This window comes from Oncorhynchus kisutch, linkage group LG3 (assembly GCF_002021735.2).
Source record: "Oncorhynchus kisutch isolate 150728-3 linkage group LG3, Okis_V2, whole genome shotgun sequence".
NCBI lineage: Eukaryota > Metazoa > Chordata > Actinopteri > Salmoniformes > Salmonidae > Oncorhynchus > Oncorhynchus kisutch.
In genome coordinates this window covers 67,572,953-67,645,041 of record NC_034176.2, presented here as the reverse complement: position 1 = coordinate 67,645,041, position 72,089 = coordinate 67,572,953, and the positions used below count along the sequence as shown (strand labels likewise).

Sequence of the window (72,089 nt, the reverse complement as noted above, 5' to 3'; positions counted from 1 at the left end):
ATGATTGTCAATTGTGCTGTAATAGCTATTTTGCATTTTAGATTAGGTTTGAGGTGTCTCTTTACAATGTTATCTCCAGTGTTCAACTATGGTAGCCTGGTTCCATCTCTGTTCGTGCTCTTGCCAACAAAAAAATAAATAAATGTAACCTATATTTAACTAGGCAAGTCAGTTAAGAACAAATTATTATTTACAATGACAGCCTACCAGAGAACAGTGAGTTAACAGAACGACAGATTTTGACCTTATCAGCTCAGGGATTCGATCCAGCAACCTTTGAATTACCTACCCAACGCTCTAACCACTAGTCTTCCTGCCACCTCTTAATTGCTGTCATTGTCAAGCCAACCATGACATTGGCATGATAATAAGTGATAGTGTAACTCAACTGGCATTGAGGCTTCAACTACGGGATAAAACTTCAACAAAATATGTTGTATGAGTAGGCCTAATTTGTCTGTAAAAAAAGAAGAAGAAATTGAACGAGGACAAAAGTGCCTTGCGTATCTAATAGGTTGTCTAATAAGGAGTTCTCTGATGGTTCGGAATAATACAACAACCTTATTCAAAAAGTAATGTATGACTGGGTCTCACCTCCTCATTGTTATGAACCCGAACAGCCTTCGAATAACTAACCATTAGAGACAAAACTAATCAGTGAAAGAATGTGACCGAGGGATATGGAGGCACTCAGATCGTTATTTTCAAAGCTACATTCCTACAACGCTCTCTATCACATGGTGTGGTGTCCTCAACTGTCATTGTCGCAGCGCTGATACATTCCACTAGTGATGTGGCATAAGATATCATGGAGAGCTGCCAATCAATTGGCATGTGAGTCACAGAACAGCTTACCACAGATACTTCAGGCAATTTCTGAGTTTTGCTTTCTTACCCTTCTCTGCCTAAAACAGTGAATGTGGTTTTCCTGCCAGTGCTGCAATACAATAACACTATTAACCATCTCTGACACCACTGAGGGTTGTAAAACCACTTGAGCTTTGAGGATAAGAGAAGATGTACAATGTAAAGCAACAGGGCCCTCTCTCCTTAAACTTAGCTGTGATTGCCTTGGTGCCAGTCTGTTTTTTTCTCTCTTGCCAACTACTTATTGAATTATCATGTCTTTGACAAGGAGTTGGAATGATAGCACCAATCTGGGACCAGGATATGGCTGTGAAGGAGAGAAACAGTGAATATGAATGACACAACATCGGAGATGGGAAGGGAAAGGGGATACCTAGTCAGTTGTACAACTGAATGCATTCAACCGAAATGTGTCTTCCGCATTTAACCCAACCCTCTGAATCAGAGAGGTGCGGGGGGCTGCCTTAATTGACATCGACATCATCGGCATCCGGGAAGCAGATGTTGTTTGAGGTTAACTACCTTGCTCAAGGGTAGAACGGCAGATTTTTCCACCTTGCAGGCTTACAGAAAAATAAACTATGCGTTTTGCATCATGATGATGTGGTAAATGACACTTTGTCGAATATCTTGAAAACTTGAATGCTAATATGCAAAACATTTGGGGATTGTATCAACAGTAGACTAATGAAAAGTTTTGGAGTGGGTTTTTCCTTTAAGTCAGGGATTTACAACTCAAGACGATTTATAATCCACCCATTCTGCATAATAGCATTGCTATACCACAGTAATAGAAACCAAGCCAAAGAAAACAGGAACAACAGTAAAAGTTCCATTAAGGCCCAAGCCCAGTGATTGTTTACCTTTGTCTCAGAACGCTCCTTGTACGATCTCTACTGTGAAAACGAATCAAATGTGATTTATGTGATACATTTCCAGTTTGCTCCTTTGTTCGTGTACCTTGGTTGATGCTTATGGAGTTAGCAACTGTACATTTTTTTCCTCAGACTGTTACAGAGACATACAGTATGCATTCATGAGATAGGTGATAGCGTAGAGGAATGAGAGACAGACAACTCTCTCTGGGTGACACCGACCCACGCTCACTCATAGTAGAGAGCAGAGATCACTGATCTACAACAGAGATACACTTCATCATACCTCACTGACGTGAAACCCTTCACAATGGCTAATCATGTGATAACTCACTTTTAAGATGTCACAGACTGATGCAAAACCCCTGCCAGTGTCATAAGGTTTCCTGCATCGTGATGTGTGGACAAAAAAAACAGGTAACGCTGAGGGATGGGGAGATAGGCTTCTGAGAAGTTTGGAGATGATTGGAGTTTTTGCACATAGAAGAAGCACACTTTTATGAATTGGAATGTTTATGCAGCAGCATTTTGTGTTATTTTGACCCCTACCCTGGTCATCCTGTGACATTCAGGCCCTGAAGTCATTGTGGTTCAAAGCTCAACCAGTAGGGTATTAAGTAAAGTGGACAGGCTCGTAGAGCGGAGGAGCCAACAAAAACTAGCTATAAATCAGGCCCTGACTCAATTAAATGTTAAAGTACTATTACAGCTAATGTTTAAAAATGGACTATTCCCAACACTTTGCTGTACTAGCTGCTTTTGAAATTGCTGTACTAGCTTTGAAAATCTGTATTAGCAATGAAATGTCATCTGTACTAGATGTACTAGCTCTGTAACTGCAACTGTACAAACTACACTAGCTTTGAAATTGTATCTGTTCAAAGGACATGCAGTGATGTAAAGCAGGGTATCCCAAACTCGGTCCTGGGGACCCCCCTGGGTGCACGTTTGAATTTTTGCCCTAGCACTGCACAGCTGATTGAAATAATTGAAGCTTGATGATGAGTTGACTATTTGAATCAGCTTTCTAGTGCTTGGGCAAAACCCACAATGTGTGCCCAGGGGGGGCCCCAGGACCGGGTTTGGGAAACCCTGGTGTAAAGCACTTAAGTAAAAATACTTTAAAGTACTACTTAAGTAGTTTTTTGGGGTATGCACTTTACTTTAATATTTATATTTTTTGACAACTTTTACTTTTACTTTTCTACATTTCTAAAGAGAACAATGTACTTTTTACTGCATATATTTCCCCTGACACCCAAAAGTACTCATTACATTTTGAACAGGAAAATGTCCAATTCACACACTTATCAAGACAACATTTCTGGTCATCCCTACTGCCTCTGATCTGGCGGACTCACTCAACACAAATGCTTTGTTTGTAAATTATGTCTGGTGTTGGAGTGTGCCCCTGGCTATCCGCAAATGTTTGCTTAATATAAGGAATTTTAAATGATTTATACTTTTACTTTTGATACCTTTAAGTATATTTAAAACCAAATACCTTTAGACTTTTACTCAAGTAGTATTTTACTGGAAGTTGATTCACGTTGCTTAACCCACACTGTGAATGGAAAGAGGGAGGAAGGCGTTTCTGTATTATTGATGTAAAATTAAGAATTTCTCCTGACCCATGTAAAGCTGGGATATATGAGATATGCGGTGCGAGCTTATGTACAAAAGCTTCAATGTCATAAATGTTAAAAAGTTGGGCTACGTGTCAAGTGTTTGCAAACGGAATATCATTGTTGAAGAGTCTGAGGATACAAGGTGTTCCAATTGTGATGGGAATCACATTCCAGAGTTCCCCGAGTGCCCTTTTAGGATGAAGGAGGTCAAAGTAGGAAGGAGCAGGGCTGTCGAGAAGGTCTCCTATGCAGAGGCAGTGAAAATTGTCAAAGCAGCGAGTTGAAATGATGAAGCTATGACAGTGGATGCCCAACAGTCTGTGGACGTCAGTCAGTTGAGAGATCCTGAAACATTAACCGTGAAGAATGCTGATTTTGTTTATTGCGCAGTTCATTAATTGTACAGGACAAACTAACAAAAAATCTGTAAATCATTGTGAAAGCGGCTAAAATAGGGTGACCAGACGTCCCCGTTTCCCGGGGACAGTCCCCGTTTTTGGTGGCCTGTCCCCGGCTGGAGCTGTCCCCGGAAATGTCCCCGTTTTTAACTGTGCGTTAAAAACAGACTGCAAAGTGAAATAATGTTATACGTGGCAAGAAAAACCGGGCAGCAGAGCCTACCGGTTGACGTCTCAATCGTGTTGTGCTTGTTTAGTCCAGCAGAGGGTGCTGCTCGCTATATCAGCTTCATTCACTCTTCTTCTTCTAACTACTTGCTCGCGATAGTTATAGAGAAAAAAAAACTGCTGTGGAAAACTCGGCCAGAAGCTAGCAAGTGTCAAGTGAATCCACAACATCACCACAAACAAACAAAGTTACACTTGTTTGAGATACTAGCTAATGATGTTATAATGTCACAATTTATTATATAGATAGATGCTCTGCTTTATAAGGTTTTAAATATGTTATGCCATCTAACATTAGCTATAACGACAAAGTTATCTAGCTAGGTTAGCCAGCTACTGTCATGGTAGCTAGGTTAAAAAACGTTCACATGTAAACATGCAGTGGACGGACTATTTTGAAAATGTGATTATATTTATTTGTAGATTACAATTTCAATATATTTTGACATTTTCATGGATAACATTAGCATACTGTTTTCTGTTAGAGAGTGGAGAGGAGGAAGACTGGATAGGAAGAAGAGTGAAAGAGAGGAGGAAAGGTAAAGATATGATTACAGAGCCTGCCAATTATTGCAAACCATTTTTTTTGGGATAAAATACAAAAATGAGGCAAGCAATGGGAATCTGTTAACCAAAGTATTTGATCTAATAGTGTACTATTTATTATTAAAGCTTGGAGAGGAAGGAGAAGGAAAATTTAAGGGAGTAAAAAGAGTGAAGCGAGGAGAGTGTGGAAGAGTGAGGTGGAAAGGTAAAGAGAAGGAACGGAAGAAAGAGCAGGAAGACGAGTGAAGAAAAGAGGAGGATAAAGATTGGAGGAGAAGAAAAAGTTAAGAAAGTAAGAAGAGTGACACAAGAAGAGTGAAGAAAAGCAGACAGAGGAGGTACAATGGCTCTTTCCAAGAAACGGAAATGCCATTTTAATGACAACATGATGAGAGAATTTCATTTATACGCTCAGGTCAAGACGATAGAATGGTTAACTGCACCCTTTGTAATTCCTCTTTTTCAATTGGCAGCGGGGGAAGAGCGGCAATGGTAGAACATCAAACAGACCAAAAAGCATAAAGCCTCTCTGATTGGCCGTGTTGGTATGCCCTCTGTCACCACATTCTTCAAGAAGGTAGAGCCTTCCCAAGAAGAATATGATTTGGGTGTGCAGGAGGGTGTCTTTGCATACCACACTAAGCAACACAATCATAGTTACAGATCTATGGACTGCACAGCACAACTGACACGAAAGCTTTATGAGCTGAAGTTTACATTTTTATTTATTTTACCTTTATTTAACCAGGCAAGTCAATTAAGAAGAAATTCTTATTTTCAATGACGGCCTAGGAACAGTGGGTTAACTGCCTGTTCAGGGGCAGAACGACAGATTTGTACCTTGTCAGCTAGGTGGTTTGAACTTGCAACCTTTCCGTTACTAGCCCAACGCTCTAACCACTAGGCTACCGTGCTAGGACAAAATGTGAAGCCATAGTGAGTAACGTCTTAGCACCATGGGCAACTACTTTGGTAACCCAGGACCTAGACCAGGTTGAATTTGTGTCCCTTTCCATTGATGCGTCCAATCATGGACATGTAATGCTGCTGCCAGTAGTAGTCAGATATTGTAAGATATATGGTGGCAACACATCTGTGGAAACAAAACTGCATGATTTTGTTGAATTGAAAGGAGAAACAGCAGAGGAGAAAATGTAACCTGCAAAACAAAGTCGTGGCATTCTCTGCCAACAAATACCAACTTTGGAGGACTGAATAGGCTGGAGAGGGTCAATGTCCATACCAAAGTTAAAAATGCCCTGCAGGGGGAGGTGATTGGCTTAGGTTGTCCTGCCCACATCATTCATAACACGGCCAGAACAGCTTTGGATATGATTCCCCTTGATGTTGAGTACCTGCTCACAAAGATATTTGGATATTTTCATATTTTCACCGTCAGAATAGAAGACTGAAGAGCTTTTGTGAGTTTGTTGGCCAGGAGTACCATAACATTTTAGGACACAGCAATGTTCGCTGGCTGTCCGTGCTCCCTGCTCTAGAAAGAGTGCTGAAAAGGTATGTGCCATTGAAATCCTTTTTTATTTATGAAGATAAATGCCCTGACTGACTGAACTTTGGCTGGCCTTTGTCCATGGAAACGTGGCCATATTCAGTGACATGATCAAGATGCTTGAATGCCAGGACCGCTGTGCTGTGGAGTCAGCTGCAATTCTGAGAAACATTGAGGCAAAATTGACTGCAAGACATGATGAGAACTTCATTCCAGTTTTGGTCAGAGGACTTCTGAGAGAGCTAGAGGGAAATGGAGCCATGTCTAAAGAGAGCTTTCTCAAAACATCCCAATCATTCTTCACTACGGCTGTGAACTACTTGCAAGCATGGGGAAAGCATACAGATAATCTAAAATATTTACATGGTCTCCTTTTAAAAAGGCAACCTCAGCGTGAAGAGATCCAGAAGGCAGCAGGCACACTGCAGGAAAAATGAGGATGCATTGTTTGACGAGGTTACTGGCCTGCAAGAGTTCCTAAAGGGGGGATCGCTTGAAGAATGGAAAACATCTGAGATACCGCTTAGTCAGAGATGGAGCACAGTGGTTACCCACTTCAAAGAGAACGACATCCCACACACTAACCTGGCTAGATTAGCGTCTGTTGTCATGTGCTTACCTGGAAGTAATGCACCAGTCGAGAGAGTGTTCTCCCAAATGAATGATATATGGACAGCAGCAAGAAATAGGTTCACTGTTCCTACCTTCAAGGCCATGCTTATTGTGAAGACAAACTTCAACCTCCCCTGCCAGGAGTTCATGGAGAAGCTGGCCAACGACAGAGTAATCCTGAAGAAGATACATTCTTCTGAGAAATATACAGATTAGGTTGGAATAAGTATATTAGGTAGTTACCAATCTCATCATCATCTTATTTCTATATTAAGTTGTTACATATTTCACATATACTATTGTCTGTTTTTTTTCTTCAATTTTCTCATGTTCTCTTCTGCTCTTATTCTACCCAGACTACAGGACCACTGAATGGCTGTTCAGATCTGACAGTTCTGTCTTGTCTGTAGTGTTTCTGTAGCAGTTGCTTTCTCTATCACAGTGGGCCTGTTAGACTAAATACATGAAATTGTCCAATCTGGAGCTACGGCCATTATACATCTGTAAAGCATATAATTAGGATTTCCACAAGTTACTACAGCCACAAAGTTAAAATTGTCTATCGAAAAACTTGTTGTGGAACCAGCCTGATCACTGTGTTTACCATTCTATTTCACTTCACATATCATTATATCTGAAGTGAAATAGAAAGGTGAATACAGCAGTCAGGTTGGTTCCACCATGCTAATCTTAACCACCATTGATAATGTAATCAGTGCTTTGTGTGTGTGTTTGTGTATGGCCGACCAGTATCTTTGATGAGGGGCCAGGAGCTGATCTACGCTGCCATGCCCATCAATGGGGTGCTGACAAAAACCTTACCTCCAGCCTCACCTCTTGCCCTCTCACCAATGGTTGTCGATGGGGAGACCATAATTGGTAGGTTTAGTCTGACCTGTTCAAACTTTAACATAGTATACTGTACACTCAGTGGCCAATTTACCTTGTTCACAAAAATGGATTGCTCCTACAGACAGTGAGTCACGGGGCAGTGGCTTGCTATATAAAGCAGGCCGACTGGCATCGAGGCATTCAGTTACTGTTCGATTGAATGTTAGAATAGGCAAAACGAATGGCCTAAGCGACTTCAAGCATGGTATGATAGTTAGTTCCAGAAGTGCCAGATCCAGTATCTCAGAAACGGCCTCCCTCCTGGGCTTTTCACACACAACAGTGTCTAGGGTTTGACAGTGTGTTCAGTTTACTTGAGTGTCCTGCGCAGTCCCCAGACCTTAATCCAATAGAGAATCTTTGGGATGAGATGGAACGGGCTGTTCGCAGTATGAACGTACCCCCGTCCAATCTGCAGAAACTGTGATGCCATCGCGTTAGTATGGACCAACATCCCTTTGGAATATTTCCCAAAGAATTCAGGCCGTTCTGGAGTCAAAGAGGGGTCCGACCCGGTACTACATAGATGGGTGAACCTAATAAATTGTCAGATATCAAGAGGATCTATGGACCCAGCACTTGGAGACTTGCAAGATGATGTGATAGAGTCCTGACCAACACAGGCTTGATACTGACGTCGTTGAATGGATGGAGACCTGGCACTCAGCATTAACATTTTTCTAGACAACTTTTACTTGTATTGTCTTTTATTTTTATTTAATGAATGGTATGAGTCATTATGGGGAGGGAGAACTTGTGTGTATTCGACACCAGGATCAGGAAATTCCTGTTGTGTACGGGACACAACACAGGAAGTTATGACCGCTCTGACATGTTTGCCAAGGTAGCCCCATTACTACCAGACTTAATCCCTGAGAAAGACAATGAAAGGTGCACATTGTTATATTAGCAGAACACTGCTTCTATTATATAAATGGTTGTTTATTGTACATTGTTACATTTGAAAGTTATCAAAACACTTCGTTTCAAATATCTACGTAAATTCAGCAATTGCATTCGTCTCATATTACACTGTAGGCTACTGACCTATTCACCACTTCATCCCGCATCTCACCATACATCTATCTGCCTGTAGTTATTGAACTCAACCTGCAGGCGGTTTGTTTGTTGTGATTGAGTGGGGGAAACAGCTGCAGGCAAGGTGTTACGGATACAGGTATTCTGTGTGCGTATTCTGTGTGTGTGTATTTCTTTTCTCTCCTCCCCTCCTCACAGGTGGCAATCATCATTCCCCAATCAGTCAACATGCAGTCATCAATCAGAAGACATACCTCCTCTTCCCTTACCCTATCACATTTCCTTTCCCTTGGTTTAAAAACCCAATCAGTTGTTTTTTTCAGGAGCTTAATCTCTCAGTAGTTCTCTTGTTTGTTTTAGCACCTCCAGATCACTTTGTCCCCACCTGTGAGTATTGTTTGTGTTATGATCTTTGATGGTGGGAAAAGGGGGAACCAAGACAAGTTGCCCATGGGAATACACTACCCGTAGGACTACTTTGTCTAAGAACACTAGGTAGAACTGGGTGGACCACCCACTGTATTTTTGGTTAGTTAGCTGTATAGTAGTAGGCTGGTCTAACTTAGGGGTGTTTTTGGATATTACCGTGTGTTTTCAAATAAGCCCTGAGTGTTTGACGGTAATTAAGTTGTCGGTGGTTTTTCGTTTGCACTTTTACTTTGTCACTATTATAATTTGCATGAGTTGTGTTACGGGTCTCGTTTACCCCCCCGCCCCCCTAGACTGCTGGGCCAAAAAGGGATTTGTAACAAGGTCTTGACAGATGGGTGTGGCAAGGACACACAAGAAACACCCACATCAAATCACACCCCCAAGCCAACTTGCATTTGGCTTCTGTCATGGCCTCCAGCATTTCTTGAGGAGCAAGCCAAAAAGCAAGGCCAAATCATCAGGTGCAGTTCCCCTTTAACTATTTAATTAATATAATTAAACACAAAGCTAATTTCAATCAAAGATGTTGCAACTGCAGCTTCCTATTGTATGTTCACTCTTTGTTTTATGTGAGAAGTTGGTGTGTTGATTCCTGGAACAGAATGCATTTGGTCCTACATTCAAAAGCAGTCCCATTCCTTATTTTGCTTATATCAAATAGTGAATTTGTCCCTACTTTTATATACATAAATTGGAAGCTGCAGTTGCAACATCTTTGACTCAAGCTAACTTTTCATTCATGCATTTTCATTTTGTAGTCAATATTCAACTATTAAAGACACACCACAGTGTTTACACTGCAATAATACATTATCAATACAACTTTAAGTTACATGTTTAGTAGTTAGATTTTAACTACAAAAATGAACATGCATAAACACAGTCATGTTGCAACTGCACCAAATTAAGATCGGTGCTCAATCCCATCACGAGTTCTAGGCATTGCGGCTTTTAAAGGCAATGTTCCAAATTCACTGTTACAGGAATCGAGGCATACTCCTGGAACAGAGTGAATTTGGTCCTACTTTTCAAACCAGCCCATTCCTTACATCTCACTTAGAACAAAGAGTGAATTCTGCCCTACTTTTGTACACGTTAAATGGGTAGTTGCAACATCTGACTCTAACTCAGTCTGTTTTTGCATATACATTTTTGTGGTTAATGACTGTCTGTGACTACCTGCTATTGATCACATGTGTTTGAGGAAAAATGGGTGCTATAATTGAAAAGAGAAATCTCCAATCCAAAATTAAATCTAGAATTGGCTTCCTATTCTGAAACAAAGCATCCTTCACTCATGCTGCCAAACACCCTCGTAAACTGACCATCCTACTGATCCTCGATTTCAGTGATGTCATTTACAAAATAGCTTCCAACACTCTACTCAACAAATTGGATGCAGTCTATCACCGTGCCATCCGTTTTGTCACCAAAGCCCCATATGCTACCCACCACTGCGACCTGTATGCTCTCGTTGGCTGGCCCTCGCTTCATACTCGTCGCCAAACCCACTGGCTCCAGGTCATCTACAAGTCTCTGCTAGGTAAAGCCCCGCCTTACCTCAGCTCACTGGTCACCATAGCCGCACCCACCCGTAGCACGCGCTCCAGTAGGTATATCTCACTGGTCACCCCCAAAGCCAATTCTTCCTTTGTCTGCCTCTCCTTCCAGTTCTCTGCTGTCAATGACTGGAACTAACTGCAAAAATCTCTGAAGCTGGAGACTCTTACCTCCCTCACTAGCTTTAAGCATCACCTGTCTGAGCAGCTCACAGATCATTGCACCTGTAAATAGCCCATCCAATCCATCTCATCCCCATACTGTATTTATCTTTCTCCTTTGCACCCCAGTATCAAACATACAATGTTGCACATTAATCTTCTGCACACCCTACCATTCCAGTATTTAATTGCTATATTGTAATTACTTTGCCACCATGGCCTATTTATTGCCTCTTATCCTACCTCATTTGCACATGCTGTATATAGATTTTTATACTGTATTATTGATTGTATGTTTATTTATTCCATGTGTAACTCTGTGTCGAACTGCTTTGCTTTATCTTGGCCAGGTCGCAGTTGCAAATGAGAACTTGTTCTCAACTAGCCTATCTGGTTAAATAAAAATCATGAAACAATCAGGTGATGCAGAAAGTGACCGAACATGCTTAACTTGCGAGGTGCTTTTCGCGTCAGGCTTGTTGCACAATCGCAGAGAATGTGACATCTTTATCACCTGGCTGTCTGCCTGTCATGCTATTTGCTGAAGATGGGGGATGAGTGAATTGCTGCCACTCCAGGACTGTGTATGTATTGCTCCTGTTAGCCATATTACATATCTGCATTCTTCTACAACAGACAGGATCCAAATCACTTGGGCTACTCTCCTGTAGGTTCATCTGTATTTTTCCTGGATCGGTTGGTGGATAGGCTAATCAAATTCATTTATATCAGCTGATGTACGAAGGGCTATATCTCAAAATACTGTACAGAAACCCTGCCTAAAACCCCAAACAGCAAGCAATGCAGGTGTAGAAGCACGGTGGCTAGGAAAAACTCCCTAGAAAATCAAATCAAATTTTATTTGTCACATACACATGGTTAGCAGATGTTAATGCGAGTGTAGCGAAATGCTTGTGTAGAAAGGCCAAAACCTAGAGAGGAACCAGGCTATGTGGGGTGGCCAGTCCTCTTCTGGCTGTGCCGGGTGGAGATTATAACAGAACATGGCCAAGATGTTCAAATGTTCATAAATGGCCAGCATGGTCGAATAATAAGGCAGAACAGTTGAAACTGGAGCAGCTGCACAGTCAGGTGGACTGGGGACACTGACCACAGCTTACCAAGATTAAAAACCTATTTTTTTTGTGTTATCTTCATGCTTTTGATCTTATACACATGTAAAATAAACACAATACAAATTACCCATGTCCACAGATTTGGTTACTGATATAGTACATTTTAACTCATGCTTACAGGTAGAATAATGTGACATATTTGGCTAACAGTGACATTCCACAATAATTGATCTCATTCTAAGTAATGCATAGTAGCAGTGCTTGTGTGATTCCACAGAAGGGGTTAGCATGTTCTCAAAGTTTCTCTGGTGTCACTCCTGTATAATAAGTGGTGATCCTGAGAAAGTTGCTCACAAGTCACTTAACTTGATTGTCATGCTATTTGCTGACCTTTTGCAATCGAGCTTTAGTGATGAGTCACTGGTCTTTTAGCTCCTTTTTAGACCTCTGTTTTGCTAGGCTGGTCTCAGATCTATATGTTCTTTAGCCAACCCTTCTATCATGTCAGTTGGCTAATGTACAAACAGATCTAGGAACAAGCTACTGTTTCCCCTCTGTCATTTAGTATTGTTGTGAAAGGTTTTGACATGAAAGATCTGAATAAAAACATATTGCTGCCCATAGACGTCACTACAGTCCCTGGTTCGAATACAGGCTGTATCACATCTGGCCATGATTGGGAGTCCCATCAGGGGGTGCACAATTGGCCCAGCATCGTCCAGGTTTGGCTGGGGTAGGCCGTCATTGGAAATAATTTGTTCTTTATTTAACTAGGCAAGTCAGTTAAGGTTAAATACATCTTTTTTTTTAAAGATAAAGGCCAGTCTAAGAATCTGGATTTAAATGAGCGGCACAATGAACTAGAAATAAAGTTCCAGAATATGAGTGCCAGTAATGTTTAGGTCATGTGCAGAGGGTGTGTCACATACCATACTGGACAGTAGTTATCTACATGTGAGCAGTCTCATCACTAGCCTCACTGTAAGTGAATCACCCTTTCACACACACAGCGCTGCTCTCTCGTGGCTACATTTTAAAATGTAGTAGAAAACACAGGCATGATCAGAGGATTTGAATTCATTCAAATACACTGAACAAAAATATAAAAGCAACATTTTCAAAGATTTTACTGAGTTACAGTTAATATAAGGAAATCAGTCAATTGAAATTAATTAAGCCCTAATCTATGGATTTCACATGACTGGGAATACAGAACCAACTGTTGGTCATGGATGCCTTAAAAAAAGGTAGGGGTCGTGGATCAGAGAACCAGTCAGTATCTGGTGTGAACATTATTTGCCTCATACAGCGCGACACAACTCCTTCGTATTGAGTTGGTAAGGCTGTCGGTTGTGGCCTGTGGAATGTTGTCCCACTCCTCTTCAATGGCTGTCAGAAGTTGCTGGACATTGGCTGGAACTGGAACACGTTGTCGTACACTTTGCTCCAGAGCATCCCAAACATGATCAATGGGTGACATGTCTGGTAAGTATGCAGGCCAGGGAAGAAATGGGACATTTTCAGCTTCCAGGAATTGTGTACAGATCCTTGCATTATCATGCTGAAACATGAGGGCCTCAGGGTCTTGTCGCGGTATTACTGTGCATTAAAATTTCCAGCGATAAAATGCAATTGTGTTCGTTGTCCATAGCTTATGCCTGCCCATACCATAAACCCACCACCATAGGGCAGTGTTCAGAACATTGACATCAGAAAATCACCTCGTCTTCCATCTGCCCAGTACAGCTGAAACCGGAATTCATCTGTGAAGAGCACACTTCTCCAGGGTGTCGGTGGCTATCGAAGATGAGCATTTGCCCACTGAAGTGAGTTACAACATCAAACTGCAGTAGATCAATACACTGGTGAGGATGACAAGCATGCAGATGAGCTTCCCTGTGATAGTTTCTGGCGGTTTGCGCAGCAATTCTTCAGTGCAAACCCAGTTTCATCAGCTGTCTGGGTTGCTGGTCTCATACGATCCTGCAGGTAAAGAAGACAGACTTGGAGGTCCTGGGCTGGAGCTGTTACACGGTTTGCAGTTGTGAGGCCGGTTGGACATACTGCCAAATTCTCGAAAACGACATTGGAGACAGCTTATTGTAGAGAAATGGCAACAGCTCTGGTCCATTCATGCAGTCAGCATGCCAATTGCACACTCCCTCAAAACTCGAGACATCTGTGGCTTTGTGTTGTGTGAACAAAACTGCACATTTTAGTGGCCTTGCAGTCTTGCACCTGTGTAATGATCATGCTGTTTATTCAGCTTCATGATATGCCACACCTGTCAGGTGGATGGATTATCTTGGCAAAGGAGAAAGGCTCACTAAAAGGGTTGTAAACTAATTTGTGCACAACATTTGAGAGAAATAAGCTTTTTTTGCATATGGACAAATTCTGGGATCTTTTATTTCAGCTCATGAAAAATGGGACCAACAATTTACATAGTGTTCAAATTTTTGTTCAGTGTATATTAAAAAAGACAAAGAAAAAGATCGCATCAACTCTTTAAAGCTGATATAATAGAAACATTCAATTTGTACATTTACAGTAACGTAATACAGTAAACAATAGCAACATTCAACAGATATAGAATATTCTACTTTGTAGAATATGGTACCAATGTTTTCAATACACACATGTCATGTGTACTTACATTACCTGTGGTCTCACAGCCTGGCACATTATCACTATTTAAATATGGTAAAATCAAGATCACATAGCAACTGGTTCTCTATAGTCAATGTATATTAAATAAAGGCAACATCTGCTCCATATAAAAAGGTAAAACAGAATCAAACAAGTCACTTGAGTAAGGACACTTTGTGGTATAAAGCACTGAGTTCGGTCCTGAGTTTGCTGAAGGACGGCCGGTTTCTGGTGTCGTACTGCCAGCAGCGACACATAATGGCATACACATCTGGAGGACAGGAGTTTGGGGCTAGCATCCGGTATCCTAGGAGACGGGACAGGAGAGCATGATTGGACATCAGGTTGGCTTCACCTGGGGTTAATCCAGAGGGGTGTAATGTTTTGGACTCCTGTATAGAGCTGACCTAACTCCATATTCTACCCAGAGTCATGTCTGTTCTATACACTTCCATAATGTTGCATCTCCACTCCTAAACTAGTTACACGGACTGTCTGAGTTAACCTTGTATCCTTATTGACTTTTATTTTTGCACTGTCTATGCACACTCAGAGTCCTACACACTCACTGCTCACTCACACATAATATGCACATACATTTATACTGACTCTACACACACGTACACCCACTCACATACAAGCTGCTGCTACTCTGTTTATCATATATCCTGATGCCTTGTCACCTTACCTCTATCACTCCAGCAGCCCTGCACATTGTAAATATGGTACTGGAACTGACCCTGTATATAATATGCTTACTTACTTATTGTGTTCTTCATATTTCTTTTTTTCTCCTTTTTTTTCTTTCTAGTAATACATTGTTATTGATTATTGCATTGTTTTGAGTTTGCAAGAAAGGCATTTCACTGCACTTGTGCATGTGACATTAAAACTTGACACTCCTACAGAGCATGAACTAAGGTCAACTCCAAATTCTGACGAATGTGTTAGAAATCTCATTGACTCGCTGTACCTTTTTCCACCTCGTCCCGTGTCTGCTGGTTGGACATGCTGGTGTAGGGGGTGACTCCCCTGGAGAATATCTCCCATAGGAGAACTCCAAAACTCCACATGTCACTCTCTGTGGTGTACCTCCCTGAAACACAGGCAGGGGGCAGTATTGAGACAGCTATTACATTTGACAGTAATCCTGTAGAGATACCATACCCATTCAACTATACACTATTCCACAATCACAGCGTGAGAAAAGTAGTGATAGAGTTTTGAAATTAAGCTTCCTCTAAGCCCCAAAAGGTATGTTCTGACTTTTATTCTGACAGAACTCTTCTATGTTTCGCCAGCACTCCAACCCCAGAGAGCACAGTTCAGCGTGTGTCTGTTAGAGATGACATTTCAGAGAAATACAAAAGCAGTACACTAATCACAGGGTGAGGAATGATGGCTGGGTTGACAGGTTGTTGCCATGTTTAGTGGGTTCTCTCTAGCCTTGGGATATGCAGAGATTGATGAATAAAGAGAGGAGGGGGGAGAGGGACGGTTGTGAGTGTTGTGGCCGCGGGGCAGAGCCAGATGGAACGTACCATAGTTGAGGGCTTCGGGGGCCGTCCATTTGACAGGGATCTGTTTGAGGCCCCCCGCGGCAGAGTAGACCCCGTCCTGCTGCTCGCGAGACATCCCAAAGTCACTGATCTTCACCCTGCTCTGTTCTCCCACCAGACAGTTACGGGCTGCCAGGTCCCTGCACACACAGAGACAGAGAGAGACAGAGACAGGAGGAATTACATCCAGACCACAGCACACCCAGACACATCCACACCCCCACCCCAACCAATCAACACCCCCCCACGTCAACCATGCCCACACCCCATTTAGGCCCCCTCAGATCAGACCTATGCCACTCCTGCCCACCCCATGCACCCCACCCCCGCAAAAAGGGCCTCAACATGGAAGCCACACATACGCCCAGGTAGTGAGTGGGCAAACAGTCCCAACCCCCACTCTTACACTCACCCAAGCCAATGGCATGTACCAGATGCTCAGCAGGCTCTGCTCACACTTACTGGCCTGAGGCCAAACCACGACCAACAACATTGGACACTCTATGGAACAAAAAGCCTTCACTATATCATCCTGGAATATCCAAGGCCTGAGGTCATCTGCCTTTGGCCTAAAGAGCAGAAACCCGGACTTCACCAAAGAAATCGGTAATACAGACATTGTCATCTTGCAAGAAACCTGGTATAGAGGAGACGGACCCACTGGTTGCCCTCTAGGTTACAGAGAGCTGGTAGTCCCATCCACCAAACTACCAGGTGTGAAACAGGGAAGGGATGCAGATGGTATGCTAATTTGGTATAGAGCAGACCTAACTCACTTCATTAAATTAATCAAAACAGGAACATTCTACATTTGGCAAAAATTCTAAAGGAAATGATCCTAACAGAGAAAAATGTCCTCCTGTGTCCTACCTATATCCCCCACTAGAATCCCCATATTTGAATGAAGACAGCTTCTCAATCCTGGAGGGGGAAGTCAATAATTTCCAGGCCCAGGGACATGTACTAGTCTGTGGCGACCTAAATGCCAGAACCGGACAAGAACCTGACACCCTCAGCACACAGGGGGACAAACACCTGCCTGCAGGTGACAGCATTCCCTCCCACATATGCCCCCCTAGGCACAACTATGACAACATAACCAACAAAAAATGGGTCACAATTCCTGCAGCTGTCGCACGCTGGGTATGTACATAGTCAATGGTAGGCTTCGAGGGGACTCCTATGGTAGGTACACATATAGCTCATCTCTTGGCAGTAATACTGTAGACTACTTTATCACTGACCTCAACCCAGAGTCTCTCAGAGCGTTCACAGTCAGCCCACTGACACCCCTATCAGACCACAGCAAAATCACAGTCTACTTAAACAGAGCAATACTCAATCATGAAGCATCAAAGCCAAAGGAACTGAGTAACATTAAGAAATGCTATAGATGGAAGGAATGCAGTTTGGAAACCTACCAAAACACAATTAGGCAACAACAAATTCAATCCCTTTTAGACAATTTCCTGGGTAAAACGTTCCACTGTAATAGTGAAGGTGTAAAATTGGCAGTAGAAAATCTTAACAGTATATTTGACCTCTCAGCTTCCCTATCAAATCTAAAAATCTCAAATAGAAAACCGAAGAAATTTAACAATAATGACAAATGGTTTGATGAAGAATGCAAAAATCTAAGAAAGAAATTGAGAAACCTGTCCAACCAAAAACATAGAGACCCGGAAAACCTGGGTCTACGCCTTCACTATGGTGAATCACTAAAACAATACAGAAATACACTACGGAAAAAGAAGGAACAGCATGTCAGAAATCAGCTCAATGTAATTGAAGAATCCATAGACTCTAACCACTTCTGGGAAAATTGGAAAACACTAAACAAACAACAACACGAAGAATTATCTATCCAAAATGGAGATGTATAGGTAAACCACTTCTCCAATCTTTTTGGCTCTATAACAAAGAATAAAGAGCAAAAACATATACATGATCAAATACAAATCTTAGAATCAACTATTAAAGACTACCAGAACCCACTGGATTCTCCAATTAGATTTAATGACTTACAGGACAAAATAAAAACCCTCCAACCCAAAAAGGCCTGTGGTGTTGATGGTATCCTCAATGAAATGATCAAATATACAGACAACAAATTCCAATTGGCTATACTAAAACTCTTTAACATCATCCTTAGCTCTGGCATCTTCCCCAATATTTGGAACCAAGGACTGATCACCCCAATCCACAAAAGTGGAGACAAATTTGACCCCAATAACTACCGTGGAATATGCGTCAACAGTAACCTTGGGAAAATCCTCTGCATTATCATTAACAGCAGACTCGTACATTTCCTCAATGAAAACAATGTACTGAGCAAATGTCAAATTGGCTTTTTACCAAATTACCGTACAAAAGACCATGTATTCACCCTGCACACCCTAATTGACAACCAAACAAACCAAACCAAAGGCAAAGTCTTCTCATGCTTTGTTGACTTCAAAAAAGCCTTTGACTCAATTTGGCATGAGGGTCTGCTATACAAACTGATGGAAAGTGGTGTTGGGGGTAAAACATACGACATTATAAAATCCATGTACACAAACAACAAGTGTGCGGTTAAAATTGGCAAAAAACACACACATTTCTTCACACAGTGTCGTGGGGTTAGACAGGCATGCAGCTTAAGCCCCACCCTCTTCAACATATATATCAACGAATTGGCGCGGGCACTAGAAAAGTCTGCAGCACCCGGCCTCACCCTACTAGAATCCGAAGTCAAATGTCTGCTGTTTGCTGATGATCTGGTGCTTCTGTCACCAACCAAGGAGGGCCTACAGCAGCACCTAGATCTTATGCACAGATTCTGTCAGACCTGGGCCCTGACAGTAAATCTCAGTAAGACCAAAATAATGGTGTTCCAAAAAAGGTCCAGTCACCAGGACCACAAATACAAATTCCATCTAGACACTGTTGCCCTAGAGCACACAAAAAACGATACATTCCTTGGCCTAAACATCAGCGCCACAGGTAACTTCAACAAAGCTGTGAACGATCTGAGAGACAAGGCAAGAAGGGCATTCTATGCCATCAAAAGGAACATACATTTCAACATACCAATTAGGATTTGGCTAAAAATACTTGAATCAGTCATAGAGCCCATTGCCCTTTATGGTTGTGAGGTCTGGGGTCCGCTCACCAACCAAGACTTCACAAAATGGGACAAACACCAAATTGAGACTCTGCACGCAGAATTCTGCAAAAATATCCTCAGTGTACAACGTAGAACACCAAATAATGCATGCAGAGCAGAATTAGGCCCACTAATTATCAAAATCCAGAAAAGAGACGTTAAATTCTATAACCACCTAAAAGGAAGCGATTCCCAAACCTTCCACAACAAAGCCATCACCTACAGAGAGATGAACCTGGAGAAGAGTCCCCTAAGCAAGCTGGTCCTGGGGCTCTGTTCACAAACACAAACACACCCTACAGAGCCCCAGGACAGCAGCACAATTAGACCCAACCAAATCATGAGAAAACAAAAAGATAATTCTTTCCAATGTGTCAAGTAATTAACAAAAAAACAGAGCAAACTAGAATGCTATTTGGCCCTACACAGAGAGTACACAGCGGCAGAATACCTGACCACTGTGACTGACCCAAAATTAAGGAAAACTTTGACTATGTACAGACTCAGTGAGCATAGCCTTGCTATTGAGAAAGGCCGCTGTAGGCAGACATGGCTCTCAAGAGAAGACAGGCTATGTGCTCACTGCCCACAAAATGAGGTGGAAACTGAGCTGCACTTCCTAACCTCCTGCCCAATGTATGACCACATTAGAGATACATATTTCCCTCAGATTACACAGATCCAAAGAATTCGAAAACAAATCCAATTTTGAAAAACTCCCATATCTACTGGGTGAAATTACACAGTGTGCCATCACAGCAGCAAGATTTGTGACCTGTTTGCCACGAGAAAAGGGCAACCAGTGAAGAACACACACCATTGTAAATACAACCCATATTTATGCTTATTTATTTTATCTTTTGTCCTTTACCATTTGTACATTGTTAAAACACTGTATATATATATATATATATATATATATAATATGACATTTGTAATGTCTTTAATGTTTTGAAACTTCTGTATGTGTAATGTTTACTGTTAATTTTGATTGTTTATTTCACTTTATATATTCACTTAATATATTATCTACCTCACTTGCTTTGGCAATGTTTACACATGTTTCCCATGCCAATAAAGCCCTTGAATTGAATTGAATTGACAGACACAGAGACACAGAGAGAGAGAGAGAGGGGGGGGGGGGTAAGGAAAGGAGGCGCAAGACAGAGGGGTTGAAGGAAACAATTAGAAGGCAATATAATCGAAGTCGAAAAAACAGGTAGAAGATGAGCCAGAGTGGGAGAGCGAGAAAGAGGGAGAGCGAGAAAGAGAGAGGGCAAGCGAGCGAAAGAGTGAGAAAGTGAGTGAGAACGAGACAGTGAGAAAGAGCACCAGAGAGAGAACCAGAGAGCGAGAGCCAGAGAAGGAAGCAAAAAATGAAAATCAGCCCCTCTTGTCATCTGTGGGCTCCCTGATGCAGGGTGTAGTAGTGAGCAGAGGCAGTTTGACATGCAGTGTTAGGAGGAGTGTTAGAGGGTAACGGAGGCTGGAGCAGGCTCCAGTAACCCCTACACACTGGGTTAACTTCACTGTCCCAAAAACCTCAAGCTGTTTCATCATCTAGAATTAATTGTGCAATCAAAGGCAATGTAATCTTGTCACATTGTATGGCAGCCTTCATTCAACTCAATGACTGAGAAGACTAGATCCATCTCCCTAGCCTCTCACCGGTGGATGCATTTCTTGCTCTCCAAATACTCCATGCCAGATGCCACATTCTCTGCCATTTTCACCAGCATATTTGACTTCAGGTTGTGACCTTCACAGCGCAGGAAGGACAGGAAGTCTCCCCCTGGCAGAACACACACAGTCACACACACACTTTATTAGTCCATTGTAATGATAGAATGTACTGTAGCTGTGGTTAGTGTAAAGGCCCGCGACAGATTGGCTCACCTTGTACCAGCTCCATAATGATATAGATGGGTTGTTTCTGTGTGCAGACACCAATCAGCTTCACTATGTTAGGATGGTCATACTGCTTCAGGATCCTGCACAGCAGAGAGAGAGACAGCAAGGTCAATGTGAAAGAGAGAGACTGAGAAAGAGAACGAGAGAGAAAGAAAGACTGACCTGGCCTCCATAAGGAACCTGTTCTTGTGTTCTGGGGCCAGGTTCTCTCTGCAGGCTTTCACAGCTACAGGGGTGTTATCAGAAAGCAGACGACCACTGTACACCTCCCCAAAGTTACCCTGGACAACAGACACACATCAAGCTTAATTCTGGATCTTGGCTGAAACAAAAACAGAAGGCCAACCTGACAATCAGAGCATCCCATAACTCCAAACAGACATTCCACAGGTGGTGAGCTCACCTGGCCAATGCTCTGCCCCAGGATGACATCATCGTGTTCCAGAACCCACTTGTCCTGGAGGGAGAGAGATAGAGAGGAACCAATCAGAGATACCAGTGCTGCTGTTCCTTCTGAATCGGTAGACTGACTTTGCAGCCTGGTAGAAGCATTTCGGACCAACTTCTAAAACTGCGTTGTACGAGTGTAAAATAGTGTTTGTGTACAGTATGTGTGTGTGTGTGTGTAGAATGGAGACCTTGTCGTGTGTGCCAAACACTGGAGCCCATTTGATGGGCAGCATAGTGGTAGTACAGTATTACATGCAGCTCTAGAGAACATGTGAGTGTGTTATGTATAGCACTCTGCAGGAGGGTGGAGAGCAAGTATGAGTATGTGGATCTTGGGAGCTCATTAAAATCTGATGGATCCTAACGCTGAGACAGCTGCTACGCAGAGCTGGTGTGTTCCAAGCCCATTCACTCCCAACATGCTCAGGAGAGGTGTAATAGAAGCTTGCGCGCATGCAGGCACACACACAGTGTTTTGCACACACTACAAGGTCGCTATTCCACACACACACAAAACATAGACCTACATATATACAAGAGCACCCCCTGACTCTCACATCTCCCTCCTCCCACATAAATACAGTTAAACCCACAGGTCCACCCAACACCAGCACACAGGACCAGGGACACGGGGCCCATTAACTACACTTTGCTAGGCCCCAGACTTAATTGATGGCCGCCTCATTATTCTTAACCTGTTAGAAGCATTAACCAACAGCTACTTGTCCCACAGCACAGAATGAGAAATAGGGTTTTTACTGTAATCCTGCCAAGGACAGATTTAGAACACCATCTGAGATCTTTTTTTAAATTGTATGTAATTCATCTGTAAAAGAGACATGGTCTCAGTATAAGTCCCAGATAAATTAAAGGTAAAATGGTCATTACAGAACTACTGGAGAAAGATAACTAAACATGTGGGAATGTAATTTAATCCTTATTTAGGTAAGTTAAACTAATAACATTAATATTTAAGAAAGACTTAGACAAATAAAGCATTGAGGAACCTTGAATTAAACACGATAAAACAAAACAAGGGACTTTTCAACAAAGGTAAAACAGGATCTACAATATATTACAGTTGACCAGTGAGTGACAGAGAGAGAGAGAGAGAGAGTGAGAGTTTATTTTACCTTTATTTAACTAGGCAAGTCAGTTAAGAACAAATTCTTATTTTCAATGACGGCCTAGGAACAGTGGGTTAACTGCCTGTTCAGGGGCAGAACGACAGATTTGTACCTTGTCAGCTCAGGGGTTTGAACTTGCAACCTTCCGGTTACTAGTCCAACGCTCCAACCACTATGCTACCCTGTCGAGAGAAAAGCGTTACCTTTAGGACAGGTCTCTTCAGGACAATGTCGGATCTCTTGGTGACGTGTTGGTGTGACGAGACCAGGTGGTTCATCAGCATGGGAACGGTGTGGAATCCCTCTCCATCCAGGCGGTACATATTCTAAACACACACACTTTATAACCATACAAACTGTACAGACATGATCATATTGTAAATACACACTCACTCACATCTGTGCTCTGGATAAGGAAGTGCCTGCAAGAGCCAGCCCAGTGGACAGAGAGGACATACTCCTGTTTGCCCTGACTCTGTCTGACCAGGAAGTCTCCATCACACCTCAGCAGCTCCTGGACTTCCAGCCTGGGGATGACTCCGTGGTACCAGTACTGCTGCTCCAGGGGGCGCTCTACCTCTGGGACTGGGGACAGGGCAGGGGGCACCTGGAGGGGGTTCACACAGCAAGGTCAATGAGGGGCCAGGTAAGGAGGGACCTGGGCATGGAGCGCCCACTGTGAGACTCATTCATAAGCCATAAATTGATTTAAATGGGAGATTAGTGCGGTTTGAGATGCATGAGTCTCACACTTGTATCTCTAGATGAGATTCAGCACAGGGGAACACACATACATCCAGTGGTGTAGTGGAGGGTAAACAAGTCAACACAGTTTACATATTTTTTTGCCCAACAGTTTACACACCTTTTGCAGAAAAATGCAGAAATGAAAGAATAGGAAGGGTAACTTTTTTCACCACAAACGCGATCAGAGTTTACCCACCAACTTTGTTACCACTACATCACAGAAGAATACATAGACAGGTTTACAATACACTGTTAAGGAGACTAGATACATGGAAGATACAGCTACACACTACATTGATCAGGAGATACAAAATACACTGCTCAAAAACAATACAATATATCTCTACAGACCACACACATGGATACTAGTGATGTAACCGACCGTAGTTGATCCGTGATCCGGATCACCCCCACGGTTCGGCACGCATGTGAACCGCAGATTAATTGCATCGTTTAACCATCATAGTGTGAAATACAGTTTTACTGCCGCTGTTACTTTATAAAGTAATAAATCCCTAAATGTCGATGCAGAGTTGCAGTGAAAAGATAAAGACAAGACAGATGGATGTATTTTACTCTAAAGCCTGAAGGTAGATTTTTTTTTAAAGCGGTTGTGTGTACTGTTCACGTGAAATGTTGAATCCCAACGAATCAATCTTGGATGATCGCGTTACAAAAAGCAAAAAAGAGCAGTGACTGCCATGGCTAGCGGAGGAGCTGAACAACTGGAAAAGCCTCCCGCTTCATTTAAGTCTCATGTATGGGAGCATTTTTGTTTCCCTGTGAAGGGTGGTGGACAACACCATTACGGTGTGTAGGCATTGTGCCACAAGAAAGCCGTATGATCATGGAAATACATCGGGCATGGCCACACATTTAAAGCGTCATCACCCTGGTGTGTCAGTGACGGGAGCCAACATTTAAACAGCCCTTTACTGCAGAATCAGACCGGGCTAAAGCCATCACCAAATCTATTGGGATGTTTATCGCTTTAGACCTGAGGCCATACTCAGTTGTGGACAACAAAGGGTTTCAAAATATTGTAATGGAGCAGGTCGCTAACCCACGACCTTCTAGCCCGAAGTCCAGCGCGCTATTGACTGTGCCCCAAAAGCATGCTCGAGCGGCAGAGTCGATATCCGCGCTTATAAACCCAGGGTCGTTACAATATGGTGAAAGTGCTTGAGCCAAGCTACGAAATCCCCTCGCGCACCCACTTCAGTATGAAGATCGTGCCAGATCTTTATGAACAGGAAAATAACAAAATTGTCGATGAATTATCCAAGGCATCCCCTGTTGCCTTCACCACAGACGGGTGGACCTCCTGGGCAACGGAAAGCTACGTCACTGACTGCTCACTACACCACAGGCGGGTTGAAGACCCAAAGTCTGGTGCTACAGACACGCCCCCTCTGCGAGAGTCACACAGGCACAAATCTGGCGCAGGTACTGCTAGGAGCAGTAGCAGAGTGGAAGCTAGAGAGGCCCAATAGCAATATCCCAACCACCACAGATAATGCCAAAAACCAAGTAAATGCAGTGATAGAAGCTGGACTGGGGCCACAGATAGCTTGCTTTGCACATGTGATCAATTTAGCATCTCAGTGAACCAGATGGACCGCCTCCTTGGGAGGATCAGGAAGGTGGTTTCCTTTTTCCAGGCGCTCATGTGCTTAAGACCAAGCAACAAACGCTACAGCTACCGACCCACAAGCTCATACACGATGCCACAACAAGTTGGAATTCCACTTATGACATGTTGGGAGCTATCTTGAGCAGCAGGCAGCTGTATACTCTGCACTGACGGACAAAACCCTTTGGAATAATAATGACTTTTATTAAATATTATTGCCACAATTATAGTTCTAGAGCTGACAGGAGCAGACTCCGAGGCATCTCCTCCACAAAATAATTTGGCCATGAAGGAGCTTTTCGGGGAGACCTTTGCGAGCAAGGACACAGGCAAGATGTTTGACAACACCATCAATAGGAGGTGGCATCCTACAAGGCAGCAAGTGTCATTCCAGTGGATGGTGATCCACTGGCATGGTGGAAAATCAGTGAGTGTAAATACCCTCACATTGCCATGACGGCAAGAGGCTACTTGGCTGTGCCTGGCACTTCAGTTCCTAGCGAGAGGGTGTTCTCCACAGCAGGGGACATAGTGACTGCAAAGGAGGTCTATCCTCTGCCCAGACAATGTAGACAACCTCATCTTTTTTTTTTAAGAATTTGAAGTTATAAGCTCAGGTCTGCTTTGCTTTCTTTTCTTTACTTTTTTTTGATGATGTGGACACAGGCTAGTTTTTCATTCACTATTGTTCAAAGGAAGACAGTATCATGCCTCATATTGCACTTTTTGTGCAATATTTTATTTTAATATTTTATTTAAACATTGAAAAGTTCTTTGCTTTCAGTGTTCTTTAAGTAATAAATGGAAAGAAAAGTTATATTTGTCCCCCCCCTTTTTTTGCTGATCCAGAAAATGATCAGATCCGTGACTCAAAACCGTGATCCGGACCGAACCATGAGTTTTGTGATCCGTTGCACCACTAATGGATACCTAGTAAAAAATTTTTACTACAGACAACATGGCGCCAATTGAAAAAGACCCTACTGTTCAGATGACAAGATAAGGCATACTACAACATTGTAAACAAACATCTCTAGAGAGAAGATAGATAAAAAAGAGGAAAGCCAGATGAGAAACAAGGCGTTTCACAACTGGAGTCCTACTCTGAACAGTTAGGCTTACAGAGAAAACACAGCCATTTGCTGTTTGACAAGGGAACTGTTTGACTGTCTGACTTGAGTTGTTTGAATAGACAGAGACAGATAAATCAAAGGCAGCAGGTGGGTGAAAACAGAACAGGTCCATCTGTGACAGGGGTGATCACAATGATGCCTCACAGACAATGAATGACTATAGTTGACCGTGTATGAAAATAACAGATTGTCTATTGTCGTAGCTGAATCATAATTAGTTAGGTAACATAGATGAATAAGATGTTTTATTTATTTTATACTTGTCATTAGAATGTCTTATTTTGGACTATAATGTTGGCAGTTGCATTTTCCTCTCTCTTCTCTAGGGAAAAGTCACTTGGGGCCCAGAGAGGGCAGAGGTCAGGCTTGTCTTTACATGTCTGGTAATAGGCAGAATATCAGAAAGGGAGAAGTCAGGTTTGAACATTGTCTTCATAATGAATATATCTGTGAAACCATGTGAAGGGCTCCACTATGTCTGTACTCCAGTCACTCCCTCCTTTTCCCATTTGGGGGAGGAGTATGGCAGTGTCTGGAACCATTGTATGTCCCCTCTGATGTTGAAACTTATCTTTCATAGTATATGACCTAGGTGCTCACTCCTCTCAGGGAGCTTGTCCAGGGGTGGGTTGTATTTGAGATGGGAGTATCTAGAATGGACAATTGATATATGCCATTGGATGAGGTAATGTTTTGGTAATAGGAAGTACCAAGAACGAGAAGTAGAACCTTGTCTTAGAGAGCAACTTGAACGATAATTTATAACTAATGCTGTCTGGCTATGGGATACTCTTCTCTCAAGTAAAAGTTTTTCTTTGTGAACAGTTCCTAAGATCTGTGGTTTGTCATGTCGACTAGGGGGTGGATCTTTGCTATAAAATATCTCAGTTGCCATTATGTTGACACTCTCAGAGAATTCATTTATAGACACTGAATTGATCTGAGAGTCACAGGGCTATGGTGAAGCTCATATATTATTAAAAGATGAAGTTTAAAATATAACTCTGACTTGTGTGTGGTTTGTAAACTCTCCTTTCACTTAGTAATACAGGAAATTACCACGACACTATGCTGCATCACTGGTATGACCATAACTGTGTACTATGTATGACCATAGCTGACTATTTCTGAACGCTGACTGTGTATGTTACATCACTGACCGTGTATTTGGGTTTGAACAGGCCGCTAAAATGGCTAATGATGCCGTCCACACTGAGGTTTCTGAGGCCGTCCCTCTCCTGAAACAACACAGAGCACAACCATCATCAACCTCTCTTTTAGGAATGCTCATCACCACCAGTACCTGTGTTTATAATAACAACATGTAACAGCACTCAGAAACACAACATAATCCACAGATGAGAGAATGCCACAAAAAATTACAAACATGATGAGTAGAGAATGTCAATGAAGAAAATACTTGTTTGCTTTAGGGTGGATCTGGATAAAACAGCGCTATGAAAATGGGTGAAGGAATGCACTTGAGTCAACACCATGACAGACAGCAACGTATGCAAGGCACCAAGATCCTCAATAATGCCTCTGTTTCAATAGAGATGGTTGTGTCTGAACGAGACACGAGTATAGGTTGTCCTCAGTACAGAACAGACTGGTTGAGTCAGTCGGTAGTTCAGATGCCTTCTAGTTGAACTGTAAGGTAACATAAGGGCAATTCCAAGGTAGCAGAATGATGCTGAGATTTTTTACTTTAAAAGTATGCCAAACAAAAACCACTGATTGCAGAGTTAAACAAGTCATACAACTCTATGCACAAGCAGTACTATTAAACATTTACACAGAATTTTACAAAAACACATTTACTCGAAGAACAGTACAGATGTAAAGTTTAACAGAATGATGGTAAAATCTCCTTCAGTTTTTTTATGTGACCACGTTTTCCAAAAACTCTTAAATATCTACTCCGAATTGAGATTCAAAGAAGTTTGCAGAAAGATTGGGGTATCAGCTATAACATGATACATTGAGTTTGATTTAAAAATATATATATTTTGGATATTGAACCACAGTAAGTGAAGTGGATTACCACCCGGTAAGGGTGATGGTAACATAATGGCATTCTCTTCATGGTGATGTATCCTGAATAGGTACAAAAAGGTAGAAACATTTTATATCCTCCTTTGTATGTTTGGGTTATATTCTACATACTGGCTATTCTAATGAGCGCCGCCCCAAAACAAGATGAAATTTGGTTGGTCCGGAGCGCACCAAATCTCTACCAATCATAGAGGTCTATGTTTCACAAGTTTGTAAATCACAGTTTAGCACAGAGTACAGTACAGCAGAGTAGAGTTCAGTACAGTGCAGTATAGTACTATACAGTAAATTATACTGTGCTGTACTGTACTAAACTCTACTGTACAGTCCAGTACTGACCTATACTCTACTTTCCTTTACTGTACTCAATCAAATCAACTTATATTTGTCACGTGTAGACTTTACCGTGAAACTATCTCAGGAGCTCTTCCCAACAATGCACAGTTAAAAATAAGAAAATAAGAAAAATACAAATAGTAACACAAGAATGAAGCTGTATAAAAAGGAGTACCACTACCATGTCACTGAGCAGGGGTACAAGGTATTTGAGGTAGATGTGTACATGAAGGCAGGGTAAAGTGAATAGGCATCAGAATAGATAATAGTAAGAGTAAAATGAAAAACAGTAGCAGCATATGATGATTGTGAAATGATGTGTGTATGCCGTCGGTGTGTGTGTGCGCGCGTATGTACAGTGCCATGCGAAAGTATGGCCCCCTTGAACTTTGCGACCTTTTGCCACATTTCAGGCTTCAAACAAATATATAAAACTGTATTTTTTTGTGAAGAATCAACAACAAGTGGGACACAATCATGAAGTGGAACAACATTTATTGGATATTTCAAACTTTTTTAACAAATCAAAAACTGAAAAATTGGGCGTGCAAAATTATTCAGCCCCTTTACTTTCAGTGCAGCAAACTCTCTGCAGAAGTTCAGTGAGGATCTCTGAATGATCCAATGTTGACCTAAATGACTAATGATGATAAATACAATCCACCTGTGTGTAATCAAGTCTCCGTATAAATGCACCTGCACTGTGATAGTCTCAGAGGTCCGTTAAAAGCGCAGAGAGCATCATGAAGAACAAGGAACTCACCAGGCAGGTCCGAGATACTGTTGTGAAGAAGTTTAAAGCCGGATTTGGATACAAAAAGATTTCCCAAGCTTTAAACATCCCAAGGAGCACTGTGCAAGCGATAATATTGAAATGGAAGGAGTATCAGACCACTGCAAATCTACCAAGACCTGGCCGTCCCTCTAAACTTTCAGCTCATACAAGGAGAAGACTGATCAGAGATGCAGCCAAGCGGCCCATGATCACTCTGGATGAACTGCAGAGATCTACAGCTGAGGTGGGAGACTCTGTCCATAGGACAACAATCAGTCGTATATTGCACAAATCTGGCCTTTATGGAAGAGTGGCAAGAAGAAAGCCATTTCTTAAAGATATCCATAAAAAGTGTAGTTTAAAGTTTGCCACAAGCCACCTGGGAGACACACCAAACATGTGGAAGAAGGTGCTCTGGTCAGATGAAACCAAAATTGAACTTTTTGGCAACAATGCAAAACGTTATGTTTGGCGTAAAAGCAACACAGCTCATCACCCTGAACACACCATCCCCACTGTCAAACATGGTGGTGGCAGCATCATGGTTTGGGCCTGCTTTTCTTCAGCAGGGACAGGGAAGATGGTTAAAATTGATGGGAAGATGGATGGAGCCAAATACAGGACCATTCTGGAAGAAAACCTGATGGAGTCTGCAAAAGACCTGAGACTGGGACAGAGATTTGTCTTCCAACAAGACAATGATCCAAAACATAAAGCAAAATCTACAATGGAATGGTTAAAAAATAAACATATCCAGGTGTTAGAATGGCCAAGTCAAAGTCCTGACCTGAATCCAATCGAGAATCTGTGGAAAGAACTGAAAACTGCTGTTCACAAATGCTCTCCATCCAACCTCACTGAGCTCGAGCTGTTTTGCAAGGAGGAATGGGAAAAAAATTCTGTCTCTCGATGTGCAAAACTGATAGAGACATACCCCAAGCGACTTACAGCTGTAATCGCAGCAAAAGGTGGCGCTACAAAGTATTAACTTAAGGGGGCTGAATAATTTTGCACGCCCAATTTTTCAGTTTTTGATTTGTTAAAGAAGTTTGAAATATCCAATAAATGTCGTTCCACTTCATGATTGTGTCACTTTTTGTTGATTATTCACAAAAAAATACAGTTTTATATCTTTATGTTTGAAGCCTGAAATGTGGCAAAAGGTCGCAAAGTTCAAGGGGGGCGAATACTTTCGCAAGGCACTGTATGTAGTGTATGTGAATGTGTGTGGGTTTGAGTGAGACTGTCAGTGTAATGTTTGTGGGTGAGTCTATACATAGTGTGTATACAGTTGAAGTCGGAAGTTTACATACACTTTAGCCAAATATATTTCAACAGTTTTTCACAATTCCTGACATTTAATCCGAGTAAAAATTCACTGTCTTAGGTCAGTTAATAAGCATTTTATTTTAAGAATGTGAAATGTCAGAATAATAGTAGAGAGAATTATTTATTTCAGCTTTTATTTCTTTCATCACATTCCCAGTGGGTCAGAAGTTTACATACACTCAATTAGTATTTGGTAGCATTGCCTTTAAATGGCCTTTAACTTGGGTCAAACGTTTCGGGTAGCCTTCCACAAGCTTCCCACAATAAGTTGGGTGGATTTTTGCCCATTTGTCCTGACAGAGCTGGTTTAATTGAGTCAGGTTTGTAGGCCTCCTTGCTCGCACACGCTTTTTCAGTTCTGCCCACACATTTTCTATAGGATTGAGGTCAGGGCTTTGTTATGGTCACTCCAGTACCTTGACTTTGTTGTCCTTAAGCCATTTTGACACAACTTTGGAAGTATGCTTGGGGTCATTGTCCGTTTAGAAGACACATTTGCGACCAAGCTTTACTTCCTGACTGATGTCTTGAGATGTTGCTTCAATATATCCACATAATTTTCATTCCTCATGATGCCATCTATTTTGTGAAGTGCACCAGTCCCTCTTGCAGCAAAGCACCCCCACAACATGATGCTGCCACCTCTGTGCTTCATGGTTGGGATGGTGTTCTTTGGCTTGCAAGCCTCCCCCTTTTTCCTCCAAACATAACAATGGTCATTATGGCCAAACAGTTCTATTTTTGTTTCATCAGATCAGAGGACATTTCTCCAAAAAGTACAATCTTTGTCCCCATGTGCAGTCTGGCTTTTTAATGGTGGTTTTGGAGCAGTGTTTTTTTCCTTGCCGAGCGGCCTTTCAGGATATGTCGATATAGGACTCGTTTTACTGTGGATGTAGATACTTTTGTGCCTGTTTCCTCCAGGATCTTCACAAGGTCATTATTTTCACCAAAGTACGTTCGCGTCTCCTTCCTGAGCGGTATGACGGCTGCGTGGTCCCACGGTGTTTATACTTGCATACTATTGTTTGTACAGATGAACGTGGTACCTTCAGGCCTTTGGAAATTGCTCCCAAGGATGAACCAGACTTGTGGAGGTCTTGGCTGATTTCTTTTGATTTTCACATGATGTCAAGCAAAGAGGCACTGAGTTGGAAGGTAGGCCTTGAAATATATCCACAGGTACACCTCCAATTGATTCAAAGTATGTCAATTAGTCTATCAGAAGCTTCTAAAGCCATGACATCATTTTCTGGAATTTTCCAAATTGTTTAAATGCACAGTCAACTTAGTCTATGTGAACTTATGACCCACTGGAATTATAAGTGAAATAATCTGTCTGTAAACAATTGTTGGAAAAATTACTTGTGTTATGCACAAAGTAGATGTCCTAAACAACTTGCCAAAACTATAGTTTGTTAACAAGAAATTTGTGGAGTGATTGAAAAATGGGTTTTAATGACTCCAACCTAAGTGTATGTAAACTTCCGACTTCAACTGTATATAGTGTTGTGAGTGTGCATAGAGTCAGTGCAAGATAGGGCCAATGCAGATAGTCCAGGTAACCATTTAGCAGTATTATGGCTATTTAGCCATCTTTAGCAGCCTTTGCTTATTCCTAATATTTAGGATGGAAAATGGTTAAACACGTTATACATGCCTTTGTAAAAATAGACTCAGCTTTCATTTGACAGCAAATTTGATGCGCTTCAATGAGTCACATTTTAGTGCTCGTGTGACTTTTTACATGGTGGCATTTTACAAATGCCCATAACACCAGGGTTTCAACACAACCTGCGTGGGAACATTGATGCAATTCACTTTAGTCATCTGGTACTACTGTGTGAGTATAGAGTGGACAACAAACCAATTAACCTTTTGTTTAATTTCTTTCATTTTCAAAACAATGGTATTTCAAAAGATTTAATATATAGCTCAGTGATTTTCATAAGCCCACAGTACATTAGTGTTTTAGTGATGATGCATTTGTAGAACTTATAAAGCAGCAAACTACCAAGCTAACAAACTAAAGTACACAACAATCACATTTGATAATGGATGAGAAGAACCTGAACTCAGAACACACAATGGAGAACTTGAAACAAACAAGAGTCAATAACAACATGATTTACAACATCTTACACAATGAGTGCAATCACAGGTCAGGTTCCCATACGAGACAAGACAATGAAACAGACGCAAGGGACAGAGATCATCTCAACCACAGGAAGCATGGTATCTCTTTCAGATGAGTGGCAGGGATCAGATATGCAGAGGGTGTGTGTGTGTGTGTTTGAGAGAGGGAGAGAGGAGACCTACACTAGAGGTGATAGAGGAGAGGGAGATACGATCCTCTTCCAGCCCCAGGGCAGGTGGGGGTTCACTGGATCCCAGCCATTCCAGCTTCCCCTTCAGCAGCAACCTCTGTGCCTCCAGCCTAGTTCTAGCTCCCAGGGACAGCATCACCTGCTGTCGGCTCTCCTCCAGTGCATGCCTCTTACTGAACTGGTAAACCCTGCAGAGAGAGGAGCAGCCTGTCAGCTCATCAATTAAAGCATTGTGATGATACTGTGGAACAATGTGTTTCCATTTCAACATATAGCAACAATTCCATTGACTTTTGCCTCACAGTCAATATATTTAAAGCATAACTGACATGCCCGATGGCTTTACACAAGAATACTGGTCAACTGGCCCATCTCCTACACCTTAGCCATATTGCTTCCGCAGGGCACTCACCAACAGTATAGTTGAAATTAGATATTCTATACGGGAGAAGTACGGTTAAAAATGCAGTAAGTCATGTCAGAAGGTAGCAGATGTATTACTTAACAACAGCTGCAAATTCCAATAAAACTACATCACGTTTTAAAGCTCACTTTCCTTGCTTTGTCTAACAACACTATCATGAATCTAGTGAAGAGGTTTTCTGGGTCAGAGTGCATATTTATTTAGTTCATAGCACAAATGTTTGTTAGCACGTTTCTCACACTGGCTTTAGCCATGGCAGGAACAGACAAGCCCAGGCAAGTGCAGGGAGATTGCCATGCAACACGTGCCTTACAGGGAGACGTCTTCATAGTGTGACAAATTCCCATGAATTGTGAATCTGTTCAAACCGAACAGCTAGCGCGACAGCTAAAATGGCTTTGTAAAAATATATATTTCAGCTAATAGGGACTACCTAACAAAATCACTACATTATGGCATTCGCTAATCATAATCTTTTTTACATATAATAGAAATGTTGGTATATTTGTGGACAAAATTCTTCCTTACTTACTTTTCAAATATTGCACTGCTACATTAACTAACATCACCACTTGGGTAAAAGAGTTCTTTGCTAATCAAGAAAGCATTCAGTCGTTCCCGTCTGTCTCTGTTGATTTCCAAAGTGTTTCATCAAACCCATGACTCCTTAAGGAGAGGCATGTTTCCCTCGGCCCCAGTGAACATTAGGCTAGTGTCAGTCAACACAGCTGCTCCATCTATGCACTAAGAGCTTATTAGTAACGTCTAATAACAGCGGACAGGCATCTAAACCAAGACAAATGAGAGAAGCTTGAAAAGTCTCCTCATATCACCATGTTATATTCATAAGGCATAGTGAGTCTGTCCCCCAGAGAGCAGCCAGCTTAGCCAGCCATAGCAGAGAGGAGAGCAGCCTAAACTACTCTGATAGGAGACTGCCTGCAGATGGAACACCACCATTGAGAGGAGATACACCAACACACCTCAAAAATATGACGCAGATCAATGGCAAAATGCATTACTCTTTTTTTCCCAGTCAGTGTTGGTGAAGACGGTGGTTTGGTACTGCCAGAGCCAACTTTATCCTGGTTCAGACCATAAAAATGTAATTCTATTCTGTTTACCCAGGATAAATGACCATATTATCAGGTATAACAGCTGTAAGTACTATCTAATGACACTACATCTGCCTAAGTGATTACCAAGTATGCTTGCCCATGTAAAGTTGGACCTTCCAGTACATGTGGATATCGCCTCACCTCTGACCCCGTTTGATGCACTCTTCCTCTGCCTCTAGCTCCAACTCCAGCTGGTTGACTGAGGCCTGTTGGGAAACCACTTTACCAGCTAGAGACAGCAGCTCCTCTTCCACTGCAGTCAACCTGGTAGAGGGGTAGAGACATGGGGAGAGAAGGGGGACGAAGAGGTGAAATGTGTTGGTGTTGAGATTGTGTGCATGCCTTTTAAAATGATAAACTTGGATTAGCTAACACAACGTGGCATTGGAACACAGGAGTGATGGCTGCTGATAAATAGGTCTCTGTATCCCTATACAGATATTCCATAAAAATCTGCCGTTTCCAGCTACAATAGTTACTTACAACATTAACAATGTCTACACTGTATTTCTGATCAATTTGATGCTATTTTAATGGACAAAAATGTGCTTTTCTTTCAAAACATTTCTAAGTGACACCAAACTTTTGAACAGTAGTATATATATAGTACATGTCAAAAGTTGACACACCTACTCATTACAGGTCTTTAAAAATATATATATATATATATATCTACATTGTAGAATAATAGTGAAGAAATCAAAACTAGGAAATAACACATATGGAATCATGTAGTAACCAAAAAAAAGTGTTAAACAAATCAAAATATATTTTATATTTGAGATTCTTCAAAGTAGCCACCCATTTCCTTGATGACAGCATTGCACACTCTTGCCATTATCTCAACCAGCTTCATGAGGTAATCACCTGGAATGCATTTTAGTTAACAGGTGTCCCTTGTTAAAAGTTAATTTGTGGAATTTCTTTCCTTATTGCATTTGAGCCAAGAAGGTGTTCCTTCTTAAAAGTTCATTTGTGTTGAATTTATTTCCTTCTTAATGTGTTTGAGCTAACCAGTTGTGTTATGACAAGGTATGTGGTATTCTGTATAAGGCCTTCATGGTCGAATTGCTGAAAAGAAACCACTACGAAAGGACACCAATAAGAAGAGAATTTCTTGGAGATTTCTGGTTCCAACCACCGTGTGGGTGAACGGATGATCTCCGCATGTGTGGTTCCCACAGTGAAGCATGGTGTTATGGTGTGGGGATGCTTTGCTGGTGACACTGTCTGTGATTTATTTAGAATTCAAGGCTCACTTAACCAGCATGACTACCACAGCATTCTGCAGAGATATGACATCCCATCTGGTTTAGGCTTAGTGGGACTATCATTTGTTTTTCAACAGGACATTGACCCAACACACCTCCAGGTTGTGTAAGGGCTATTTGACCAAGAAGGAGTGATGGCGTGCTGCATCAGATGACCTGGCCTGCACAATCCCCCGACTTCAACCCAAATTAGATGGTTTGGGATAAGTTGGGCCACAGAGTGAAGGAAATGCAACCAACAAGTGCCCAGCATTGGTGGGAACTCCTTCAAGACTGTTGGCAAGACTGTTGGAAAAGCATTCCATGTGAACCTGGTTGAGACAATGTCAAGAGTGTGCAAAGCTGTCATCAAGGCATTAAGGTGATTATTTGAAGAATCTCAAATACAAAATATATTTTGATTTGTTTAACACTTTTACGGTCACTACATGATTTCATATGTGTTGTTTCATAGTTTTGATGTTTCACTATCATTCTTAAATGTAGAAAATAGTAAAAAAATAAATAAAAACACGAATGAGAAGGTGTTCTAAAACCTTTGAGTGAGAATGTGTGTGTATATAGTGGGGAGAACAGGTATTTGATACACTGCCGATTTTGCAGGTTTTCCTACTTACAAAGCATGTAGAGGTCTGTAATTTTTACAAGACATTTTTTCCAACAATTGTTTACAGACAGATTATTTCACTTATAATTCCCTGTATCACAATTCCAGTGGGTCAGAAGTTTACATACACTAAGTTGACTGTGCATTTAATTTTTTTTTTTTACAGAAAATGATGGCATGGCTTTAGAAGCTTCTGATAGGCTAATTGACATCATTTGAATCAATTGGAGGTGTACCTGTGGACATATTTCAAGGCCTATCTTCCAACTCAGTGCCTCTTTGCTTGACATCATGGGAAAATCAAAAGAAATCAGCCAAAACCTCAGAAACTTTTTTGTAGACCTCCAGAAGTCTGCTACATCCTTAGGAACAATTTCCAAACGCCTGAAGGTACCACATTCATCTGTACAAACAATAGTACGCAAGTATAAACACCGTGGGACCACGCAGCCGTCATACCGCTCAGGAAGGTATGACGGTATGATTCATCTCCTAGAGATGAACGTACTTTGGTGCGAAAAGTGTAAAACAATTCCAGAACAACAGCAAAGGACCTTGTGAAGATGCTGGAGGAAACCAGTACAAAAGTATCTATATCCACAGTAAAACGAGTCCTATATTGACATAACCTGAAAGGCCGCTCAGCAAGAAAGAAGCCACTGCTCCAAAACCGCCATAAAAAAGCCAGACTACGGTTTGCAACTGCACATGGAGACAAAAATCTTACTTTTTGGAGAAATGTCCTCTGGTCTGATGAAACAAAAAAAGAACTGTTTGGCCATAATGACCATCGTTATGTTTGGAGGAAAAAGGGGGAGGCTTGTTTTTATTGTTACGTTACAGACTTTAAAAAAATAAATAATTATCCTCATCCTCAGTTTTGTGGTAAAGCATTGCTTAGAGCCTCTGGCAAACAGAGTAAAGTATGAATGAGTCCTTACGAGCCTGCTGGTGCCTACCACCGCTCGGTCAGACTGCTCTATCAAATCATAGACTTAATTATAATATAATAAACACAGAAATACGAGCTTTTGGTCATTAATATGGTCAAATCCGTAAACTATCATTTTGAAAACAAAACCTTTATTCTTTCAGTGAAATACGGAACCGTTCCGTATGTTATCGAACGGGTGGCAACCCTAAGTCTAAATATTGATGTTACATTGTACAACCTTCAATGTTATGTCATAATTATGTAAAATTCTGGCAAATTAGTTTGCAACGAGCCAGGCAGCCCAAACTGTTGCATATACACTGACTCGGTGTGCAATGAACGCAAGCGAAGTGACAGAATTTCCCTAGTTAACATGAATTTCTTTTAACAGGTTTAAAAAATATATACTTCTGTGTATTGATTTTAAGAAAGGCATTGATGTTTGTGGTCAGGTACATTCGTGCAACGATTGTGCTTTTGTTAAATCACTCGTTTGGCGAAGTAGTCTGTAATTCAATAATAAATTAACAGGCACCGCATTGATTATATGCAACGCAGCTAGTTAACCTACTAATATCATCAACCATGTGTAGTTAACTAGTGATTATGTTTAGATTGATTGTTTTAAAAAAATATAAGTTTAATTCTAGCTTGCAACTTACCTTGGCTCCTCGCTGCACACAGGTGGTCTAGCCTGCCACGCAGTTACCTTGTGGAATGCAATGTAATCGGCCATAATCGGCATTCAAAAATGCTGACAACCGATTGTTATGAAAACCTGAAATCGGCACTAATTAAATCGGCAATGCCGACCTTTAATCCTAACTAGTCTCCTAGTCCCTGCCGCTGAAAAACATCCCCACAGCTTGATGCTGCCACCACGCTTCACCGTAGGGATGGTGACAGATTTAGTCCAGACGTGACGCTTAGCATTCAGGCCAAAGTGTTCAATCTTGTTTTCATCAGACCAGAGAATCTTGTTTCTCATCATCTGAGAGTCTTTAGGTGCCTTTTGGCAAACTCCAAACGGGCTGTCATGTGCCTTTTACGGCAGGGTAGCCTAGTGGTTAGAGCGTTGGACTAGTAACCGAAAGGTTGCAAGTTCAAACCCCAGAGCTGACAAGGTACAAATCTGTCGTTCTGCCCCTGAACAGGCAGTTAACCCACTGTTCCTAGGCCGTCATTGAAAATAAGAATTTGTTCTTAACTGACTTGCCTGGTTTTTTAAAGAGTGGCTTCCGGCTGGCCAATCAAACATAAAGGCCTAATTGGCGGAGTGCTGCAGAGATGGTTGTCCTTCTGAAAGTTTCTTCAATCTCCACAGAGGAACTCTAGAGCTCTGTCAGAGTGACCATCGGGTTCTTGGTCAACTCCCTGACCAAGGCCCTTCTCCCCCAATTGCTCAGTTTGGCCAGGCGGCCAGTTCTAGGTTGTCTTGGCGGTTCCGAACTTCTTCCATTTAAGAATGATGGAGGCAACTGTTCTTGTGGACCTTCAATGCTGCAGAAATGTTTTGGTACCCTTCCCCAGATCTGTGCCTCGACACAATCCTGTCTCAGAGCTCTACGGACAATTCCTTCGACCTCATGACTTGGTTTTTCTCTGAGATGCACTGTCAACTGTGGGAACCTTACTGTATAGACAGACGTGTGCCTTTCCAAATCATGTCCAATCAATTGAATTTACCACAGGTGGAATCCAATCAAGTTGTAGAAACATCTCAAGGATGATCAATGGAAACAGGATGCACCTGATATCAATTTCAAGTCTCATTGCAAAGGGTCTGAATACTTAAGTAAATAAGGTATCTGTTTTTTGTTTTTATAAATGTGAAAAAAATTATAAAAACCTGTTTTCGCTGTGTCATTATGTGGTATTGTATGTAGATTGATGAGGAAAAAAACATTTAGTACATGTTAGAATAAGGCTGTATCTAAAAAGTTTTTGGGGAAAAGTCAAGGGGTCTGAATACTTTTTGATTGCGCTGTGTCTGTGTGTGCGTATAAACTAACCTGTGCTGGATCCCCTCCACTGTAAGCTCATTTAGTTCCAGCTCTCCAGTCTTGAGTCGATCTGTGTTCTCCAGAAGACCAGAGTCAAACTCCACACACACCGGAACCTCCCCTACAGACCTGAACACACATGGTGAAACTTTTCAGCCTCTTGACTGCACTAAGATCTGAATATTTACATTTGAGTAATTTAGCAGATTCTCTTATCCAGAGTGACTTGCAGCTGAATACCTGTTCTGTTGGATGAAGCTCTCGTACTCTCTGTGTGGCTCTATGGCCATCAAAGCAGCAGACATCTCCTCGTGGACAGATACGACCTCATGTTGGAGCATACTGGACATGTCATAGTACTCCTGCAGGATCTCCTTCCTGGGTTACAGGGCAAAAGTCAGAGGTCAGGGCCGTATTATTCAATCCTGGTCTGGGGACCCACTGGGTGTGCAGGCTTTTTTCTAGCCCAGCACTAATGCACCATCTAATCAAAGGCTTGATGATCAGTTATTAAATAGGTACAGTGACTTCGGAAAGTATTCAGACCCTTTAACTTTTTCCACATTGTTAGGTTATAGCCTTATTCTAAAATTAAATCTACACACAATACCCCATACATAATGACAAAGCAAAAACTGTTTAGAAATGTTTGCTGATTCATAAAAAATTTAAATAAACAGAACTATGACATTTACATAAGTATTCAGACCCTCTACTCACTACTTTGTTGAAGCACCGTTGGCAGCGATTACAGCGTCGATTCATCTTGAGTATGACGCTACAAGCTTGGCACACCTGTACTTGGGTAGTTTCTCCCATTCTTCTCAGCAGATCTTCTCAAGCTCTGTCAGGCTGAATGGGGAGGGTTGCTGCACAGCTATTTTCAGGTCTCTCCAGAGAAGTTTGATTGAGTTCAAGTCCGGGCTCTGGCTGAGCCACTCAAGGACATGCATGCTCTTCAACCGATTGCTGCCCGCACCCGCCCGCCTGACTAGCATCACTAACTCTGGAAGGTTCTGACGTAGAATATGTGGACAACTACAAATACCTAGGTGTCTGGTTAGACTGTAAACTCCCCTTCCAGACTCACATTAAGCATCTCCAATTCAAAATTAAATCTAGAATCGGCTTCCTATTTTGCAACAAAGCCTCCTTCACTCATGCTGCCAAACTACTGGAGGTCGACCGTTAATCGGAATGGCCGATAAATTAGGGCCGATTTTAAGTATTCATAACAATCAGTAATCTGCATTTTTGGACACAGATTATGGCCGATTACATTGCACTCCACGAGGAGACTCTGTTATGCGAGTGCATCACGGAGCCAAGGTAAGGTGCTAGCTAGCATTAAACTTATCTTATAAAAAAACAATCAATCCTAACATAATCCCTAGTTAACTACACATGGTTGATGATATTACTAGTTTATCTAGCTTGTCCTCCGTTGTATATAATCGATGCGATGGCTGTTAATTTATCATTGAATCACAGCCTACTTCGCCAAACGGGTGATTTAACAAGCGCATACGCAAAAAAGCACTGTCATTGCACCAATGTGTACCTAACCATAAACATCAACGCCTTTCTTAAAATCAATACACAAGTATATATTTTAAAACCTGCATATTTAGTAAACATTGCCTGCTAACATGAATTTCTTTTAACTAGGGAAATTGTGTTAATTCTCTTGTGTTCTGTGCAACAGAGTCAGGGTATATGCATCAGTTTGGAGCGCCTGGTTCGTTGCGAACTGTGTGAAGACTATTTCTTCCTAACAAAGACAGCCAACTGCGCCAAACGGGGGATGATTTAACAAAAGCGCATTTGCGAAAAAAAGCACAATCGTTGCACAAATGTACCTAACCATAAACATCAATGCCTTTCTTACAATCAATACACAAGTATATATTTTTTAAACCTGCATATTTAGTTAAAATAAATTCATGTTAGCAGGCAATATTATCTAGGGACATTGTGTCACTTCTCTTGCGTTCATTGCACGCAGAGTCAGGGTATATGCAACAGTTTGGGCCGCCTGGCTCATTGAGAACTAATTTGCCAGAATTGTACATAATTATGACATAACATTGAAGGTTGTGAATTGTAACAGCAAAATGTAGGCTTATGGATGCCACCCGTTAGATAAAATACGGGACGGTTCCGTATTTCACTGAAAGAATAAACGTTTTGTTTCGAAATTATAGGATTTGACCATATTAATGACCTAAGGCTCGTAATTTCTGCGTGTTATTATATTATAATTAAGTCTATGATTTGATAGAGCAGTCTGACTGAGCAGTGGTAGGCAGCAGCAGGCTCATAAGCATTCATTCAAACAGCACTTTCCTGCATTTGCCAGCACCTCTTAGCAATGCTTCAAGCATTGCACTGTTTATGACTTCAAGCCCAAGATTAGGCTGGCAATACTAAAGTACCTATTAGAACAATAGTCAAAGGTATATGAAATACAAATGGTAGAGAGAGAAATAGTCCTATAATTACTACAACCTAAAACTTCTTACCTGGGAATATTGAAGACTCTACTCAGACTCTATACCAACACTCTACTCAGCAAATTGGATGTAGTCTATCACAGTGCCATCCGTTTTGACACCAAAGCCCATATACTACCCACCACTGCGACCTGTATGCTCTTGTTGGCTGGCCCTCGCTACATATTCGTCGCCAAACCCACTGGATCCAGGTCAATTATAAGTCTTTGCTACGTAAAGCCCCGCCTTATCTCAGCTCACTGGTCACCATAGCAACACGCGCTCCAGCAGGTATATTTCACTGGTCATCTCCAAAGCCAACACCCCCTTTGTCCGCCTTTCCTTCCAGTTCTCTGCTGCCAATGACTGGAACAAATAGCAAAAATCACTGAAGCTGGAGACATATCTCCCTCACTAACTTTAAGCATTAACAATCAGAGCTACCAACCACTCTACCTGTACAAAGCCAATCTGTAGATAGCACACCCACCCCATATTGTTATTTATTTTTTTGCTCTTTTGCACCCCAGTATCTCTACTTGCACATCATCATCTGCACATCTATCACTCCAGTGTTAATGCTAAATTGTCATTATTTCGCCACCATGGCCTATTTATTGCTTTAACTCCCTAATCTTACTACATTTGCACACACTGTGTTTTGTTATTGACTGTATGTTTTGTTTATCCTATGTGTAACTCTGTGTTGTTGTTTTTGGTCGCACTGCTTTGCTTTATCTTGGCCAGGTCACAAGTTGAAAATGAGATCTTGTTCTCAACTGGCCTACCTGGTTGAATAAAGTTTAAATTATTATTATTATTTTAATTCAGAGACTTGTCCCGAAGCCACTCCTGTGTTGTCTTGGCTGTGTGCTTAGGGTCGTTGTCCTGTTGGATGGTGAACCTTCACCCCAGTCTGAGGTCATGAGAGGTCTATAGCAGGTTTTCATCAAGGATCTCGCTGTACTTTGCTCCGTTCATCTTTGCCTCGATCCTGACTTGTCTCCCTGCCACTGAAAAACATCCCCACAGCATGATTCTGCCACCACGCTTCACCGTAGGGATGGTGCCAGGTTTCTTCCAGACGTGACGCTTGGCATTCAGGCCAAATAGTTCAATCTTGGTTTCATCAGTCCAGAGAATATTGTTTCTCATGATCTGAGAGTCTTCAGGTTCCTTTTGGCAAAGTCCAAGTGTGTTGTCATGTGCCTTTTACTGAAGAGTGGTCTCTGGCTGGCCACTCTACCATAAAGGCCTGATTGGCGGAGTGCTGCAGAGATGGTTGTCCTTCTGGAAGGTTCTCCAATTTCCACAGAGGAACTCTAGAGCTCTGTCAGAGTGACCATCGGGTTCTTGATCAACTCCCTGACCAAGGCTCTTCTCCCCCGATTGCTCAGTTTGGCCGGGCGGCCAGTTCTAGGTTGTCTTGGCGGTTCCGAACTTCTTCCAATTAAGAATGATGGAGGCCACTGTGTTCTTGGGAACCTTCAATGTGGCAGAAATGTTTTGGTACCCTTCCCCAGATCTGTGGCTCGACACAATCCTGTCTCAGAGCTCTACAGACAATTCTTTCGACCTCATGGCTTGGTTTTTGCTCTGACATGCACTGTCAACTGTGGGACCTTATATAGACAGGTGTGTGCCTTTCCAAATTTTTTTATTTTTATTTCACCTTTATTTAACCAGGTGAGAACAAGTTCTCATTTACAATTGCGACCTGGCCAAGATAAAGCAAAGCAGTTCGACACATACAACGACACAGAGTTACACATGGAGTAAAACAAACATACAGTCAATAATACAAATCATCATGTCCAATCAATTGAATTTACCACAGGTGGATTCCAATCAAGTTGTAGAAACATCTCAAGGATGATCAATGGAAACAGGATGCACCTGAGCTCAATTTCGAGTCTCATAGCAAAGGGTCTGAATATTTATCTAAATAAGGTATTTCCGTTTTTTGTTTTTAATGTGCAAAATGTATAAAAAAAACGTTTTCGCTTTGTCATTATGGGGTATTGTATGTAGATTGCTGAGGAAATTGTTTTATTTAAACAATTTTAGAATAAGGCTGTAACGTAACAAAATGTTTAAAAAGTCAAGGGGTCTGAATACTTTCCAAAGGCACTGTATGTATAGTACAGAGCTGCAACAAAAGCCTGCACACCCTGTGGGTCTCCAGGGCCAGTACTGATTACATTATGTGTGTTTGGACAACAGCCCAAAACTATTATATCAAACTTCCCATGAGAGTGCTTGAAATCTTACCATCAAAAGGGAAGGATATTAGGTGAGATACAAAACCATGCAGTGTAACGATGGGATGACCATAGAGTCACAGTACTTCCCTACCGCGCTGTACACACACAATATGATCATCACTGACTGGGAATTCACTGAGAGTTGTGCTTTCCCCTCACTCACCCACACACACACTTACAGTATGAGTACCATCTCCTGCTGTAGGCTCTGTAGTGCCATGAGCAAGGCAGGTTGGGCCTGGCTGTAGTGGTGCTGATGGTACACCTGGGCTGCTCTGACTGACAGAACATACTCATTATGAAGCTCATGGAGCCTCAGAGTAGCCTTCACATAGCGCTCCCTCGCACGCTCACGTTCTTTATCTAAACAAACAAGATATATGTATATATATATATATATATCAGTAGAACACACACAAATGTAGCATAGAAGTGGAAAAACAATACACATGGCAAATAGTCACTACTAATATGATCAACTGTGTTAATTTGGTGAATCAATAGGACATCAGTTGTCTAAACAGAACTCTCAGGAGGTAATGATCATCTGTTGTCCAGAATGTAATCCTTTCAGCCAGTCAAAGTGAGAGTGTGTCTGTGCTGTTTGGAGAAATGATATGGAGCAAGAGTGAGCTTCCCCACCTTTACTGGCCTCCTGGTACTTCCTCTTCGCCTGCGCTGCATCCCTCACCAGCTGTCTATAGCTGGCCTTCAGCCTCTCCAGCTCTGTCTGGGTCACCTGACAAATGGAAAGGGTATATTAGTGTTACCTCATCCAAACAAGGTGCATAAATTGAAGAACAAATTGGATGAATAGAGAGCTATTCAGCCACTCTCTAAGAACAACGAGAGTCCTCAAATACATTTCTACTGTCTAACCACACAGCACCGTCATCAGAGGGAAAGGAGGGGATCATAAATGTACTTAAAAAGGAGTGGAGGTGATACTGTACAAACAAGTGATACGGGTGTGGTTTGTTAAAAGTGGGAGTGCCTTCACAATGCAGGCTTTTGTTTGACCCCAGCTTAGCCACATCTGAGACAACACAGACAGACGAGAGAGAGTAGAAAGACCAGACAGGAAAGACCGGGACCCAGACCCTACAGGTCTGTATTCCAACACCTTTCAACTCAGAGGTAGAGGCACACAGGAAGTAGTCGGTGACATCAGAGAGGCCCTAGTAACAGAAACTGGTTTGACTGCAATTCTTTACCCTTAACATTTCCATTAAGCAACCATCTAAGGCAGTGGTCACCAACCTATCTGAGTCATGATCACTTTGAGTCAAAATGCCTATGTAACATTAACCAATTAAAAACAGTTCTGTAGCAATGATGTTTGTGCAGTAGGCTATAGGCCCAATACATTATCACTGTATATTGGCTATGCTTGAATTACCCTGCCAATTATGTTCTTCTCAGACAATTTTGAAATTATATTTTTAAAAAAATGTGGGTATATGAGCACACTGGGAATAGATCATTTGTTGTAGTACTTGCCTTATGTGCCAATTCATGTTGTTATTCCTATGATCAGAGAAAGATAAATATTCCTCGATATTAAAAAAGCTAAGCCACTAATAATAACAACAACAACAATGCAAGCTTATCAAAAATTTGATACAATCATTCATTGCAGCTGCAGTACTGGTTGTAGCATGAGTGGAAGTAGTGAGAAAGTGTATTTTATGGCTTATAAAAGTGTTGAACAAGGTGCTGACAGTGTTGAACAACGTGCTGACAGTGTTGAACAACAACTTAAACATGAACTTACTCATAAAAACAGTAGCTCTTTGCTGTATTAGTTTTAAAATTTCACAGTATCAACTTTGTTATGACAATGACGGAGCACTTGATTTGTTCTCGAGGTTCGCCGGGTAGGCGGAGTTCTACCTTCTGACACATGAAATGGTTAAAAATGGGAACACTTTGCCTTCCCGGGACTGGGGCTGCTGAATGAAGTGCACCTATCGCCAACAGCATGAAACAAAAAACTAAACTAAATAAAAAATAGGAACAAGGCTTTATCGTAGTTTTATTTACAGAAATGTTTGGTGATCGACTAGGAATGCCTTGAGATCGCCCAGTCGACCGGTTGGTGACCACTGATCTAACGTTAAAAATAACTATTTTTTAGGGGGTACATCAGATTTATTACTGCAGATAGATTGTGGCTTCCATCAATGTAATTGTCTGCATCATTTCCAATCCCCCATTTGTATATATACAGTTGAAGTCGGAAATGTACATACACTTAGGTTGGAGTCATTAAAACTCATTTTTCAACCACTCCACTAATTTCTTGATAACAAACTATAGTTTTGGCAAGTCGGTTAGGACATCTACTTGTGCATGACACAAGTAACTTTTCCAACAATTGTTTACAGACAGATTATTTCACTGTATCACAATTCCAGTGGGTCAGAAGTTTACAGACACTAAGTTGACTGTGCCTTTAAACAGCTTGGAAAATTCCAGAAAATAATATCATGGCTTTAGAAGCTTCTGATAGGCTAATTGACATAATTTGAGTCAATTGGAGGTGTACCTGTGAATGTATTTCAAGGCCTACCTTCAAACTCAGTGTCTCTTTTTCAAAAGAAATCAGCCAAGACCTCAGAAAATTAATTGTAGACCTCCACAAGTCTGGTTCATCCTTGGGAACAATTTCCAAAGGTACCACGTTCATCTGTACTAACAATAGTACGCAAGTATAAACACCATGGGACCACACAGCTGTCATACTGCTCAGGAATGAGACACCTTCTGGTTCCTAGAGTTAAACGTACTTTGGTGCGAAAAGTGCAAAGCAATCCCAGAACAGCAAAGGACCTTGTGAAGATGCTGGAGGAAAGAGGTACAAAATAATCTATATCCACAGTAAAACAGTTCCTATATTGACATAACCTGAAAGGCCGCTCAGCAAGGAAGAAGCCACTGCTCCAAAACCGACATTAAAAAGCCAGACTACGGTTTGCAACTGCACATGGGGACAAAGATCGTACTTATTGGAGGAATGTCCTCTGGTCTGATGAAACAAAAATAGAACTGTTTGGCCATTATTACCATCGATATTTTCGGAGGAAAAAGGGGGAGGCTTGCAAGCCAAAGAACATCACCCCCAACCGTGAAGCACAGGGGTGGCAGCATCATGTTGTGGGGGTGCTTTGCTGCAGGTGGGCCTGTTGCACTTCACAAAATAGATGGTATCATGAGGAAAGAAAATTATGTGGACATATTGAAGCAACATCTCAAGACATCAGTCAGGAAATTAATGTGTCTTCCAAATGGACAATGACTCCAAGCATACTTCCAAAGTTGTGTCAAAATGGCTTAAGGACAACAAAGTCAAGGTATTGTAGTGGCCATCACAAAGCCCTGATCTCAATCACATAGAACATTTGTGGGCAGAACTGAAAAAGTGTGTGCGAGCAAGGAGGCCTAAAAGTTACACCAGCTCTGTCAGGAAGAATGGGCCAAAAGTCACCCAACTTATTGTGGAAAGCTTGTGGAAGGCTACCGGAAACATTTGATCCAAGTTAAACCATTTAAAGGCAAAGCTACCAAATACTAATTGAGTGTATGTAAACTTCTGACCCACTGGGAATGTGATGAAAAAATTTAAACTGAAATAAATCATTCTCTCTACTATTATTCTGACATTTCACATTCTTAAAATAAAGTGGTGATCCTAACTGACCTAAAACAGGGAATTTTTACTGGATTAAATGTCAGGAATTATGAAAAACTGAGTTTAAATGTATTTGGCTAAGGTGTACAGTGGGGCAAAAAAGTATTTAGTCAGCCACCAACTGTGCAAGTTCTCCCACTTAAAAAGATGAGAGAGGCCTGTAATTTTCATCATAAGTACACTTCAACTATGACAGACAAAATTAGAAAAAAAATCCAGAAAATCACATTGTAGGAATTTTACTGAATTTATTAGCATTTTATGGTGGAAAATAAGTGTTTGGTCAATAACAAAAGTTTATCTCAATACTTTGTCATATACCCTTTGTTGGCAATGACAGAGGTCAAACATTTTCTGTAAGTCTTCACAAGGTTTTCACACACTGTTGCTGGTATTTTGGCCCATTCCTCCATGCAGATCTCCTCTAGAGCAGTGATGTTTTGGGGCTGTTGCTGGGCAACACAGACTTTCAACTCCCTCCAAAAATGTTCTATGGGGTTGAGATCTGGAGACTGGCTAGGCCACTCTAGGACATTGAAATGGTTCTTGAAATGGCCACTCCTTCGTTGCCCGGGCGGTGTGTTTGGGATCATTGTCATGCTGAAAGACCCAGCCACGTTTCATCTTCAATGCCCTTGCTGATGGTAGGCTTTGTTACTTTGGTCCCAGCTCTCTGCAGGTCGATTCAGTCTTCCCAGCCTGGTGCAGGTCTACAATTTTGTTTCTGGTGTCCTTTGGCAGCTCTTTGGTCTTGGCCATAGTGGAGTTTGGAGTGTGACTGTTTGAGGTTGTGGACAGGTGTCTTTTATACTGATAACAAGTTCAAACAGGTGCCATTAATACAGGTAACGAGTGGAGGACAGAGGAGCCTCTTAAAGAAGAAGTTACAGGTCTGTGAGAGCCAGAAATCTTGCTAGTTTGTAGGTGACCAAATACTTATTTTCCACCATAATTTGCAAATAAATTCATAAAAAATCCTACAATGTGATTTTCTGGATTTTTTCCCCTCATTTTGTCTGTCACAGTTGAAGTGTACCTATGATGAAAATTACAGGCCTCTCATCTTTTTAAGTGGGAGAACTTGCACAATTGGTGGCTGACTAAATACTTTTTTGCCGACTGTATGTAAACTTCCGACTTCAACTGTATATATACACACACACACATCCCCCCCCCCCCGTATATATTTTCCTTAATTATTTCCCCTAACCCTACCATCCCTCCCCTAATTGGAGTAAAATAATTAACAACACTTAGGCTTCTACATACTACCCCTCCTGTCTCAGCCTCCAGTAATTATGCTGCAATATGTGTCGGGGGTTAGGGTCAGTCTGTTATATCTGGAGTATTTCTCCTGTCTTATCCGGTGTCCTGTGTGAATTTAAGTATTCTCCCAACCCCCCCACACTCGCCCGCACCTGCTGTCTAACTATGAACGATAGACTATGAAAAGCCAACTGACATTTACTCCTGAGGTGTTGACCGGTTGCACCCACTGTGATTATTATTATTACTTGACCCTGCTGGTCATCTATGAACGTTTGAACATCTTGGCCACGTACTGTTATAATCTCCACCCGGCACAACCAGAAGAGGACAGGCCACCCCTCAGAGCCCGGTTCCTCTCTAAGTTTCTTCCTAGATTCCTGACTTTCTAGGGAGTTTTCCTAGCCACCGTGCTTCTACATCTGCATTGCTTGCTGTTTAGGATTTTAGGCTGGGTTTCTGTATAACACTTTGTGACATAGGCTGATGTAAAAAGGGCTTTATAAATACATTTGATTGATTGATTGATTTACAGACACAGCATATTTTACAATAGTAATCTTTTGTTTGTTTTTAATCCCATCCTTCAACCACTCCCATCTATCTCTGAAAACCATCCAGTTTTGATTTATATTTGCCATATATCTTTCAACTGTGTTGTGGTGTTTCACAAAAGTTTACAAAAAAGGTTAATTATACATTGCACTACGAAAGTGCAGAGGATGTCTGCATGACGCCTGTGACTTGTTTGTAGTGTACTGTACAGGGGTACTAAGGCAAAACCTGACCTAGGCCATGTACAAACTGCAACCCATAAACCTAACAATTCATTAAAGATTAACACATCATTTGCTCGCCGTAATAGGGTAATGATAGAAACCACGGAAAAGGCAAAAACTATTGTCATATTAAAGTCCCCGATGGCTTTTGCTCATCAAAATGCATTTGCTATGCAAGAGCAGTTCTCAATTAGACAACAATGGCCAAACTCAGTTACAGCCCATTGGCTTTCATTTCAACTGAGTGCTGTCTGTTAATGAAGTTGCAATAACTGTGCAGCTCTGCATCTCAATGAGGAGCGCCTGCTGCATATCCACACTGGTGAAAAGGGAATGCATTATATTCACACGTGGTTCTCAACTATTTCAAGCCCAAAGTTTAAAACAGCTTTCTTTGTGCAGATGCTGATGTGCCAGTAGAAATACTGGGGTGCAAAAGAGCAAGAGGATAAATAACAATATGGGGATGAGGTAGTTGGGTGTGCTATTTACAGATTGGATGTGTACAGGTACAGTGATCGGTAAGCTGCTCTGACAGCTGATGCTTAAAGAAAGAGAGGGAGATATTAGACTCCAGCTTCAGTGATTTTTGCAATTCGTTCTAGTCAATGGCAGCATAAAACTGAAAGGAAATGCGGCCAAAGGAGGTGTTGGATTTGGGGATGACCAGTGAAATATACCTGCTGGAGCCAGAGATACGGGTGGGTGTTGCTATGGTGACCAGTGAGCTGAGGCGGGGCTTTACCTAGCAACGACTTATAGATGACCTGGAGCCAGTGGGTTTGGCGATGAATATGTAGTGCGGGCCAGCCAACGAGAGCATACAAAACGGATGGCACTGTGATAGACTACATCCAGTTTGCTGAGTAGAGTGTTGGAGGCTATTTTGTAAATGCCATCGCCGAAGTCAAGGATCGGTAGGATAGTCAGTTTTACGAGGGTATGTTTGGCAGCATGAGTAAAGGAGGCTTTGTTGCGAAATAGAAATCATTTTGGATTGGAGATGCTTAATGTGAGTCTGGAAGGAGAGTTTACAGTTTTAACCAGACACCTGGGTATTTGTAGTTGACCACATATTCTAAGTCAGAACCATCCAGAGTAGTGATGCTAGTCGGGCGGGCGGGTGTGGGCAACGATCGGTTGAAGAGCATGCATTTAGTTTTACTAGCATTTAAAAGCAATTGGAGGCCACGGAAGGAGTGTTGTATGGTATTGATGCTAATTTGGAGGTTTGTTAACACAGTGTCCAAAGAAGGGCCAGAAGTATACAGAATGGTGTCATCTGCGTAGAGGTGGATCAGAGAATCACCAGCAGCAAGAGCGACATCATTGATATATAAAGAGAAAAGAGTTGGCCCGAGAATTGGACCCTGTGGCACCCCCATAGAGACTGCCATAGGTCTGGACAACATACCCTCCGATTTGAGACACTGAACTCTATCTGAGAAGTAGTTGGTGAACCAGGCAAGGTAGTCATTTGAGAAACCAAGGCTATTGAGTCTGCCGATAAGAATGCAGTGATTGACAAAGTCGAAAGCCTTGGCCAGGTCGATGAAGACGGCTGCACAGTACTGTCTTTTATCGATGGCGGTTATGATATCGTTTAGGATCTTGAGCATGGCTGAGGTGCACCCATGACCAGCTCAGAAACCAGATTGCATAGTGGAGAAGGTACAGTGGGATTCAAAATGGTCGGTGATCTGTTTGTTAACTTGGCTTTTGGAGATTTTAGAAAGGCAGTGCAGGATGGATATAGGTCTGAACAATTTGGGTGTAGAGTGTCTCCCCCTTTGAAGAGGGGGATGACCACGGCAGCTTTCCAATCTTTGGGGATCTCAGACAATACGAAAGAGAGGTTGAACAGGTTAGTGATAGGGGTTGCAACAATTTCAGGTGATAATTTTAGAAAGAGAGGAACCAGATTGTCAAGGCCAGCTGATTGTTAAAGATCCAGATTTTGCAACTCTTTCAGAACATCAGCTGTCTGGATTTGAGTGAAGGAGAAGCGGGGGGGTTGGGCAAGTTGCTGCAGGGGGTGCAGAGCTATTGGCCGGGGTCGCTAGATGGAAAGTATAGAAAAATGCTTTTTGAAATTCTCGATTATCATAGATTTAATCGGAGGTGACAGTATTTCCTAGCCTCAGTGCAGTGGGCAGCTCGGAGGAAGTGCTCTTATTCTCCATGGACTTTACGGTGTCCCAAACCTTTTTGGAATTTGTGCTACAGGAAGCAAATGTCTGCTTGAAAAAGCTAGCCTTAGCTTTCCTAACTGACTGAGTATATTGGTTCCTGACTTCCCTGAAGTTTTTTATCTCGCGGGAGCTATTCAATGCTAATGCAGAACGCCACAGGATGTTTTTGTGCTGGTCAAGGGCAGTCAAGTCTGGGGTGAACCAATCTGTTCTTATTTCTACATTTTTTGAACGGGGCATGCTTATTTAAAATGGAGAGGAAAGCACTTTTGAAGAGCAACCAGGCATCCTCTACTGACGGGATGAGGTCAATATCCTTCCAGGATACCCGGGCCAGTAAGATTAGAAAGGCCTGCTCGCTGAAGTGTTTTTTGCCACTGACATGATCAGTGACAAAAGGCTCTACATAGAGATTTATACTGTCTCTAAAATAGAGTGGTAACCAAAGAAACTATCAGAACTCATAAGTGATATGTTCATCTGTTTGTGTGTGTGCGTGCAGTCGTGTGTGTGTGTGTGTGTGTGTGTGTCTGACCCTGCTGAGCTCCTGGCTGAGCTGGCTCCACTGCTCTGTGTAGGTTTTCCTGAGCTGCTGCTTGTCTCTGATCAGCAGGGTCAGTTTGCTGAGAGGCCCAACCTGCAGGTCTTCAGACTGCCGCCGCATCACACGACTCAAACTCTCCGTCTGAGCCACCAGCACACCCCACGACTGAAAGAGGAAGGAGGCCAGAGAGAGAAAAAGAGACAGGGAGAGACAGAATTAATAAAGTGAATGCTCTGCATATCGCCATCTACTGATCAAACATAATGCTCAATCATCAATAATGTTTGAAAGGTCAAGTCCACATTGGAGCTGGGGGTGGATGTGGTCTCATGTCTAAACCAGTGAGCTTGCTGAAACCCACTGATATAGTGTAAGGGTCATTCCACTTGATTTCAATCACTTTTTGACCGCACCCCTTTTGATTTGAATGAAACGTCCCATTCATATTTGCCCATGGTTGAAGTAAGTGGTCAGAAAGGGACTTAATGGACCGGAATGCAAAGACACTTAGGATTTAGAGGTGTTGTTGACCCATTTCGCCTACCCCACCATGAGACATACTGTAGACATACTGTACATGTCTTAATCATTGGAAAAGATAAATGGTTGAGTTTGACATCATTTAAAAACTTTAACAGGGTTGTCAAACAAAAAATAATGTCATTTTTTATCCTTTAACGTCAATTACCTACAAATGAGTAAAGTACTTTTTTTTTGTTTCGCCTTATGTTGTAGCTTAGACCCTATTTTACACAATCTGAGATATTTATATTGTTCCCTCCATCGGTTGAGACACAGTATACTTTTGAAAAGAGGGTGGGTGTCATGAAAATATATGGACATATCCCAGACCACTGCAATTTAGCTGGTACATCATTGAAATGTAATATACATTTTTACTTCCAATTACTACCACAAAAATGGCAACTGACCCATCCACCGTCGAATGTCAACTTAAATAGGAATGGCTAGAGGCGTCACTGCAGTCCCTGGTTCGAATAATAAAAAACGCAATAGGTTTCCTATGGAAGATTGACAGTATAATTTCAACTGTCACCCACTCTGTACTCAAGAGCATGATGTGTATCAACTGATGGCAGGCACTACACAAACACATCAGATGATGTAAAATAGGGTCTAAGCTACAACATATGAGAAAATTGTTAAATAAATTCACGTGTTAAATAATTTAAATTAAAAGGTTAAAAAATAATGTTTTATTATTATAGATTTTTTTTCAAGAAATAATAAAATAATGACAACCCTGTTTGTAAGCTTTTAAATTATATCAAACCCAACCGTTTATATTTTCCAGTGACGAAAACATGGATGTCTCATTGCGGGGTATGCAAAATGGTTCAACATTGAGTACTTCTATCTTCTAAATGTTTTGGCATTCAGGTCCAAAAAGTTACTTTCTGACCACTTCTATGATGGGCAAATATGTATTGAAAGTTTCATTCAAATCAAAAGAGGTGCGGTGAACAAGAAAAAAAGTCAATCAAATAGACCCATAGAGTACCTGATTGAGCTGGCTGATGTAGTCCGGTCCTCCCCCAGGCTGGGGCCCCTCCAGTTTCTCAACCATGGCAGCCATCTGGTGCAGCTGAACAGAAAACTCCCGGTCGCTCTTGGACCGCTGGCTCATCCACTTCTTCATCACCTCCATCAGACGCAGCTCCGAGTCCTGCAGCCGAATCAGGGCCGCGTGGGCCTGGGGACACCACAGGTCCTCCCCAAACCCCATCAGATCTGCACCCAGAGGAGTGGGAACCCAGTCAAACTGTAGACAGTAGACACTGGAGTGGATGTGAGAATAAACCACACACACATGTGACCTGGCTAATAAGGTGCAGAAAGATGAAAATAAAAACTGAATGAGAATGCATGGGATTTATCCTCAGTCTAGACTCTGAACTTTGGGTGTACTTTCTTTACTGGACTGTAGAGGCAGGTGAATTAGTTAAATTTGTGAGGCAAGGTGTATAAATAATACCAAGACTACACAACTGATTATTTAAACAAGTTGTGGCATGTGGAGGGTTTCACTTCTGGGTGACTTATTTTCAAGGGAGAAAACAGTTAGGAGGCACTTCCTCTTGAAATACAGAACTGATGAGAAGGGTGACACGACTCTAAACTGTTTATTGGTTTTAGTATAATTTTACTAAGTGAGTTATTAGGCTATTACAGAGTAGAATGGTAAAGTAAGTTGAATTTGAGGCTTAATATAATGCAGCCTACTGTGGAACTCTGGCATCATCCATAACCACTCTCCTTTGCCAAGATAATCCATCCACCTGACAGGTGTGGTATATCAAGGACGCTGATTAAAGCGCATGATGTTTACACACATGCACTTTGTGCCAGGAACAAAAAAGGGCACTCTTAAATGTGCCGTTTTCTCACACAACCCAATGCCACAGATCTCTTAAATTGAGAGAGCGTGCAACTGGCATGCTGACTGCAGGAATGTCCAGCAGAGCTGTAGCCAGAGAACTGAATGTTAATTTATCTACCATAAGCCGCCTCCAACATAATTTTAGAGAATTTTGACAGTAAGTCCGACTGGCCTCACAACCGCAGACCGCGTGTATGGCGTTGTGTGGGTGAGCAGTTTGCTGATGTCAACGTTGTTTACAGAGTGCCCCATGGTTGCAGTGGGGTTATGGTATGGGCAAGCATAAGCTATGAACAACAAACATAAATGCATTTTATCAATGGGCAAATTTGAATGCACAGAGGTACCGTGACGAGATCCTGAGGCCCATTGTCATGGAATTCATCCCCTACCATCACCTCATGTTTCAGCATGATAATGTACGTCACCATGTCACAAGGATCTGTACGCAATTACTGGAAGCTGAAAATGTCCCAGTTCTTCCATGACCTGCATACTCACCAGACAAGTCACCGAAATGAGCATGTTTGGGATGCTCTGGAGCGACGTATATGACAGCGTGTTCCAGTTCCACCCAATACCCAGCAACTTCGAACAGCCATTGAAGAGGAGTGGGACAACATTCCACAGGCCACAATCAACAGCCTGATCAACTCTATGAGAATGAGATGTATCCCAATGCATGAAGCAAATTATGGTCAACCAGATACTGACTGTTTTTCTGATCCACGCCCCTTTTTTTAAGGTATCTGTGACCAAGAGATGCATGTCATGTGAAATCCACAAATTAGTGCCTAATTTATTTATTTCAGTTGACTGATTTCCTTATATAAACTGTAACTCAGTAAAATCTTTGAAATTGTTGCATTTATATATTTGTTCTGTGTACATAAAGCAGGGATGAGTAATGTGTTGACGAAACCTTCAACTGAACATGTAAACACGCCCTGCTGAGTTTACCTTGATCGAAATTCGATCACATAAAATCCTTTATCTAACTTCATAGGGAGATGTGCATGTATAGCTAGCTGTTGAATCCGATACAAATTGTATCATTATCAATATCCCATGTCGGCTATCATTAAGAGTTAAATAATAGTATACTGTAGTGTAGTTTACGTCGACCAAAAAAATATTCTCACCTCAGGTTATTGCAAGCAGTTCACTCCGACGTTTCAAGTATTTATAGAATATGTAGGCTATGACGATTCTTACCGAGGAGGCATTAATTGTGCCGACAGAAACTGTTACAGTGAGGTAGTATTTCACTGGTCTGGCACGGCGACCATACTCATCAGAAACATAAAAAGCAGGAAGCCAGCGCTGTCCTATCAAAGCGGGACTGACTGGGGAGGTGAGTGACTGCGTCCTCTTCGGGACGGAAGGCTTGGTACAGCCCTGGTTTTAATGTCTATGTGTACAGCACGGTTCAAGAACATAACAGCTCATTAACTGCGTGGATTAACGGGGACAATAATTACGCTAAGCAGGTGACTAAATTGGAACACAACATTAGCCCTGAGCAGCGGTTGGCCTAGAGTACTTGCCCGAGTGACATTCATGATCCAAAATTATACCAAAATTATACCTGCCACATACATAACACCAACCTACGGCACAATGAAATGTATAAGAATGAAATGTACACAGTATGAGTATGAGTCATAATACCCATAAAACCTAGCGGGCAAACAGGGAAATTGTTCCAATCGTTTTCCTACATACATTTTCCCCATCAGAAATATTAGAAACACAAAAAAATAAGGGCTGTGGCTCGTGTAGGCTTACCCTGGCGTGACGTTTTGATAATAGTGTAAATCTCTCTAGGAAAAGGTGACTTCTTTGTTGCATTTCAGGCGAAGTGACATTGCTGACAGGCCAGAACCCATATTCACAAAGAGTACTGATTTTAGGATAAGTTTACATTGACAAGGGGGAGGTTATCCTAGATCACTGTGAAAATTGTGGCCTTCAATTGTACTGGAAGCAAGGGCCTTATATGGGTGTACAGCAACAGTCTCTCTCCCTCTCCATTCTGTTAAAGTGTATTCTATGTAAATTCATACAAACTGCTATGGATGCAATCACTGACTTCTATTCACTTTGTCTACTTGTCCCATTCTTCAATATTTTCTGGGATATACTGTATATTATTTAGTTGACACCTGTGTGATGTATATGATATACATTAATACAAATGTATTCAGCCTGGAAATGAGACTTGCATTTACTTTAGAACTGATGTCTCTGTTAAGTTTACCACATAAGTTAGTAGAAGTGAGTGTGAAGACCAACTTGACAAACATGCTATGAAAAACTTGTTTAGTAATCTAACAAAATAAACATTTGTTTATACAAAACTTTATTGCATTTGGTCATTCCCAAGATGTGGCCTTTTGAAAGCCTTGATAGTTGCATCCTTGCACAGGGAACTTTATGCAGATAGCTGACAACAGGGTGGCAGGTTTTTTGATGTGCTGCTCTAGAGTTCCATAGCCCAGCAGACTCACCTGGGGATAGGGGGATGGATACATGTTAGCTTTGATAAATGTCTGGGAGACTTTTACAGGGAAGGTGAGTGCATGAGCTTTGGCATGGGTACAGTAAATCCAATCAGTGGCCTTGGGATAATATGCTATGTCACACAGGCAGACTGCCATAGTGAAGTAGGTTGACATAGTGCATCAGTTATACTATTATGAGGTCACAGGTAGTTACTTGGTCAGAAGGCTCTGGAGTCTCTCTCTTCTCTCTCTACATGAGAACATATGAAAGCTGGTGGTTCCTTTTAACATGAGTCTTCAATATTCCCAGGTAATAAGTTTTAGGATGTAGGAATTATAGGACTATTTCTCTCTATAACATTTGTATTTCATATACCTTTGACTATTGGATGTTCTTATAGGCACTTTAGTATTGCCAGTGTAACAGTATAGCTTCCGTCCCTCTCCCCGGCCCCTCCCTGGGCTCGAACCCGGAACACATCGACAACAGCCACCCTCGAAGCAGCGTTACCCATGCAGAACAAGGGGAACAACCACTCCAAGTCTCAGAGCGAGTGATGTTTGAAACGCTATTAGCGTGCACCCCGCTAACCATTTCACATCGGTTACACCAGCCTAATCTTGGGAGTTCATAGGCTTGAAGTCATAAACAGCGCAATGCTTGAAGCACAACGAAGAGCTGCTGGCAAAACCCACGAAAGTGCTGTTTGAATGAATTCTTATGAGCCTGCAGGTGCCTACAAACGCTCAGTCAGACTGCACTATCAAATCATAGACTTAGTTATAACATAATAACACACAGAAATATGAGCCTTAGGTTATTAATATGGTCGAATCCGGAAACGATCACCTCGAAAACAAGACGTTTATTCTTTCAGTGAAATACATAACCGTTCCGTATTTTATCTAACGGGTGGCATCCATAAGTCTAAATATTCCTGTTACATTGCACAACCTTCAATGTTATGTCATCATTACGTAAAATTCTGGCAAATTAGGCGGCCCAAACTGTCGCATATACACTGACTGAGTGCAATGAACGCAAGAGAAGTGCCACAATTTCACCTGGTTAATATTGCCTGCTAACCTGGATTTCTTTGCGCTAAATATGCAGGTTTAAAAGATATACTTCTGTGTATTGATTTTAAGAAAGGCATTGATGTTTATGGTTAGGTACACATTGGAGCAACGATACGCGAGCTGACAAGGTAAAAATCTGTCGTTCTGTCCCTGAATGAGGAAATTAACCCACTGTTCCTAGGCCGTCATTAAAAATAAGAATGTGTTCTTAACTGACTTGCCTAGTTAAATAAAGATTAAATAAAAGGTGATTGTTACAAAAACTTGAAAATCGGCCCTAATTAAATCGGCCATTCTGATTAATCGGCCGACCTCTAGTCCAGAGTTAGTGGTGCTGGACGGACGGGCAGGTGCGGGCAGTGATCGGTTGAAGAGCATGCATTTAGTTTTGCTTGCATTTAAGAGCAGTTGGAGGCCACGGAAGGAGAGTTGTATGGCATTGAAGCTCGTCTGGAGGTTAGTTAACACAGTGTCCAAAGAAGGGCCAGAAGTATACAGAATGGTGTCGTCTGCGTAGAGGTGGATCAGAGAATCACCAGCAGCAAGAGCGACATCATTGATGTATACAGAGAAAAGAGTCAGCCCGAGAATTGAACCCTGTGGCACCCCCATAGAGACTGCCATAGGTCCGGACAACAGGCCTTCCGATTTGACAAACTTAACTCTATCTGAGAAGTAGTTGGTGAACCAGCCGAGGCAGTCATTTGAGAAACCAAGGCTGTTGAGTCTGCCGATAATTATGTGGTGATTGACAGAGTTGAAAGCCTTGGCCAGGTCGATGAATACAGCTGCACAGTATTGTCTCTTATCGATTGCGGTTATGATATAGTTTAGGACCTTGAGCGTGGCTGAGGTGCACCCATGACCAGCTTGGAAACCAGATTGCATAGCGGAGAAGGTACGGTCGGATTCGAAATGGTCGGTGATCTGTTTGCTAACTTGGCTTTCGTAGACCTTAGAAAGGCAGAGTAGAATAGATATACAGTGGTGTTGACCAGGGTAGGGTGGCCAGGTGGAAAGCATGGATATGAAAGCTGGAGGTTCCTTTTATGAGTCTTCAATATTCTCAGTTAAGAAGTTTTAGGTTGTAGTTATTATAGGAATTATGCCGCGCTGATTATTTGTATTTCATATACCTTTGACTATTGGATGTTCTTATAGGAACTTTAGTATTGCCAGCCTAATCTCGGGAGTTGATAGTCATAAACAGCGCTGTGATCAAGCATTGCTAATAGCTGCTGGCAAATGCAGTAAAGTTCTGTTTGAATGAAAGCTTACGAGCCTGCTGCTGCCTACCACCGCTCAGTCAGACTGCTCTATGAAATCAGACTTAACTATAATATAATAAACACACAGAAATACGAGCCTTAGGTCATTAATATGGTCAAATCCGGAAACTATAATTTTGAAAACAAAACATTTATTCTTTCAGTGAAATACGGAACCATTCTGTATTTTATCGAACGGGTGGCAACCCTAAGTCTAAATATTGCTGTTACATTGCACAACCTTCAATGTTATGTCATAATTATGTACAATTCTGGCAAATTAATTATGGTCTTTGTTACGAAGAAACAAACTGCTGCTTATACCCCGACTCTGCTTGCACTGAATGCAAGAGAAGTGACACAATTTCCCTTGTTAATATTGCCTGCTAACATGAATTTATTTTAACTAAATATGTAGGTTTAAGAAAATATACTTCTGTGTATTGATTGTAAGAAAGGCACTGATGTTTATGGTTAGGTACATTTGTGTAACGATTGTGCTTTTTCTTCGATTGGGCTTTTGTTAAATCATCACTGGTTTGGCGAAGTTGAAGTAGGCTGTGATTCGATGATAAATTAACAGTCACTGCATCGATTATATGCAACGCAGGACAAACTAGTTAACCTAGTAACATCAACCATGTGTTGTTAACTAGTGATTATGTGAAGATTGATAGTTTTTTTTATAAGATAAGTTTAATGCTAGCTAGCAATTTACCTTGGCTCCTTGCAGCCACAAGGTCCTTTTGATGCTGCACTCCCGTAACAGGTGGTCAGCCGGCCACGCAGTCTCCTCATGGATTGCAATGTAATCGGCGTCCCAAAAGGCCAATTACCGATTGTTATAAAAACTTGAAATCGGACTAATTAATCGGCCATGCCGATTAGTCTGTCGACCTCTAATCATGCTTCAGCCCGGCTGGCTCTTAACCGACTCAAACGAGTGTGCTTGCATAATCCCTTAAAAAGACCTTTGCTTGAAAAACCATAAAGCAGCAATAGTAGGGGAGACTTTTAGCAATAATGTCTGTAGCATTTCCCTACACATGTGTTGCTTATAATACATCTACGCACTTGGTAAAATAGTGCCATCTGCACTGCTATTTTAGTTATTAATTAATCGGACTATTCTCTCATCATTGATTTAACTTACTTATTTCAGCAATTTGAGGGTTTTCTGTATAGTTGCCTAATTTTGGTGGGTCATTATTCTGTTTCAATGTTACTCCTGAATCACCATCATAATTTTTCTTGAGTGTTTATTTAACAAAGCTGAGATTTACTTTGAAGTCCAAAGTGCAGGAATACAGGTGTGGTGGCGTAGCAGAAATATCATAATGCCGTGAACCAAGAGGTTGTTAGTTCAAATCCCAGATGATGACACATTGAATAGTAATTACTGTATAAATAAACATACACAATGTAGTCAAATTTGTCAGATGAACACTATGTTAAAATAACTGTGTGTGTATCATAAACACATGTTTTGTTGTCCAAAACATGTGAAATGTTCTAAAAAAAGACATGAGTTCACATATAAAATGGCACATTTGAAGTGTTCCAAAAACACATTTTCGTGTGTGCGTGTGGATGTTTATACTTGTGGGGACCAAAAGTCTCAACAAGAATAGTAAATGAACAAAAATTTGACCAACTGGGGACATTTTGTTAGTCAAATGCTATTTCTAGGGTGTTTAGGATGAAGGTTAGAATTATTGTAAGGGTTAGGTTTAAGGTTAGGAGCTAGGGTCAGTTTTAGGTTTAATGTTAGGAGCTAGGGTTAGGTTTAGGATTAAGGTTAGGTTTTTGGGTTAGGGGTAAGGAAAATAGGATTTTGAATAGGACTGATGTGTGTCTCCACAAGGTTAGTTGTACAAGACTGAGTGTGTGTGTGTGAATGTTGGACATGTTCACTGAGTCACAGTTGTGACAGTGGTATGGTAGTCCTGGGGTACAGGCTTGGTGGGCATAATTTGCATTCCCAGTACCCAGACCTTAGGCTTGTAACAACTAACCCTGACCCTTGCAGCCATTAGCTATCTTCAATTTTAACTTCAACTTCAAACTTTAGCATTGCTAACTGACTTAAAATATATCTACACACACTGGTTATAAATCTGATATAAGTTTGGTGAATCTAACGCCATTTTGTTACTTTCTTACCTCAAAATCAGATTTTTGTCAATAAAATCTGCGGTCTATCACAGGGTCTTGCTTCTTCACATGAGGTTTGAGGACTAAACTGATCATGTGCACAGTGAGTAACATGATTTTATCTGGTTCCTGATTAGAGATATTGAGAGTGTTACAACTAACCTGTGTTATAACCATCCCCGGGCTCCCCGTCGGTTTGTCCATTTTGAGATGCAGTAGCCAGAATACACTTCCTCAAAATAGTCAGAAATAATATAAGATAACTTAAGAAATCTGTCATTAATTTTGACGTTTTTTCCGAAGATATATTAGTCACGCATTATCCAAAATGAACAAAATGTCATCAAAATATATGCACTAACTATACCGAACTGTTTCAGGTGGGAAGAATGCGGTCGCCTTTATTGAGACAGAGTGCTCCATGTTCCTGCTGGTAGAAAACCTCAATCTGGATGCAGAAAAATGTCCTATGTTGTAGTATGTTTGCATCTCCACCAGGCTTCAAGAGATCATACGACAAACCAGTAGATTAACTAAAGAAAATTGTATTTAGGATTCATGCCGTTCTTATGGCATCCGTCAAGTGTGGCTGAAATTCCCGAATCCACTCATTTGAAGGGGTGTTCACATACTTTTGGCCATGTACTGTAGATCTGATGAAAAGTATGCATGTCATTTTGTGATATTTGTTGCTTTGACAAATGACATGGCATACATGTGAATTTATAACTAGCTAAGATATTTATATTATGGCACCACGTCTCATCTCAGTAACAATTGCTAAGATGTACAGCAAATTCCAATATTGTGGCTAATCCGTATTGTAGCTACAGTGCCTTGCAAAAGTATTCGGCCCCCTTGAACTTTGCGACCTTTTGCCACATTTCAGGCTTCAAACATAAAGATATAAAACTGTATTTTTTTGTGAAGAATCAACAACAAGTGGGACACAATCATGAAGTGGAATGACATTTATTGGATATTTCAAACTTTTTTAACAAATCAAAAACTGAAAAATTGGGCGTGCAATATTATTCAGCCCCCTTAAGTTAATACTTTGTAGCGCCACCTTTTGCTGCGATTACAGCTGTAAGTCGCTTGGGGTATGTCTCTATCAGTTTTGCACATCGAGAGACCGAATTTTTTTCCCATTCCTCCTTGCAAAACAGCTCGAGCTCAGTGAGGTTGGATGGAGAGCATTTGTGAACAGCAGTTTTCAGTTCTTTCCACAGATTCTCGATTGGATTCAGGTCTGGACTTTGACTTGGCCATTCTAACACCTGGATATGTTTATTTTTGAACCATTCCATTGTAGATTTTGCTTTATGTTTTGGATCATTGTCTTGTTGGAAGACAAATCTCCGTCCCAGTCTCAGGTCTTTTGCAGACTCCATCAGGTTTTCTTCCAGAATGGTCCTGTATTTGGCTCCATCCATCTTCCCATCAATTTTAACCATCTTCCCTGTCCCTGCTGAAGAAAAGCAGGCCCAAACCATGATGCTGCCACCACCATGTTTGACAGTGGGGATGGTGTGTTCAGGGTGATGAGCTGTGTTGCTTTTACGCCAAACATAACGTTTTGCATTGTTGCCAAAAAGTTCAATTTTGGTTTCATCTGACCAGAGCACCTTCTTCCACATGTTTGGTGTGTCTCCCAGGTGGCTTGTGGCAAACTTTAAACGACACTTTTTATGGATATCTTTAAGAAATGGCTTTCTTCTTGCCACTCTTCCATAAAGGCCAGATTTGTGCAATATACGACTGATTGTTGTCCTATGGACAGAGTCTCCCACCTCAGCTGTAGATCTCTGCAGTTCATCCAGAGTGATCATGGGCCTCTTGGCTGCATCTCTGATCAGTCTTCTCCTTGTATGAGCTGAAAGTTTAGAGGGACGGCCAGGTCTTGGTAGATTTGCAGTGGTCTGATACTCCTTCCATTTCAATATTATCGCTTGCACAGTGCTCCTTGGGATGTTTAAAGCTTGGGAAATATTTTTGTATCCAAATCCGGCTTTAAACTTCTTCACAACAGTATCTCGGACCTGCCTGCTTCACATACAGTAGGTGACTTATTCCATCATGACAACATGCTCCTCCTTATTTGACAGTAGTTAGCTAGCTGCTAGCTTAGATACCTGTGATTGTTGAGACCTAATTTTGCAGTCAAACTGCTTCAAAGACAGATGATGTCAAGAATTTGCGAAGGTAGCTAGCTAGTTAAATAAATGATAACCCTATTAAGTATTCACTCTATTGCTTAATAAATGACCTACAGTACACTGAACAAAAATATAAACACAACATTTAAAGTGTGCCCCTGTTTCATGAGCTGAAATAAAAGTCCCAGAAATGGTCCATACGCACACAAAAAGCTTCTCACAAATTTTGTGCAGAAATTAGTTTACATCCCTGTTAGTGAGCATTTCTCCTTTGCCAAGATAATATATCCACCTGACAGGTGCGGCATATCAAGAAATGGATTAAACAGCATGATCATTACACAGGTGCTCCTTGTGCTGGGGACAATAAAAGGACACTTTAAAATGTGCAGATATGTCACACCACCACAGATGTCTCAAGTTTTTAGGGAGCATGCAATTGCCATACTGACTGCAGGAATGTCCACCAGAGTTGTTGCCAGAGAATTTAAAGTCAATTTCTCTACCATAAACTGCCTCCAACGTCATTTTAGAGAATTTGGCAGCACGTCCATCCGACCTCACAACCGCAGATGACACGCCAGCCCAGGACCTCCACATCCGGCTTCACCTACGGGATCGCAGACGACACCATTCTATATACTTTCGGCCCGTCTTTGGACACTGTGCTATCTAACCTCCAAACAAGCTTCAATGCCATACAACACTCCTTCCGTGGCCTCCAACTGCTCTTAAACGCTAGTAAAACCAAATGCATGCTTTTCAACCGGTCGCTGCCTGCACCCGCATGCCCGACTAGCATCACCACCCTGGATGGTTCCGACCTAGAATATGTGGACGTCTATAAGTACCTAGGTGTCTGGCTAGACTGCAAACTCTCCTTCCAGACTCATATCAAACATCTCCAATCGAAAATCAAATCAAGAGTCGGCTTTCTATTCCGCAACAAAGCCTCCTTCACTCACGCCGCCAAGCTTACCCTAGTAAAACTGACTATCCTACCGATCCTCGACTTCGGCGATGTCATCTACAAAATGGCTTCCAACACTCTACTCAGCAAACTGGATGCAGTTTATCACAGTGCCATCCGTTTTGTCACTAAAGCACCTTATACCACCCACCACTGCGACTTGTATGCTCTAGTCGGCTGGCCCTCGCTACATATTCGTCGCCAGACCCACTGGCTCCAGGTCATCTACAAGTCCATGCTAGGTAAAGCTCCGCCTTATCTCAGCTCACTGGTCACGATGGCAACACCCATCCGTAGCACGCGCTCCAGCAGGTGTATCTCACTGATCATCCCTAAAGCCAACACCTCATTCGGCCGCCTTTCGTTCCAGTACTCTGCTGCCTGTGACTGGAACGAATTGCAAAAATTGCTGAAGTTGGAGACTTTTATCTCCCTCACCAACTTCAAACATCAGCTATCTGAGCAGCTAACCGATCGCTGCAGCTGTACATAGTCTATTGGTAAATAGCCCACCCTTCTTCACCTACCTCATCCCCATACTGTTTTTATTTATTTACTTTTCTGCTCTTTTGCACACCAATATCTCTACCTGTACATGACCATCTGATCATTCATCACTCCAGTGTTAATCTGCAAAATTGTAATTATTTGACTACCTCCTCATGCCTTTTGCACACATTGTATATAGACTCCCCCTTTGTTTTCTACTGTGTTATTGACTTGTTAATTGTTTACTCCATGTGTAACTCTTTGTTGTCTGCTCACACTGCTATGCTTTATCTTGGCCAGGTCGCAGTTGCAAATGAGAACTTGTTCTCAACTAGCCTACCTGGTTAAATAAAGGTTAAATAAAAAAATAAAATAAAAAATCGTCTGGGAGGATGGGAATTTCTGTCTGTAATGAAGCCCTTTTTAATTCTGATTGGCTGGACCTGGCTGCCAAGTGGGCTGACATGTAGTTGCACCTCTTCCCAGTCATGTGAATTCCAGAGATTAAGTCCTAATTTATTTACTTCAATTGACTGATGTCCTTATATGAACTGTAACTCAGTAAAATCTTTGAAAATGTTGCATTTATATTTTTGTTCAGCATTACTAATGTGAGCTAGCCAACATGCTTATAACACATTCTACTGTCCTGCTGACAGATATTTAGCTACCGTAGCTAGCTATATAATAATGGTTTACGATAATTGCAGTTTAGTTCATTATCTAGCTAAGTGTAAAACGGAGAACCTGTCTATAAAACGCAGCTAACTAACCACCTCGACTTTATCAGTTGTAGCCAGGTCAGATAGCTTGATAATCACTCAGTAATGTTAGTTTACCGTGCTTTTCTGTCCAACTGGACATTCCTCTCACCCATCCCGGTCAACTCCTTGCCTACTGCAGTCTCTTGGTCTTCTAGTTCAAAACTATATGGCTGTAGTCTGGTGCCTTATTGCCAAAAGTCACCTACTCATAGCACAGCTAACTGGTGCTTGCAGTCAATGGCTCAGTGTTCCAAAACTGTTCACCCGTTTCTACATCAAGTAAGGACAATGTTCCATTTCTTTGGTTTGTGTATTTTTATGGTGCGCGTGCAGAAAGCCAAAAAGATGATCAAGGACAACAACCACCCGAGCCACTGCCTGTTCACCCTGCCATCATCCAGAAAGCGAGGTCAGTACAGGTGCATCAAAGCTGGGACAGAGAGACTGAAAAACAGCTGCTATCTCAAGGCCATCTGAATGTTAAATAGCCATCACAAACACAGAGGCTGCTGTCAATATACATATGCTTGAAATCACTGTCCATTTAATAAATGGAACACTAGTCACTTTAATCATGTTTACATATCTTGCATTACTCATCTCATATGTATATACTGTATTCTATTCAACTAGGCAAGTCAGTTAAGAACAAATTATTATATACAATGAAGGCCTACCAAAAGGCCTCCTGCGGGGACAAAAAAACAAAAACAATATAAATATAGGAAAAAACACACATCACAACGAGAGACACAACACTACGTAAAGAGAGACCTACGACAACAACATAACAAGGCAGCAACACATGACAACACAGCATGGTAGCAACATAACATGACAACAACATGGTAGCAACATAACATAGTAGCAGCACAAAAACACGGTACAAACATTATTGGGCAAAGTCAACAGCACAAAGGTCAAGAAGGTAGAGACAACAATACATCATACAAAGCAGCCACAACTGCCAGTAAGAGTGTCCATGATTGAGATAAAACTGTCCAGTTTGAGTGTTGCTAGCTGCAGCGAACTGAAAAGAGAAGAGACCCAGGGATGTGTGTGCTTTGGGGACCTTAAACAGAATGTGACTGGCAGAACGGGTGTTGTATGTGGAGGATGAGGGCTGCAGTAGATATCTCAGATAGAGGGGAGTGAGGCCTAAGAGGGTTTTTATAAATAAGCATCAACCAGTGGGTCTTGCGATGGGTATACAGAGATGACCAGTTTACAGAGGAGTATAGAGTGCATTGATGTGTCCTATAAGGATTATTGGTGGCAAATCTGATGGCCGAATGGTTAAGAACATCTAGCCGCTCGAGAGCACCCTTACCTGCCAATCTATAAATTATATCTCTGTAATCTAGCATGGGTAGGATGGTCATCTGAATCAGGGTTAGTTTGGCAGCTGTGGTGAAAGAGTATCGATTACGATAGAGGAAACCAAGGCTAGATTTAACTTTAGCCTGCAGCTTTGATATGTGCTGAGAGAAGGGCAGTGTACGGTCTAGCCATACTCCCAAGTACTTGTATGCGGTGACTACCTCAAGCTCTAAACCCTCAGAGGTTGTAATAACACCTGTGGGAAGAGAGGCATTCTTCTTACCAAACCACATGACCTTTGTTTTGGAGGTGTTCAGAACAAGGTTAAGGGTAGAAAAAGCTTGTTGGACACTAAGAAAGCTTTGTTGTAGAGCATTTAACACAACATCCGTGGAGGGGGCAGCTGAGTATAAGACTATCATCTGCGTATAAATGGACGAGAGAGCTTCCTGACTTCCTTACTGCCTGAGCTATGTTGATGTAAATTGAGAAGAGAGTGGAACCTAGGATTGAGCCTTTGGGTACTCCCTTGGTGACAGGCAGTGGCTGAGACAGCAGATTTTCTGACTTTATACACTGCACTCTTTGAGAGAGGTAGTTATCAAACCAGGCCAAAGACCCCTCAGAGACACCAATACTCCTTAGCCGGCGCACAAGAATGGAATGGTCTACCGTATCAAAAGCTTTGGCCAAGTCAATAAAAATAGCAGCACAATATTGCTTTAAGGTTGCAGTGACACATCCATAACCTGAGCGGAAACCAGATTGCATACACGAGAAAATACTATAGACATCAAGAACGCCAGTCAGTTGATTATTGACAAGTTTTTCCAACACTTTTGATAAACAGGGCAAAATAGAAATAGGCCTAACAGTTAGGTTCAGCTTGATCTCCCCCACGAACTGTGGCTGGTTTACAAGCAATGAGAACCTCCACAGAAAGGAGAGACAGGTTAAAATGGTCAGAGATTTGCTTTGTGATGATAGGGGCAGCAACCTTAAAGAAAGGATCTAAACCATCTGATCCAGACGGTTTATTGGAGTCAAGTTTAAGGAATTCCTTTAGCACCTCGGACTCAGTGACTGCCCGCAGGGAGAAACTTTGTAGCAAGGCAGGGGAAAAAGAGGGAGAAGCATCAGGGATAGTCACATTAGAAGGGGTGGTAGATGAAGAAATGTTGGACAGGGAAGGAGGCAAATAGGAATCCTGTCTTAATGAAGTGGTGATTAAAGAGCTCAGCCATGTGCTTCGTGTCAGTAACAACCACATCATCAACATTAAGGGACATGGGCAGCTGTGAGGAGGAGGGTTTATTCTCCAGGTCTTTAACTGTTTTCCAGAACTTCTTGGCGTTAGACCCACAAAGAGAGGACTGCTCCTTAAAGTAACTAACTTTGGCCTTCCGGATAGCCTGAGTGCACTTATTTCTCATTTGGCTGAACAATAGCCAGTCAGCCTGAGTATGCGTGTGTCGAGCCTTTCGCCAAATGCAAGATCACAGTCGAACCAGGGGCTGAACCTGTTTTTAATGTTCATTTTCTTTATGGGGGGGCGTGTTTGTTAACATTACCACTGAAAATATAAAAAAAGAAGGTCCAAGCGTCTTCGACAGAGGGGATCAAGCTGATTCTATACCATTTTACAGAGGCCAGTTCATGAAGGAAGGCTTGCTCATGAATGTTTTTTAGCAGGCGTCTATGACAAATCAAGACAGGTCGTTTCACTGAGCAGCCATTACGAACACAGGCTGTAAAACAGTGATCACTAAGGTCATTACAGAAAACACCAGACTGATACCTATCGGGATTATTTGTGAGGATAACATCGAGGAAATTAGCCTTTTCTGGGTGTTTGGAGTCATACCTTGTGGGATTGGTGATGATCTAAGAAAGATTTAGGGAGTCCCATTGCTTTAGGACTTGGTCAGGTGGTTTAAGCATGTCCCAGCTTAGGTCACCTAGCAGGACACATTCAGACTTAGTGTAAGGGACCAGGAGAGAGCTTAGGGCAGGTAGGGTACAGGCCGGTGCTGATGAAAGACGACAGCACCCAGCAACAGACAACAAAGAGCTATTTGAATGTTTAATGCTTAAAACCAGCAAATAAAATTGTTTGGGGACAAACTAAAGGTTGTGCACTGTGTATTCCCACTGAGTGTACATTCTGAACCTTGTTTGAAGTCAGTAGGTCACATGACCAAGTAGCTATTAAAATTTAAAATTAAAATAGTGTGAGATGTAAACCGACAAAAAAAAGTGCATGCAATGTGTGTATGCCATCGGGCAGAGCTAGAACCAATTTTGAAAGTTTTAGGAGTAATGGTTAAAGAGCTATTGAAATTTGACATTTTTGATTTGTCACTATGTTGACGGCCCCTAACTGCTGATGGTGGACGTTAAGGAAAACTATCAGCGAATATCCAACCCGAATCTGTCTTGTAAGTCCCTCCCCGTTTCGTTCCATTTAAGAAACGTTTTTCGACAGAATTGGCGCAATGAATATGCCCCAGTGGACAGCCATTAGCCTATACAATGCGCTCTTGCAATAGCTGAATAGTACCGATCCCAGCCTATGGAATAAAAATGTGAGGAGGTCCTCCCTTCTAAACTCCCCCATGGTAGTGTGCTCCATACTATCAAAAACTAGTTTAATGTAAGAAGACCACGAGTGGCGCTTTTATTGCTCAATTTAATGCTGATAAGAAAAATGGACACATGCTCAAACTCGCGCACGTTTGATTTACTTAAACAGCTGCAAGTTAGCAAGATAAAGTGTCACCAACAAAAACGTAAAAAAATAGGCCTATGGCAAATGCAGCAATTTTGGACAACTAGTAACTAACAGATTATATTAAGTAACCTACCCAACCTTGGGCGGAGGCCACATACTGTTGCTCTTCTAGTGCGATACACAGTACTGCTATTGTAAGAAACAGGTTATACTTTTATTTTCATGTACCACAATTGTCCAACTCCTCTAGGGTTATCCTTTGACTCTATATTTGAACTGCCATTGTATTCTCTTAGAGCACAGCACTCCGGTGAAATAAAGTATTCTGCTCAATTGAATCTAGCTGGACATAAGATATTGATTCTTGTCATACAGGTACAGTATCAATCATAATTTAGATTTTTGTAATACAGGTTTGCATCAATCACATAGAAAAGCACATGACAAATCCTGAAGTTTGCATAGATCTTTATTTTTCGTAGAATCTATCAATTAAATAAAAAGGACACATTTAACAAGAGCAAAACAAATTTTTAAATTACAAGAACATTACACTGCACCATATATATATATATATATATATATATATAGTACAAAAATGGGCCTTATTTTAGAGTTATGTCCCATCTAAGGTAGTCATTCTTTTACATTATTCATAGGTCACCGTTTCTGTAAGGTACTATATGTAGCCCCAGGCCAAAGACTTGATAAGGAGAGGTGTGGAGAGGTGGACAGAGCTGGATGGTCCGTATGTCCAGAGCTCTGTTTAACCCTCATGAGTGTGTTTCTTCTGTAGTTATAACACACACACAGCCTCATTCAGCTCTTTAGTGTATGGGGATGGGATACATTCTCAATCTGCTCCCTCCACATCCAACGCTGTATCTCAGCATACAGAAATGTCTCAGCTCCACCACTGTCACCAAGCAGGGGGTGGAGAGGGAAAGGTCTCTCTGCATTAAAAAGCAGGAATAACAAAGAGATTAAAAAAATAAAGACATATTCATCTGATTTATGAATCAATGCATATAGAAAACCTCAGATTGCATCATCTCCCCAACTCAGGCTCAGCAATCTGGAGCAGAACTGTACTGAACACAAATCTAAATGGCCCCGTCTTTGGTAATGCCAGAATCTCTGCTGCAGTCAGCTGTAGTATTGAGGCCGCACTGCAAGGGGCGCAACCTCCTTCCCAGCAGCTGTCTTTTTCCTTAGACATACTGTTATAATGCAATATAGATTTCCACATTCAGAAGTGACCAATTTAGAGGAAACAATGTAAATGGGGGGGGGGGGGACATTAAAATGATTGCTATATGATTGCTCAACTATAATTCTGGCAGGAAGAAAAATCTCTTAGGATTTATCAGTTACTTCATTATCATCAACGACAGCACCTTACATCAGCCAGGGTTAAAGGGCACACTATTCCAGCGTTGGGGTAATTACATATTTTGCTCAAAGTTGGCCGTCATTACTTTGCACTCAGAGGATAGCAACTCCCCAATCTGTGTATGGAAGACTGTCTTCCTCAGAAATGTTTTTAATTACATAAGATTTAAAGCACAGGAATTCCCCCCCCCCCCTAAAAAACAAATCCTGAAAACTATATGTTCAGAGGGCATAAATAAGGATATATTAAATTACATTTAAATTGTGCCAA

The 72,089-nt window shown here is 41.6% G+C and overlaps 1 protein-coding gene across 3 annotated transcripts; it reads right to left on the bottom strand.

The window, feature by feature from the left end:
* Positions 1 to 14,207: 14,207 nt before the first annotated feature.
* LOC109888394 (tyrosine-protein kinase Fes/Fps-like) lies at positions 14,208 to 56,530 on the bottom strand. Of its 3 annotated transcripts, none has more exons than XM_020479555.2 (19): positions 56,130 to 56,530; positions 54,109 to 54,385; positions 52,578 to 52,751; positions 44,757 to 44,853; positions 44,294 to 44,477; positions 39,599 to 39,736; positions 39,368 to 39,487; positions 34,685 to 34,807; positions 32,994 to 33,189; positions 27,340 to 27,417; positions 23,064 to 23,273; positions 22,870 to 22,992; positions 21,493 to 21,546; positions 21,252 to 21,370; positions 21,075 to 21,169; positions 20,847 to 20,970; positions 16,013 to 16,170; positions 15,445 to 15,567; positions 14,208 to 14,778 (listed from the first exon to the last, which is right to left on the bottom strand). In XM_020479555.2, exons 2-19 carry the CDS (start codon positions 54,331 to 54,333, stop codon positions 14,627 to 14,629), a joined length of 2,493 nt encoding a protein of 830 aa, XP_020335144.1. In that variant the 5' UTR covers positions 54,334 to 54,385; positions 56,130 to 56,530; the 3' UTR covers positions 14,208 to 14,626. The 3 variants fall into 3 exon arrangements, with proteins under 3 accessions (XP_020335144.1, XP_020335145.1, XP_020335146.1); XM_020479556.2 differs by having other exon boundaries at positions 54,109 to 54,338; XM_020479557.2 differs by lacking the exon at positions 27,340 to 27,417 and having other exon boundaries at positions 54,109 to 54,338; positions 56,130 to 56,291.
* Positions 56,531 to 72,089: the final 15,559 nt, after the last annotated feature.

What these genes read in the sequence shown, in the direction of transcription:
- LOC109888394 (XM_020479555.2), bottom strand. Translation starts at nt 54,333, where the DNA reads ATGGGGTTTGGGGAGGACCTGTGGTGTCCCCAGGCCCACGCGGCCCTG. An exon ending in ACATCAGCCAGCTCAATCAG is followed by an intron (nt 52,752 to 54,108) that starts GTACTCTATGGG and finishes TTCCTCTTTCAG; the next exon opens with TCGTGGGGTGTGCTGGTGGC. An exon ending in GTACCAGGAGGCCAGTAAAG is followed by an intron (nt 44,478 to 44,756) that starts GTGGGGAAGCTC and finishes TTGTTTGTTTAG; the next exon opens with ATAAAGAACGTGAGCGTGCG.